The following is a 72,089-nucleotide window of genomic DNA, read 5'->3' as shown; positions in this document are numbered from 1 at the left end:
TCAATACAGTCTTTCTTCATAGTTGGCCAGAAATATCCTTGGGGCAGGATCTTTTCAGATAAACTGAGTCCGGCTGTATGATCTCTGCAAAAGCCTTCGTGCACTTCATGCAGGATGGCGCTTATTTCGATCTCGGACACGCACCTGAGGTATGGAATGGACAACCCCCTATGGTAGAGTTTTCCGTCCATCATGACGTACCTGTGGACCTGGTACTGAAGCTTCCTGGCTGCGGCCCTGTCTGCTGGCAACCCACCGGTTGTCAGATAGTGGACAAGGGTTCCCATCTAGGATGCGGAGCGGTCAATGGCGTTGATCACGGAGACTTGGATGCTTGGCATGGGGAGATGGTTAACGGGGACCAGTCCGGATAGCTCCGCTTCGGCATCGGTGGCTAATTTTTCTAGTGTGTCCGTGAACACGTTTTGCTCTCTGGGGATCTGGCAAATGGTGTGTCTCTTGAACGCTTGCAGCATTTATCTTGTCTAAGTCACATAAGCCGCCATTCTCTCCCCTTTGGTTTGATATTCTCCCGAGACCTGCCTGACAACTAGTTGAGAATCGCTGTAGATCTCCAGGTTCGTGGCCCCTACTTCCTGGGCCAAACGCAACCCGGCCAGCAATGCCTCATGCTCAGCCTCGTTGTTTGATGCTTTGAAATGGAAACGCTGAGTGTTTTGCAACTAGTGTCCCTGTGGCGACACTAGGATGATTCCGGCCCCTGCTCCATTCTCGTTTGAGGCCCCGTCCACGAACACCTTCCATATGGGCGCCGCGGGATCCACGGGGTCGTCCGCCTGGGTGATCCCGGAACATTCCACGATGAAGTCAGCTAGGGCTTGCCCCTTGATTGAAACTCTAGGAATGTAGGCTATATCGAACTAACTTAGCTCCATGGCCCACTTTAAGAGTCTCCCTGACAACTCGGGCTTCTGCAACACTTGTCGCAAAGGGTGGTTGGTCAAAGTTTTATGGTGTGGGCCTGGAAGTAAGGCCATATTTTCCGAGACACCATCAGTAGAAAAAATGTCAATTTTTCAATCCTCGGATACTGTGACTTAGCCCCCAACAACCTTTTACTCACGTAGTAGACTGGGAGCTGGGCTTTTTCCTCCTCCCGCACTAGTGCGGCACTGATCGCGTGCTCGGTCACTGCCAGATAGAGATATAGGGGCTCTCCGTCCACCAGTTTTGCCAAGATCGGCACTCGGGCCAGGTGCTCTTTCATCTTTTGAAAAGCCTTTTCGCACTCGGCTGACCATTCAAAGTGTTGGCATCCCCGAAGAACATTGAAGAACGGGATGCACTTGTCCGTGGCCTTAGAGACGAAACGGCTAAGGGCGGCTATCCGCCCGATCAGACTTTGCACGTCTTTATACTTCCGGGGAGAGGGCATATCAATTAGTGCCTTGATCTTTTCTAGATTGGCCTCTATTCCCCGGAAGCTCACTATGAACCCCAAGAACTTCCCGGAGGCCACGCCGAAAGGGCATTTCTTGGGATTCAGCTTCATCCCATACTTCCGAATGACCGCGAAGGCCTCGGCCAAGTCGTTCGAATGTTTCCCGGATGTCTTGGACTTGACCAGCATATCATCAATGTAGACTTCCATCTTTCACCCCAACTGGGCCCGGAACATTCGGTTGACGAGCCTCTAATAGGTGGCCCTGGCGTTCTTGAGCCCGAAGGGCATGATAATGTAGCAGTATATTCCCTTGTTGGTTTGGAAACTAGTGTGCTCCTGGTCTACTGCATGCATTGAAATTTGATTGTAGTCAGAGTAAGCATCCATGAAGCTTAAGATCTCGTACCCAGATGTCGCATCCACCATCTGGTCGATCCGAGGAAGCGGGAAGCAATCCTTCAGGCAAGCCTTGTTGAGATCCGTGAAATCGATGCATGTCCTCCATGTCTCGTTCGGCTTTAGCACTAGAATGGGGTTGGCCAGCCACACGGGGTACACAACCTCGTGGATGAAGTTGATCGATGACAGCTTCTCTACCTCCAGCTTGAGGCCTCGGCCCTCTCCGTTCCCAACGGCCTTCATTTTTGTCAGACCGGGGTTGCATTTGGGTCGATGTTCAATGCATGGCAGATGATGTTACGGTCGATCCCCGTCATATCTGAATGGGACCAGGCCAGAATATCCTGGTTCTCCTTTACTTGGGCGATTATGGCAGCTCGGACCTCTGCCAGCAGATTTTTCCCGGCTTGGATTATCCTGGTCGGATCGGTGTCACTAATGCACACCTCCTCAATCTCGTCCATGGGCTCCAGGACGTGGTCATCTCCTATCCTTGGGTCCAGCTCATCTTCCTCCCTGACCACTCTTCCTGCGGGGGGAGGGAGAACCGGGCCAATGACTTCCTCAAAGGGTTCCTCCCGGACCATGTAGATTGGTCGGGCAGACACGTGGTAGCACTTCCGGGCCCTCTTTTGATCCCCCCGGACTGTCCCCACCCCTCTGTTGTCGCAAGGGAACTTCATGCAAAGATGACGGATGGAGGAGATCGCCCTGAAATCGACTAGTGCGGGTCGGGCGAAAATGACATTGTAAGCAGTGGGGCAATCCACCACCACGAAAGTGCAGAACTTGAACGAGTGCTGCAACTCGCTCCCCAATGTTACGGGAAATTGGATCTTTCCCATGGGGAGTAACGCATCTCTGTTGAAGCCGTAGATCTGGGTTGGGCACGATGCCATATTCGCATCGGTCAAGCTAATCACGACAAAGGCGGGCTTGAAAAAGATGTTGACAGAGGTTCCATCGTCCACCAGCACCCGAGACACCAGCTTGTTGGCGATCTGGGCATCTATGACCAGCGGGTCATGGTGCAGGAAATGGACGTTACGGGCGTCATTCTCCGCGAAGGTGATAAGAAGGTTCATCAGTTTCAGTCGTTGAGCCGGGGCCTGGACCAGAGCGCACACCTCCTGATCGTGGTTGAGCTCGCTTAGGTAGTGTTTCTGATCATTCCTGGACGGTCCTCCCAGGTGAGGCCAGCCCGAAATGGTGGCCACATGCCCATCCACACGAGGGGGTGTTGTCCCGGATGGATAAGGCATTCCAGGACCGAGTGTTTGCGTGACGGGGGCCCCCTAAGGGGTCTGTGCCGCCGGGTCCTGTGCATATCCTCCCTGAGGCGGATATGCTCTGGGCGCACCCGGGACCGCGGGTTGTCCGGGACCTTGTGACAGGCCCGAGACTCCCACGGGCATCCTGACCCACTGGTGGAGATGCCCCAGCTTGATCAGATTCTCGATCTCATCCTTGAGCTGTCGGGACTCTTCAGTCGTGTGGCCCACGTCCTTATGGTAGGCGCACCGTTTGTTGGTATCTCTCGGATTCCTCCCTCCTTTGAACATGGGGGCAGGCTTCCGGTAGTGAACTACCCTTTTGCGGCCAGGAAGATGTTCTCCCTGGTGTCCACCAAATTGGTGTATTCCGAGTACTAGGGCTCGTAGCCCCTCTTGCCTTTCTTAGCCGACTCAGACCGATTTTGGCCCTTGCTATACCTCTTCCCCCGAGAGGGGTTTGCACTTGCCTCAGTCCCCCTCACCTGGGACTGTTGGGCCACGACGGGGGCAGCGCTATGACCCACTGGTGCGACTCCATATCTAGAAAAGGGGGCGGACTGGACCGGGGCATATCCTGAAGAGGCAGGACCGTACACTGTAGGCATGGTGTAGGTAACCCCGGGCGTAGCCGCCGAACCTGGGGAAATCGGGGGAGTGACGTAGGGCTGTACCGGGAACTGCACCCCATATCCCGGGAATGCCGGGGCATTGGGCTGAGGCGCCGGTGGCCATCCTAACGCCTGGATCTGAGCCTCCTCCCAGTTGATGAAACCCTGGGCTCTCCTTATGAATTATTCTAAGGTAGCAGCCTTTCTACGCTGCATGTCATCCCAGAGGGGGGACCCGGCCCAGATCCCGGATTGCAATGCCACCAGGTGTTGCCCATCGTCCACCTTGGTCTTGGAGGCCTCCTCGGTGAAACGTTGGATGTAGGCCCTCAGTGTCTCCGCAGGGAACTGCTTAAGATTGGCGAGGGCACGGATTTGCATGTCCATCCTCATGGCAGCCACAAATTGTTTGCAAAACACCTATTGTAGCCCCGACCAGGATTGGATGGATCCTGGCTTGAGTCTCCTCCACCATTCCTCGGTGGGACCGCCGAGAGTAATAGAAAAACAGAGACACTTGCTGTCATCACTAACGTGGGCCACGGTCATAAGTCGATTATACCGGGACAAGTGATCCCTGGGTTCGGTGTTCCTGGTATAGGTAGTGAGACTCGGCATCTTAAACCCCTTGGGGAGCACAGCATCTAGGATGTGCCTCGCACAAGGCTCTTTGTCCTCCTCATCGGAGTAGGTGTCCACTCCATCCTTCTTGCGGACCAAGCAGTCCGTGACTTTTTTCAGAGCGGCCAGTTGCTCCATGAGCTACCTGGCCACGCCATCCTCTAGGGGAACTTTCTCGTTCCTCCTGTCATTGATGTTGTTCCTAAGGTCGCCACCTCGGGGGCGAATCTTTTCCTCACGGGCTCGTTCCTTTCGAGCATTCAGCCCATCGCGCAGGTCCACCCAGGACGAGTTGTCCCCAGAACTAAGGGCGTGATGTTCCCCGCTATGCGGGCATTCCCGACGATTTTTGTTCACCGAAGCACTGGGGTGCAAAGACCTTTCCCGTCCGGCTTGCCCTGGGGCATACCAGGGCATAGCATCCCGCGGCCGCGTCCCTTGCGGATTGGTCGGGTGACCCTGTCCTGGAATGGGGCGCACCTTCTCTTACCTACGGAGCGGCCAGGGACGGGTCCTGGCTCTCGGGACGGGGGGACTTTTCCCTTGGGCTTTTCCCCCGGCCTTCTTTTTCTCTCGGTCTGGGTTTCTTGGTTCTAGCTCAGGAAACTGCTCTGGGGGAGGGGTCAGCCTCACATCTTCGGGGGCTCCGGTTCTGGCCTGCGGAGCGGGCTGTTACGCTCTCGGAGGCGGGCCAGCTAGGAGATTGGTCGCCAGACCCTGCAAGGCTATGAATGCCTGTAGGGCTTCGAGGGACTCTTGCATCCACCGAGATGCCTCCGCCGACTCAGCAATCCTGGCTTCCTGGTCCAGGACTTACTGCCTCAGTCTAGTCACCTCCAGATCCTCCTGGTTGGGGTCCACTCCTGGGATCTCGGGATCCTTAGCTTTGTCATGGTATTCCCCCTCATTCCCCTCCTCTTCTTCGTAATAGTCCTCCTCGTACTCTGTTCCACCTTCGTAGTCTTGTGACTCGTCCGGGTGGGACGTCTGATGAGGAGCGTCCTCAGGTGGACTTTAAGGAAGAGGTTGGGGGGGTAGTGGCTCTCCATTGCCCTATTCTGGGTTAGTAGGATAGAAAGTGGTGTGTCTTGTATTCACCATTGTTGTAGATGCTTGATGTCAACACTAGCTTTCTCAGGCTCTCAACAAAATCACCAAAATGTTTACCGAGATTTTCGGAAACTATAATAATAAAAGATAAGAGAGATTAAGAGAAAGGGTTTAGAGGTTATAAGCAAGATTTTTACGTGGTTGGGGCGTTAACGAACCTTAGTCCACGAGACAGTTGTATTAGAACTTCGAGAGTCTATAATAATGGGGTTTTCTCTTCGTTTTAGCAGAGTAACAGTATGCATGCCCAAAAAAAAAGGTCCCTTCTCCAGTGCTCTGTTACATGTATTTATAGGTTCACAGGAGCACTGGGCGTGGGCCAAGCTGACCCGGGCCCAATAAAGGTATAAATATTGCTCGCTTCTCTATCGGAAGCCCAATACAGAATAAATAAAACATCAAAGAAAAATGCTAACTTGAGCCCATTGGGCCAGCCCAAACCGTAACTATCATCCGACAAATTGGAGCTTTTGGTCTGGACATTTCGAATTGCGAGACGGATTCAAGGGACAAGATCAGTCAAAGCAGTGGCGGCACAGGTCTGAACCAGCGACGTAAAATCCCAAGGTGGCCTTTTCCATAGGTGAAACGTGGGGACAACTCCCACGCTTCGCAGGGCGGAGTCAGGGTCATGGATGCTTTATCCTGCCAACCTTGGGGACTCGACCCAGGTCTGTTTACCTTTGTCCCTCTCCATTTACCATAAGCCCGGATCATCCACCAGGAGCCCGGATCATTTACCGGGCTTCAGGACCGTTCGTACCGTTCCCGACTATCCTCAGCCAGCTGAACCATCTCCCGGATGACCGTCCCAGACAATACTTCCCGGACGCCTTCCGGGCCTTGCCCAGAATTGGGCTATCGATATCCATCTTGCTCCTTGCCAAACGGGCCTGGACTGCGCCCAACCTCAATTGGGCAGTTAGTGGGCCTAGAACGCGATCCTGGGCCCACGGCGGGAAACAGGGATAACACTTCATTTTCCACAAAAGAAAAAGGAAGCTCATCTTCGACAATCATCCTAGCAACATATTCTCTTATTTCTTCTGGGTAAAATTTATGTGTCACCAAAGTGTTCCCTCCCCATTCTGTAATGCCCTGGATAACCAAGACCATTACACTATGTGTTTAAAATAGTGAAAGACTTGCTAATCAAGTCATTTGAATAAAATTGTTATCCTAAAGTCATAAACAAGTAAGGGATAAAATATTTTGGTAATAAACAGATAATTTTCACTAAATTAAATGTTTAGAACATGGGATCCCAAAAACAGGGTTTAAAGGACAAACTTACAAAATTACAATAGTCATATACAATTCAAAAGTCACTCTAATGGAAAAATACAAATTTTAGGTTTTCTGTCCCTGTACAAATCCCTCGGTCGTGGAGGACGAGCAGTTGACAATGTACACCCCGCCCCTAGAGCTCTCCAAATCATGGTTAATCCATCTTACCCTTGCCTTTACCAGCACCACGTAGCACCCGTGAGCTAAGGCCCAGCAAGAAAACCATAACAACACAGCATGATCAGATATTTAGCAGGCGATAGTAGACACATAATCAGTAATGACAGTCAATGAATCACCAAGCATTCGTCCAGATATTCAACAAGCTATAAGCATCAGATTAACAATAGTAAACATATTTATATTCAACAGTTTATCATAATCATCATCCAATACTCAGGGTCGACGCCCTTAGGCCGCACCCTCTATTTATCCCACTGACTCTGGCTCGCTTAGGCCGAGCCCATCGTTTATCTAGCTGACCCTAGCTCTCAGTGGCCGAGCCGCGTCCTGTGCACAAATTATCAGCTCCGGCTCTCTTAGGGCTTTTGATTCATGCTCACATAGCATATCATAATCATACAACATTTGTATTCAAATATAGGAAATCTTAGTCCCAACACAGCCACACAAGGGTGCAGTTTTCTTACCTTTAATTCCGAGCAGAGAAAATAAAATGGTTCTGAGCATGATCCTCATCCCCGAGCCTTGGCGATAAACCTAGTCACAAAGGACAAATGATATCCATCAATTTCCAATCCAAATAAATACTTAGGAGATAAAAACCAGCCTCCGGGACCTCAATTTCTACTAAATCGGGTAGTAGAAATTATCCTGAGCGCCTAGATTCGAACCCCTGAGCTTGGCCAATTCTAGAAACAATTCTAAGGCTAAAATCCCTAGGCTGGTCGAGACTTGACTTAGTGGGTCGCGACTTGCCCCAAGTCAGAGAGCAAAGGCCCAGGCCAAAGGGGGAGGCGGGCCGGGACTTTGTCTAGAGGGTCGCGACGCGTCCCAAGTCAGAGGCCACACCCAGGCCAAAATGGCCACACGCGCTGCAGCACCCAGGATGGGTCGCAGCGCCCCCCCTTCGAACTAGAACCCTAAAAATATGGGTTTTCTCCTTCATCTTCCCAGCCAAGAACATCAAGATTTCAACCCATAATTTCCCTAGCAAACCTCCTTAATTCAACACCAAACTAGCTACGAATTCAAGACTAAATCACATATTTTAGACACTAAAACCTTAGCAATTATACTTTAATCATTATCCCAATTCATCAACCATTATCACCAAAGTCAGAACTAATCAAGCCCCTATAATTCTATCAATATCCAACTAGAAATTCAAAGATGAAGATTCAAAACCTTACCTCAATTGTGTTTGAATCTCCCACCAGATTTCAATCTACTACTCTTGAGCTTAAATCCTCAAGCTCTTAAGCTGAATTTTTTGGTTGATTATCTTCAATTCTTCAAACCTTCCATTTGAACTTCCAAAAATCCTCCCTAGGCTCCTTGAGAGAGAAGAATCATGAGATGGAAAGAATGAAAGAGCTAAAGGCTTCTACTTCTTGCTGCCTTAGACTTAAGTGTTTATAGAGTTTATCTATAATAGCCAAAAGACTCGTTTGCCCCTCCAAACTTATCAATCTTTCAAGGGTACTAAAAGGGTAATTTAGTCATTTTGCTCCCAGTTCCCACTAATTCCTCGATTGTTCCTAACATTTACCAATTAATCCCGTCATCCAATTAATTACCAATTATTTATCCAACTTCTAATAATTCTAAATATATTCCCTAAATTCTCGAAAATACCCCCAGGCTCCCCCGAGCCGAGTATTAATCCCCGCTGTGACTATTTCGCCAATCTGCTTACTAGGACCGTCTCGAGCCATATAATGCAAATATATCCACATAATAATGTGGTCTCAATAATTATCACACATAATCACATTTATGCCCTCAACGGGAAAAAAATTACAAATACGCCCTTATAAACTAAAAAGGGCCCACATGCATACTTAATACTCATAAATATGCATAACACATACCCATATAATCATATAATCATGCATGCCACATAATCATGCATTTAAACATTAAATCATAAATAAACTAATTATGCCCTCCCGGCACGCTAATCAAGGCCGTAAGCCTTATTAGCAATTTTGGGTCGTTACAACTATCCCCTCCTACTGAGAATTTCGTCATCGAAATTTACCTGAATAACTTGGGATACTAATCCCGCATTGCTGACTCAAGCTCCCAAGTTGCTTCCTCGACCCTGCTATTCCTCCACAACACTTTAACTAGAGGAATCGTCTTGTTCCGTAGAACCTTATCTTTCCTGTATAAGACCTGAAGAAGTCGCTCCTCATAAGACAAATTTTTTTGCAGTTCCAAGTCCTCATACTTCAACACATGAGTTGTATCGGAGACGTACTTCTGAAGCATAGAAACATGGAATACATCTTTAACTCCCGACAACTACGGTGGAAGAGCTAACCTATAAGCCACCTGCCCGATCCTCTCAAGGATCTCGAAAGGTCTAATCAATCTAGGGCTCAGCTTACCCTTATTCCCAAACCTTCTCACCCCTGACAGAGGTGAGACTCGCAGAAACAAGTGGTCCCCTACTCCACGTCCCTATGCTTAGGATCAGCGTAGCTTTTCTGTCTACTCTGTGAAGTGAGCATTCGAGCTCAGATCTTCTTGATAGCCTCATTAGTCTTCTGAACCATGTCCGGTCCCAAATACCTTCTCTCACCCATCTCATCCCAATGAATGAGTGATCTACACCTCCTTCCATACAACATCTCATATGGAGCTACTCCAATCGTTGATTGATAACTGTTGTTGTATGAAAACTTAATCAACGGGGGATACTTACTCCAAGATCCTTCAAAGTCTATCACACATGCCCTGAGCCTGTCCTCTAGTACCTGAATTGTCCTCTCAGACTGTCCATCGGTCTGAGGATGAATGCCCGTACTGAATTTCAACTGAGTCCCCATAGCCCTCTGCAATCCCTCCAAAACTTGGAGGTTAAGATAGGATTAATATATACTTGGGAACCCCATGGAGACGTACAATCTCCCTCACATATAGCTCTGCATACACATCCATAGTATAAGTCATCTTCACTGGCAAAAAGTGAGTTGACTTGGTGTACCTGTCTACTATCACCCACACTAAGTCATATAGCCCCACTATACCGAGTAAACCTCCCAAAAAATCCATCATAATATCCTCTCATTTCCACTCGGGAATACCCAAAGGCTGTAGTAACCCCGCTGGTCGCTGATGCTGAGCCTTCACCTGCTGACAGGTCAAGCATCCAGCCATGTACTCCACAACATCCTTCTTCATCCTGGGCCACCAATACAACCTCCATAGATCCTGATACATCTTCATGGTGCCTGGATGGAGTGAGTACGGCGTAGTATGGGATTCATCCAATATCTCACACCTAATCCCTATATCAGTTGAAACACAGATCCAACCCTGATACCGTAGCAAACCAACCTCAGAGATGGAATAGTCCTTAGCCACTTCTGCTAAGACATTCCCTCTAACTTCCTGCAACTGTGCATCTACTAACTGACCCTCCTTAATAAACTCTAGCAAGGTCGACTGCAAGGTAATATTGGCCAACCGGCACACAACCAACTCTATCTTCGCTTTGGACATCTCCTCTGCCAACTTTCTCGATATCTGTGTGGAGCTAAACAACTGTCTCGGGCCCCTCTGACTCAATGCATCTGCTACTACATTGGCTTTCCCTGGGTGATAAAGGATATCACAATCATAATCCTTCACCAACTCTAGCCAAGGCCTCTACCTCATGTTCAAATCCTTCTAGGTGAAGAAATACTTCAAACTCTTGTGATCGGTGTATATCTTGCACTTCACTCCATATAGATAATGTCGCCATACTTTTAGTGCAAATACCACCGCTGCCAACTCCAGATCATGGGTAGGGTACCACTGCTCATATTCCTTCAGTTGTCGTGAAGCATAAGTTAAAACATTTTCATTTTACATTAGCACACATCCCAAACCCAACGTCGAAGCATCATAATATACTACAAACATTCCCCCCTTCGAAGGAAGACTCAACACATGTGTTGTAATCAGTCATTGCTTCAATTCTTGAAAATTGTTCTCACACTTGTCTGACTAGAAAAACTTCAAATTCTTTCGTGTTAATTCTGTCATCAACGCAGCAATCTTCGAGAACCCTTCCATAAACCGTCTTTAACAACCTGCTAACCCGAGGAAACTTCTAACCTCTGAGGCATTCCTTGGCCTCGGCCAATTTCTCACTACCTCCACCTCGGATGGATCCACCTTAATCTCATCCTCACCAACAATATGTCTAAGGAACGTCACTTCTGGTAGCCGAAACTCGCACTTCTTAAACTTAGCGTACAATCGATGCTCTCTCAATCTCTGCAAGATCTCTCGTAGATGTTGTTCATGCTCTACCTCTGAACTGGAGTATACTAGGATGTCGTCAATGAAGACAATCACAAACTGATCCAAGAAGTCCTTGAACACCCTATTCATCAAATCCATGAATGTTTCTTGGGAATTGGTCAAACCAAACGACATGAGCAAGAACTAATAATGTCCATACCTCGTTCAGAAGGTTGTCTTCCCTATATCCTCATCCTTGATCCTCAGCTAGTGATAACCAGATCGAAGATCAATCTTCGAGAACATCGCCTTTCCTTGCAGCTGATCAAACAGGTCATCAATCCTTGGTAAAGGGTATTTATTCTTGATGATCAACTTGTTTAACTCCCTAAAGATTATACACATCCTCAAAGTCCCGTCCTTCTTCTTCACAAACAAAACCAGAGCATCCCATGGTGAGTAGCTGGGCTGGATAAACCCCAAATCCAGAAGTTCCTATAACTATATCTTCAATTCTTTTTCAACTCCGCCGGAGCCATCGTATATGGTGCCCTCGACACTGGCTCTGTCCTCGACACTAACTCAATGACGAACTGGATCTCCCTGTGCGACGGCAGCCCTAGTAAATCATCAGGGAACACATCCAAGAACTCACGAACTAATCTGGTCTCTCCCAGCCTTGTTGGAAAAACTCTGGTAGTATCCACCACACTAGCTAGGAAACATATACAACCTCCCTATAGTAGGTCTCTAGCTCTCAAAGAGGATATCATGGGTATGCAGGGTCCATGTACCACACCCACGAAAATAAAGGGATCCTCTCCCTCAGGCTCAAAAGTCACCATCTTCTTCTTGCAATCAATGGTCGCCCCATATCTGACCAGCCAATCCATCCCTAAAATCATGTCAAAATCCTCCATACCTAACTCAATCAAGTCTAGTGATAGCTCCCCACCATCAACCATCACTGGCAATGCTCTAATCCATCTCTTAGAAACCACCAATTCCCCTGTAGGCAATATAGTCCCGAACCCTGCAATATAGTACTCACTAGGTCTACACAATCTATCAATCACCACTACACCAAAAATCCCTTTCAGTAACACATAAGTAAAACAGAATTGCAAAAGTATTATAATAGATACATACTAAAATTCCTAAAATGAATAGCCAAAAATAGGGAAAAAAAAGCGGCAAATGAATTATTTTTTTCCCAAAACAAAATATCTCAAATGAAATCCTATCTCTTTCCTTTCCCAACCGCTCTCCCCTCTCACTCTTCCCCGATCCCTCTCCTTCTCTCTCTCTCTCTCTCCTGCTCGAAACACCAGCAGCTATTGGGGCTTCAACTACGACGGTGAGGGGCGAGGCTTCAACAACGGTGGAGGTCGACTGGGCTGACAGAGGCCAATACATGGCGTCTCACAGTCAATGAGAAGAAATTTATCGAGAACGCTCTTCTCTCCGACCTCCGAGTTGACAGTCACCATCCATTCGACTACCGCAATCTCATCATCACCTTCGGCAAGGAGGATGGCTCGACGGAGGTGCAGCTGGGCCAAACCCATGTCATGGGATTTGTCACAGGCCAGATGGTTCAGCCCTACCATGACCGCTCCAATGAGGGCTTGCTTTCCATCTTCACCGAGTTCTCCCCGATGGTTGACCCTTCCTTCGAGCCTGGCCGCCCAAGCGAGGCTGCTGTTGAGCTTGTTCGCATTGTAGACCGTGGCCTAAGGTTTGATAGTCATTTCCATTAGTAAAATGAAAGAAAAAATTAATTGTGCATAGTCGTTTGAACAAGTGGAATTTTGAAATGTATGTGCAGAGAAAGCAAGGCTGTTGACACTAAATCGTTTTGTGTTCTTCCAGGGAAATTGGTTTGGGCCATCCGTATTGACCTCCATATTCTAGATAATGGAGGGTAAGCTGTAAAAACTTTTCCTCTCTAGCACCAATTATTTTTTTCCTTTTCTGTAATTCATTTGATTTGAGTGTATATTTAGTTTTCATTTTGAACAATTTGTTAATAGAAACCTTGTGGATACTGCAAATATTGCTGCTTTGGCTGGTCTCATGACGTTTTGGAGGCCTGAATGCTCATTTGGATATTTGTATGTGGGTTTTGCTGTTAATTGATTTTGGTTTACCTTGAAATTTCTATGTTCTGTTTTCAATAGGGATAGTTAGTAATATTTCTTATTGTATCATCAATAGTTGGTTTGTTGTGACCAAAAACCTTTCTAATTATCATCTTGATACTAAGTTGAAAATTACTAGGTTTCCTTTCCATTATCTTAATCAATGTTCACCACTTTTTTTTTTAACTTTTTTGGTTGCTTTAGGTAGAGAATGTATAGGATTAAGAGTGTATGGGTTATGAGAAAAGTTACCCGTTTAATGGGTGGAGAATGTACATGCTTGTTATTAGTAAAATTACAGTTAGAAGAGGACGTGTACACTGGATTTTATGTTAAGGGTTATTATAAGGTTTAGCCCTGGACTGTCTAGTTTGACATCTTTTAGAAGCTAGTTTTGGTACATGTCGTGCTTATTACGTTGTTTCCCTTAGTTTGTACAGGCACTAAGAACCCAACAACAGCCACCCATCAATCCCTCCCTCTACACTTTTACTGTCCAACTGTTCAACGATCCGTTCATTGTCCGTCCATTTATCCAACACCATCCCTCTCTCAGTCTCGTCCTCTATTTCTCTGAAAACCCAGCAATGACTAACAATCTCTCCTTCCATATATTTCTCAAACCCTCTTTTTTGTTTCAGGTTATTATTTCTGTATTAATATTTTAGAGTTTCTTTTCAAAGGTAAATGAATCTATCTTTTTCTCAATTATGATTTTTAATTTATTTCATGAGAGTAGTATTTCTCTTCATGTATATGTATTTGTAGCCTCTTATAACCCCCCCCCCCCCCCTCTTTTTTTTACTGTGCAATCAAGAAAAGGATTTCATGAACTTCCCAAAACGTAAAAACCATAAAAAGATAAAAAAATCATTTAAGAGTTATACTCTTAAATAGATAGTTTCTGTAAGTAAATAGTTATTTTTATCTCTAGATTGTGTATTCTTTTCTTAGTATCTAATGCTGATGTATAGTAATATTACTGATTAAAGACGTAATCTTTTACTAATGTGAGTAGCATGATTAGTATTAAGTTGCAGTTAATAATTAAATATAGATTGATTCGATCCTTTGTAATATAATGTTTCTTATGATTTTACTAGGTCTTTCTATTTTGCCTTTTATATTCAATCCTTCTAGTTTTAGAGGAAAAAGACTATAAATTATATGCTTGACTGGAATGATTAAGTGGATAAGCAATTGAAGGGAATCTGTGTTCCACCTGAGAGCAATTGAAGTGAATAAGCTCTGATCATTTTTTTTGGAGCTCATACACATGGTACTAAGATCAACATTACATATATATTTGATATTAGAAAGGCACAAATAATTTTTTGTCTTTGATTAATTAGTTAGTTTCTGTTTTTTAATTGGAGTATTTCTTTATTATATAATTCTTTCTTTTTGTCCATTTTTCTTTTACTTGAATGGGTGTGTTCATTATTGTTTTGTCCTTTATTTTTTAGTATTTATTTTATAAATTGCTAGAACTTTCTGTGGCCAATTTGATATATAAATTGTAGGAATTAAATCAAAATTAGTTTATATGTTTGGGTATTGTGGAGAAGAAGGGTAACTTGTATTACGAGCTTAATTATTTTGGGCAGAGAGTGTGGGGTGGGCTATGGAGAGAAGAATATGTGTAATCAAATATAAGAGTGGGTTTCTGTTATTTATCAATATAGGAGAAGAAGTTGTTGATATTCCATAGCCCAGAAACAGTAAGGTGCTTTAATATCTTCTTATTTGTCATGCCTTTTCATCTATTGATTATGGTGTACATGTAGTGATACATAGTATAGAATAGTACAGTACAGTATAGTATGTATATAGCAACACTTCAAACTACTGACAGTCAAGTTACATTCTTTAAATAATCATTTTCATTACCCATTTTGCTTTGATCACATTTTTGTGTACTTCTTAATTTCTAACCATTCTCACATTGCTATTAATATTTGTGATTTCTATTAACTATGGTCGTACTACTATTAGTTTGTTTTGTTAATTTATTTTGAGTCACATTCTGGATGTTGGAATCTTCAGTTTTTCACTTTTCATTTCAATTTTTCGATTTGTACCCAAGATTGCTATCTAGTTTTAGTTTGGAACATTTGGATTTTTATTAATGTTATTTTTCTTGAAATGTTACTTCTTTATTTTGATTGTGTCAGCAAATTTTTGATGAATTGACCTCTTTCACCCTGCTTTTTAAGTCAGTTTAGGAAGCTTAGAATAAGATTTTAAATTTTAGCAGCAATAGAAAATTCTTCACATCAAGATATACATTTGCTCAACCTTTAATTCCTAATATTATATCTTCCAATATAGTTAAAACTTTCAAGAAACTACTTTCTCTATTGTCTGACATATTGAATGAAAATGGGACTGGGTAATGAAAATAGAAATTCTTCTTAATTTCTAACCATTCTCACATTCTAGGTGCATATGTAGCAAACTCAAATGTTTGGGTCAAAGCTTAGTTGGCTAGTGATGAAGGCATCAGTGGGCATATTCCTGTGAGAAGGCCAAAGTAGAGTTGAATTACAACCCTAGAAGCTTGAAAGAAGGGCTGGAAGAGGTTCTGTCGTGGCGTATGAACTTAGGTAGGTTTTTATTGACCCCTCTCCTTTCTAACAGCCAGGTTTTTGTATAATAATGCTTTATGTATAATACCATATTCTAACTTTTCATACATGAAAATCCTTTGGTGTATGCATAATATGAAAAGCCTTTGGTGTAGAGTTGTATGGTACGTTCATATGCAAGACCTGATTCTATTTTGGAAAGCCTTTCATTTTATTTTAATTTTCCATAAAACTTGTGGAAAGATTTTAAAGCAAGATCTGATTCTGTTTTTGGATTGACTCTTTTAAATTTAATGGCGCATGATTGAATTGTGAAAAATGCTAAGAGACTACATGTGCTGGGCACTTTCTCTTCTGTTGAAATTTTCTGGCTCCTTTGTTTTTAAAGAGAATGCTCTTTCATTCTTAAAGAGTTTTGGGTGAGAGAATTATCTGCATTTAAATTGTTGTTCTGATTTTTCTATTGAATGAACTTTCTAAAATTGGCAACAATGTTATTAATTGACTGTGAGTAAAACGAGAATAATTATTTCTTAACTACAGCAGGTGTGTTTAAGAGCATGTAATTAATAATTTCATGTGATCAGCTCAATGGTGCTTTATATTGTATAGACTCCAAAGTAATACATGTTGTGATATGCGATTTAAAATGTTGCAGTGCTGGATTTCACAATGCAGCTGATGGAAACAGGATTTGAGAATGATACTATTCTTGCATTAATTTTCTTTTCTCTACAGTATATTCTTGTAAACCATGAATATTGGAAATACAAGGTGAAGAATACTCACTGGAGAATAACATTGAAGGTACACCTTTAGTTTTACTATGGAATTTGAGTTGGTTCTCTATTTCCATCCCTTGTTCTTTCTTATCTTTCTCCGTCATAGTATAGAAAACATAATGCAGTTAGATTATTTAACTTGCTTAAAAAAATGTTACATATTGAAGATAATAAATTCATTTTTATTTATCCTTTATAATATATAGTATTTTTGTCTGCTTGAATAATTTTCCTTTCATGGGTATGTTTTCTTTCTTTTGTTGGTTATTTAGGTGTGTCGGCAACTTGATTATGTGTATTGCTTTTTAAAGAGTACGAGAAATTAATTTGGCTTTTTACTTCATTTTGAGCAGCATTTCCTTTTAAGTCTCTGTTTATCTCCTTTTGCTCTAGTATTTTACTGTGTAAGACTTAAACATTTGAGGCTAGTGATAAAATGACATTGGATGTTTCATTATTCTAGGTTATTGGGATAAAGGGGAAGTTTCCAGGACCGATTCTCAACGTCACTACCAACTGGAATGTTTTTGTTAATGTCAAGAATAACCTCGATGAGCCATTGCTTATTACATGGTATAATGTCTGTGTGCCATTAACGTATGAGAGTTGTTTTTAATGTTGACAAATTCAAATGTATACTTTTTTTTTGCATAATGTTTAAATGCAGGAATGGAATACAGCACAGGAAAAACTCTTGGCAAGATGGATCAAAATGCCAGCAGTGGGGTGAGCTTTTGCTTCTGTTTTTTTTTCGTTTGCATTTTTTCTTGTTTTGAAATTGGAAAAGTCAGGAACACGAGTTGGACAGTTTCTCTTTTTTTCTGTAGTATGGATTTTGGAGTATGGAAAAAAAACAGCAGAAACACTTACAACAAATGGGACGGGGTTGCTCGCAGCACCACACAAGTACTCCTGTCTTGTAACTATAACCAAATTTAATAGTTTGATTAGCAAAACCTCAATTTGATTCTTGTCATGACAATGAAATGATGTTTCCTGGGATTGGTAAAATAGTGCATGGACTAGTTTTTTTTCTCAGCTTTCATGGTGCATAAATTGAACTCATTAAAGAGATTTAGTCAAGAGTTTTATTTATATAGAGAATGAGTAGTATAGAGGGGGTAGTTATGAAACTAACTACCATATAACAAACTCTTCAGTAGACAAACTAACATAACTAAATAATATTAACAACTAGTGCTTTCAGAAGTGAATCATGTCTTATTAACAGAATGATTTTTCAACTGGTTACAGGTCTTTCCCAGAGCTTGGACAACAATTTTGATTTCTCTAGACAATAGTGGCATGTGGATCCTTTGAACAGACAATCTAAACTCGTGGTATCTAGGCCAGGAAACGTACATTAGTGCCGTAAACTCTAAGTTTGTGAGAAGAATTGCAGAAGCAGCAGAAAGTAAGTTCAATTCAATTTCGTTTTCTGGTTTTAGATATGCAACACGCATTTTATTGATTTTTCCTCTTTTTTATTTCTATTTAATGTGATAAACATTTCCAAGTCTATACTTACTTTACATTTATTTAATAATACCAAATAAGAAAAGAAGAAGAAAGAAAAAAGTCTACTGTTCTTAAAGATTATAAAAATCTGAAATCATCAATTGCTGAAGTCTACATATTTTATATTTATTGCACTCTTTGTTTCAAGGATGGAATCATGAAACTATACAATTAATTCCGGTCACATTTTTTTACAAGTGGTTTGAATCATATTCAGATTGAAAAGAGAGAACAAAAAAGATAAGTGAAGGGACTAAACTATAAGTTGCAATCAACATGAATTAGAAATTAGAAATGCCACAAAGAATAAGACAATAAAATTTTTACATTATGAAAAGAAAACAGAAAGAGGTCTTAGATCACTATTGGGTTCCATGACTAATGAGTTGATTGAGTAATCAAGATAATGATTTAGACAAAAGATTTGTTTTTTTTAATCAACTGGGGCTCACTTTTGTGTTTGGTGTTCATCAAGGTTATAATATACTTTTCTTTCATCCTTTTTATTTATCTTTTATAAGGTAATCTAATTTTTGTGCTGTATGTTAGTATTTGATGTTGAATTGGTCCAATGTTAAGAGTGCAAGTTCTTACTTTATGTCCTGAAACAAGTTCTAGCTAGTGATAAATCATAGTTATGATTAGACTGAGATTGGCTATAGTGCATGCTTAGATTCAGGACATACCGCCTGGAAATTTGGTACCTAATAGACTTTGGAGTCCTATGCCCCAGTTGGTGCTTATATTGGAAATCTAGTACTGGTTGGATAAAATGGGATTATTGGCTACACATAGGGTTAAGGACTCAATGGGATGCAACAGACTTATTTATTTCTTTTTTCATAACCAATTTGTTTTTATGAGTACATAGTATGATCATATTGTTTTTAAGTTGCTGAAATATTGTTTATTTTAGTATTTTAGTAGCTAAATTTAAAATAGAATGAGCATAGATGATGATGATTATGAAAATGATGATTGTTTTGGACATTTGAGTTGGAATAGGTTTCTTTATGTTAAGTTTGAACCATTAATGAATATAGTTTATGATTTTAAATTTCTTCCCTTAATTGCAAGAAATAAACTAAAGCTTCGAGTGTGTTTTTGGTCCCCTTTCTAAAATTGTTTGGTTTTAGTTGTTTACTCTTTCTTTGGAAAGATTATCTGATATGCGATTACATATCATTTTGTCCAATGACTGAAATTTAGATTGTGGTTTTGTAACCTTTGAGACTGTTTTTAATTGTATTAATGTGCTGCTAGTTGGTAAGATTATGGGTTTTCAATCCCCTGCTCTTAAATTTCTAAAAAAATTAGGGTAGTTTCCTTTTTGATTTGTAAGTTCTGGAAGACGAATTCTGGGTTTCTTCTACAATTGAAATCATATTCATTTTGTTCTCTGCTATATATATTGGGACCTATTCATGTTTTCATTCATTAGTAATCTTATTAGTATAAATAATATGAATATATTATCATTAGAAATATAAACAATTAAGTGGTAGTCAAAAAAGTTACCACATAAGAGAAAATTCCAATGCCATATCATGTGAATAGTCTTCCCATGTCAAGGGACATAGCTCCCTGTATCAGAATTTTTTTCAACTCAGAAACTGACCCATTTAGTTTTGTAGCCTCTGCTTTTCTCTTTGAATTTATTTTGATTCTTCAATTCCTTGTTTACTTTTAATCTGATACTTGTGTTTCTTATGTTTTGGGCATGAAAACTATGGTGTTTCCCTTTTTTGGCTCCTATACTTGTGTTACAGGAAATTCAATGAAATTATACATATAATGAATTATGTTTGTGTAAAAATTATTTATATAAATATACAATTAATTTCAGTCACATTTTTTTACAAGTGGTTTGAATCATATTCAGATTGAAAAGAGAGAATAAAAAAGATAAGTGAAGGGACTAAACTATAAGTTGCAATCAACATGAAGGGACTAAACTATAAGTTGCATCCATTCCATATATTTCATAAGTTAATTAAAGTATGTGATGATTCTCAATGAATCACTGATAAGTGAATTGGCCATATGGCAGTTTAGTTAGTTATATAAACTAGTTCATATAACTAATTTAAACTTTATATGCTTACAGGTGGAAACTAGCTTAAGTCTTATGTTCTTAATAATAAAAGGACTTTTTTTTTACAATGTGCAGGTATATTGAGATGATTTCTTTGGAGCAATTCTTGACAACATTTGTAGTTGAGGCCTTTAGAATGGAAGAATTTATTTCACTAATTTTTTTATACATTTCTTGTTTTGTATTTAGTGATAAAGGAATTTGAATTGGGCATAAATTATGTTGTAATATGATTTCTTAAGCCTAGACTAGTAGACTAAATATTGTAATTACATTTGAGTAATTAATAAAAATCTATTTACGTTACCTTATTTGGCTTCAACTTTCATATTTGTTTTCCTAGTTTTGTGTAAGTAAAAAAAGATTATGTTTCTCTGAGCTAATATAACACATGTGTTATACTAAAGTGTAGTATAACACAAATAATGTGTTATACTAAAGTATAGTATAACACAAAAAATGTGTTATACTAAAGTGTAGTATAACACAAAAAAAAGTGTTATACTAAAGTATAGTATAACACCAAAAAAGTGCTATACTAAAGTGTAGTATAACACAAAAAAAGTGTTATACTAAAGTGCAGTATAACACAAATTTATAAGTATTGAAATGTGTTATATAATCAACTATAAATAACATAATTAAATCTTATCTATTTATTAAAATAACACAGAAATTGTGTTATCGTTGACAGTATAATAACACATCTGTATAACAATGATAAAGTGTTATGTAAAGTGCCCTGACCTACGATAACATAGTCGATCTTAACACATCAAAAAGTGTCCTGGTATGTTTTGATAACACATTTTCGGTGTTATTAAAAGCATCTTTTCTTGTAGTGCACCTTACTAGAAACAAATGAATGTGTAGCACCAGAGTCAATCAATACAGTAAAAGGAGAGTCAACGCTAGAAAGCTGACCTGCCACCACCGAGGGACTAGCCTCGACCTCTGTCAGCTAGAGTCAAGTTTTCCCCCTTCCTTGCTTCCTCTTTCTTCACTGTTGGGCAGTCCTTCTTGAGGTGTCCCACCACCCCGCACACATAGCAGGCCTTGGCCCGAAATTTGCTTGGATGGCGTCTTCTGCACCTCGTGCACTCAAGGTAACTTCTCCATGTCTCACTGCCTCCCTGGCAGCCACCCTGAACACCCCGACCCCTCATATCAGGACCAGCAGCAGTTGAAGTGTCAAGGGTCTTCCTCTTCAGATCAATGGGGCCTCCTCCCCTACCAAACCCTGAATGTGGAGGCATCGCTCTACGAACCTCCCATCTCACAGCGTTCTCCCTCCAAATCTTATTTTCTGCCTCCTCAACAGTAAGAGCCTTCTCAAAAACCTGGGCATAATTTGTCCCCCCGAGTACTGTTGTAATTCTTACATCTCGGACTATCATATCATTGAGTCCTCTGATGAATCTGTCCTACCTAGCTGCGTTAGTAGGCACTAGGTCTGGTGCAAACTTTGCAAGTCTGTCAAATTTCAGGGCATATTCTGTAACTGTCATATTGCCTTGTACTAATCCCACAAACTCATTTACTTTCGCTGCCCTAACGACAACATTATAATACTTCTGGCTGAACAAGTCCTTGAAACCATCCCAACTCAGGGTAGACACATCCCTGGTATGTGATGCCACTTCCCACCAGATGCGAGCATCCTCTATTAGCATGTTGGTGGCACAGGCCACCCTGTCATTACCTTCGATCCTCAAGAAATCTAGAATCGAAGTAATCATACTCATCCATTGTTCGCCCTTCAGTGGATCTGGTCCTCCCTCAAAGATTGGAGGATGTTGCCTCCTGAACCGCTCATACAGTGGCTCCCACCTGTTCCTAATCTCAGGTGCCTGTACATCCAGTGCCATAACAGGTGGCCCAATAGGTATAGTGCTCCCTGACGGAGCCTGTTGTCTCAATAAGCTAATATGTTCTTCCTGACTTTACAATCGAGCTTGCATGTCTGCAAGTATCTGTTGCCAGTTCTCAGGGGCTGGGGAGGGTCCTGGCCCTGATCATCATCTCTAGCCTCAGACCTAGTGTCGGCTAGTCGTATAGATTGTCTTGGACGCATAGCTATCCAAGTTTATCTGCAATCAACGACTCCATGGTCAAACTATGATGACAGGGTAACAATCTTTCCATAATCCATCATTGGAACTCAACCAACCACAGCAATCAAGATATAAACAAATATCCATAAATTCATCCACATGCAATAAATATGCACATAATCATTCAAATATTAATTCACACACAACAACAATGCTAATAAGCATGGCTCGATATCATCACGCAGCAATCAAGGGCCAGGCCCTATCAGTGTCTCATGCTCCTTATTAATCATATATTAAAGCATTGTTATTTTATTCAGGCACTTAAGCATATAATTTCATGTATACAATTATCAAACCCTGAGTCGAGCTTGTCTTTAGTGGCGAGTGTACATGTCCAGCCAGTCTTCAAGAACCCTTAAACCTAGACAGCTTTGATACCAAGTTGTAACGCCCTGGATAACCAAGCTCGTTACACTGTGTGTTTAAAATAGTGCAATACTTGCTAATCAAGTCATTTGAATAAAAATGTGATCCTAAAGTCATAAACAAGTTAGGGTTAAAATATTTTTGTCATAAACAGATAATTTTCACTAAAATAATTATTTAGGACATGGGATCCCAAAAACAGGGTTTAAAGGACAACATTAAAAAAGTCATATACAATCCAAAAGCCACTCTAATGGCAAAATACGGATTTTACGTTTTCTGTCCCTGTACAAATCCCTCTGCCGTGGCGGACGAGCAGCTAACAATGTACACCCCGCCCCAGAGCTCTCCAACTCATGGTTGAGCCATCTTACCCTTGCCTTTACCTGCACCACATAGCACCTGTGAGCCAAGGCCCAGTAAGAAAACCATAACAACACAACATAATCAGATATTCAACAGGCGATAGTAGATACATAATCAGTAATGACAGTCAATGAATCACCAAGCATTGTCCAAATATTCAAAAAGCTATAAGCATCAGATTAACAACAGTAAACATATTTATATTCAACAGTTTATCATAATCATCATCCAATACTCAAGGTCGATGCCCTTAGGCCGCACCCTCTGTTTATCCCACTGACTCTGGCTCGCTTAGGCTGAGCCCAGTGTTTATCTAGCTGACCCTATCTCTCAGTGGCCGAGCCGCATCCCGTGCACAAATTATCGTACAACATTTGTATTAATATATAGGGAATCACAGTCCCAACACAGCCACACAAGGGTGCAGTTTTCTTACCTTTAATTCCGAGTGGAGAAAATAAAATGGTTTCGAGAATGATCCTCAGCCCTGAGCCTTGGCGATAAACCTAGTCACAAAGGAAAATGGTATCCATCAACTTCCAATCCAAATAAATACTTAGGAGATAAATACCAGCCTCTGAGACCTCAATTTCTACTAAACCGAGTAGTAGAAATTGTCCTGAGCGCCTAAATTCGAACCCCCGAGCCTTGCCAATTCTAGAAACAATTCTAAGGCTAAAATTCCTAGGCGAATCACGACTTAACTTAGTGGGTCGCGACTTGCCCCAAGTTAGAGAGAAAAGACCCAAGCCAAAGGGGGAGCCGGGCAAGGACTTGGCCTAGTGGGTCACAGCGCGCCCCAAGTTAGAGGCCACACCCAGGCCAAAATGGCCACACGCACCGCAGTGCCCTAGGTCGCAGCGCTCCCCCTTTGCACCCAGAAAATCTGGGTTTTCTCCTCCATCTTCCCAACCAAGAACATCAAGATTTCAACCCAGAATTTCCCTAGCAAACCTCCTTAATTCAACACCAAACAAGCTACGAATTAAAGACTAAATCACATATTTTAGACACCAAAACCATAGCAATTATACTTCAATCACTATCCTAATTCATCAGCCATTATCACCAAAGTCAGAACTAATCATGCCCCTACAATTCTATCTATATCCATCTAGAAATTCAAAGATGAAGATTCAAAACCTTACCTCAATTGTGTTTTAATCTCCCACCAGCTTTCAATCTACTTCTCTTGAGCTTAAATCCTCAAGCTCCTAAGCTGAATTTTCTGGTTGATTAGCTTCAATTTCTCAAGCCTTCCCTTTGAACTTCCAAAAATCCTCCCTAGGCTCCTTAAGAGAGAAGAATCGTGAGATGGAAAGAATGGAAGAGTTGAAGGCTTCTATTTCTTTATGCCTTAGACTTAGGTGTTTATAGAGTTTATCTATAATAGCCAAAAGACTCATTTGCCCCTCCAAACTTATCAATATTTCAAGGTACTAAAAGGGTAATTTAGTCATTTTTCTCCCAGTTCCCGCTAATTTCTCGAGTGTTCCTAACATTTACCAATTAATCCCGTCATCCAATTAATTACCAATTATTTATCCAACATCTAATAATTCAAAATATATTCCCTAAATTCTCGAAAATACCCCCAGGCTCCCCCGAGCAGGGTATTAATCCCCGTTGTGACTATTTCGCCAATCCGCTCACTAGGACCGTCTCGAGCCATATGCTACAAATATATCCACATAATAATGTGGTCTAAACAATTATCACACATAATCACATTTATGCCCTCAAAAGGCCAAAAATTACAAATATGCCCTTATAAACTAAAAAGGGCCCACGTGCATACTTAATACTCATAAACATGCATAACACATACCCATATAATCATATAATCATTGTAATGCCCCGGATTCCCTAATGTGGTTTAACGGCTGGATTTGTAGGCCGGGAGGGCCATAATTGCTTAATTATGCCATTTAATGTGTTTATGCATGTTTATGAGAATTATACTATAATATAATGTTAATTGTATGCATGTCAATGATATATGTTGAGACCACATTATGATGTGGGTTTGTTCGAGCTGTTCGACACGAGACGGTCGTAGAATATTGATTAGCGGTTTAGTCACAACAGGTTTAAGTGTCGGGACTTGGGTTGAGTCTCGGGGTGATTTCGATGATTAGAGCGTTACCGGGAGATGTAGGGTAACGGGTTGTGATTTATTGGTGTTTATGATTATTGAGAATAGCGGGGATTGGAGAGCGTTAATTATGATTAACGAGTTAGGAGGGAAGTACCAGATATGCCCTTGGGAGCCTTTAGAAAGTATTTAATGACCTAGGGGTAAAATGGAAATTTCACCCCTAGGATAGATATAACACTTGATGACTGAAGAAAGTGGTGGAAAACAGAGTATACTTTAGAGTTCTCCCGTACCTTCTTCTCCTCACTGTTCTTTGTGGTTTTTGAATCAATTTTGAGGATTCAAGCTTAGGAAGCAAGCCTTGGGAGTTTGGGAGTGTGTTCCACCATTGAAGACCATCATAAGCCGAGCTTTGGGTAAGTTTCTAACCATGGTTTTCTTTGGTTTGCTCTGTTTTGGTTTTGTTTTGCAGCTGAGTTTTCTAGGGTGAATTCATGGTTTTGTTGGGAGTTTTGGCTAGGGTTCCCATGCTTGTGGTGATTGGGGTGTGTTGGGATGGTTTTGGGTTTATTTGGCATCAAGAATAGGCTTTGGAAGCTTGGGAATCGAGTTAGAATCGAGGAAGTTGAAGAAGTTCGGTTCAGGGGTGTTTGGGCCTGGAGGTAGCGCTACAGCGCCCACCCTAGGGCGCTATAGCGCTCCTCAGGAGGCTTTCTGGCGCTTGGGAGGTTCTGAGTAGAGCGCTGTGGCGCTAGGGGTTGAGCGCTGTAGCGCTACCTTGTTCCTTCCAAACCCCGTTTTGAGTGTTTTTAAGGGTTTTTGACTTGGGGTTTCAATCCTTAAGGCCCGGGATCGAATCTACTCACCGTGTGGGCATGTTTCAAGGTCCCGAGGGTGGTGCTTAGGTTAAGACCCTATTATTGTGGATTCTCATTAATGGAGGTTATAATTGGTTATGATTAGGTAACCGCTAAGGAACTAAAAGATCGATCATTCTCAGGAGTCGTCTTTATCATACTTCTCGCTCGAACTTGAGGTAAGAAAACAGTGTATGGATACAGTTGCACCCTGTACAGGTATATGACATGCATGATTTGATATTGAGGCATGTTGGTTGATATATGTGAACGTGGATTGCATATTAAATGCCAATGAATGCTGATTACCTGTTTAAGACACTGACTAGTCAGGGACCGACTCTAAAGTCGATGATCACGCATTGAGTGGCTCTATGGCATTAATGCGGGACCGACCCTAAGGTCGAAGAACTTATAAGTGCTTGCCTGGTCTACGACCAAATGTCTATAGCCAAGGTATATGACCCCGGTGACCGTTAGTCACGTGGCTAAGGGACGTTGTCCATAGCTTCGACTCTAGAGTCATGAGGAAGGTTATGTTGGTGACTAATCACCATGCACCTGCCCTGGTCGAACATATGAAAGAATCACTTATCAGTTAAGCCCTGGTGACCCTATCGTCATATGGCTAGAAGGAGCGATGCTCATTATTGTGACTTTTGGCTATTGTCACCTATTTGTTGGACTGATAGTCCAGAATGGTTATCATGATCGTAGCTGATATTATATCATGTTTTATTATGTTTTCTTGCTGGGCCTTGGCTCATGGGTGCTATGTGGTGCAGGTAAAGGAAAGGAAAAGCTTGGCCAGCCTTGAGTGGAGAGCTTGGGCGATGTGATGTACATACAGGGCCGCTTGACCGCCACGGTCAAGGAGTTCTCGGAGGGACTAGGGGTTTACCCTATTTTTGCCGCTTAGGCCGGCGGGGATTGTAAAATTTGGAACTGTAGCGACTACTTTGTATTACGAACTACTTGTAAACATTTTGAAAGGCTCATGAGCAGTTTATTTACTTAATGAAATGTACCCTTTCCTTTTTACTGGTTTTCTACCTTAACCTGATAATAACACTTAGATCACGTTTTTAACCAAAGGACTCGGGTAGCGGGTCAAATTTCCGGTTCACCGTTCACCGTAACTATTCTGGGGTAACCAGGGCGTTACAATCATGCATGCCACATAATCATGCATTTGAACATTAAATCATACATAATCTAATTATGCCCTCCCGGCACGCTAATCAAGGCCCTAAGCCTTATTAGCAATTTTGGGTTGCTACACTTTCATTATATCAAAACACAATGTTTTTGCTTCTTATCACCTCTCCTAGGAAACATCTTACATTGAGTTCTAATATGATGTAACAAATTAGTAGTTCCATTTTTCTGGCTACCACATGCATATTGACTACCACAATAATTGCATTTAGCTTTTTCGTTCTTTTTAGTGTCATTCACCTTAGTAAAGTGATCACAAACCATAGATGGAGTCCTGGTTGACTTCCTCTTTAATTGATTTTCCTCAGTCCCATCAATAAGCATAGTGGATGGTGTTGTTGTGCTTTCATCTACAGTTTGTGCATCTTTTTCTTCTTCATTTTTTATATGCTCAATCCCAGAATCTTCTTCCTCATCAAGAGATATAGGTATTTCTTTTTATTTTTATTTTTGCAGTGGAAGCCATCTATTAACAACAGTTTTAAAATAAAAAGTATTAGTGTTAAAATTTTAATTTCCATGTTAAAAACTTAATAAATAATGAAACTCACCTAGCTAGATGTAGATTTTGTGGTGCTTTATAGCGTGAAAAAAAAGTTTTATCCCAACCACACTCTAAGAATCTACAAAAATAACACCACTGTGAGAAAAATATGAGTAATTTTAACATACTTATAATCTCAATACTTGCTGCCATATGAAATCAAATGTGCAAAACCTATTTCATCATTTCAAAACCTAGAATGAAACTTATCTATGATTCTATATGCCATTACCATTTGATTTCAAGAAAAAGCAAGCACATCAATATTTTTAAAAGACAAAATCAGTAGTAGTAGTAGTGACATAACAATCAAAACATAAAGTATCAGGAGTTGTGCTTTAAATATTAACTTGTATTAAGAAAGTGATGTAGGAAAGTCAACCTCATTAATCAACCATAGATCATTACAAAACTCAACACAGGTGCAAGAGTTGTTACGAAATACATGAACATTCTTCATTCAACTTTCTCTCTTTTTGATCCATGTTGCTGTATTTATGAATTAAAAGCAACAAAAAGAAATTAATTTATCTTTTTATTAAAATCAAAAGGAGACCTCTCATCAAATAAATTAATTGGGATATATATGGTCTCTTCATCATGGTCTCCAACCCAAATATTATCCGAATAGCTAATAACAATTAACAAAACTATTAGTTTTTGCTTGATATGTTTAATGCTTCTTTATCTGTCTTACATATAGTAAAATTAAACTTAAATATTTCTAACATTAGCCAAGGACAGAAATCTTAGCAACGCCAAACTAATAGCTCACCTATCCATAATCTATTAGTTATATTGACCATATTTCTCACAAGTAACAAGTTCCTAATAATCATTGTATTTGCAAAACAAGTCTAAAGTAGAAGCTATATGTAACGCCCTGCTAATTAGGGTCTATTACCAAGTGTGTTTAAAAATTAGTGTTGGACTTGCTAAGCAAGTCATTTGGACCAAACATGTGATCAAGCCACTAAAGGTTCAGGTATTACAAATTTGGTCAAGTCATAAACATTTTCATTAAATCAAAAACTTTATTCATTACACGGGATCCCAAAAACACAAGTTTAAAAGTTGGTTACAGCACCAAGGTTACATAACAAGCCGAATTAGGCGACAAAAGTTGGGTTCAACCCTAGCTTCCTCGTGTATCTCGGCTGTGGCGGTCGAGCGGACTGCATATGTACATGTCATTGCTATCGCTCTCCAACTCATAGCTGGCCAAGCTTCTCTTTACCTTTATCTGCACCACAAAGGGCCCGTGAGCCAAAAGACTTAGCAAGAAAACATATTCAACAATTCACGAAGTAATACATCAGACTAGCAGTAATAACTGAAACTAGCATAATCATTATACAGATCAGCAATTATAGAGTTGCACAAGTACGTGTCGCACTTCCTTTTAATTTGTTTGGCATCCAAGCCAGTCAGGTGCTTGGTGCACCCCCAATGTGGCCAATCCATAGTGGCCTACACTCCACGTGCATAATGCCAATCTCAACTCATAAGCCGAGTCCTACAGGTCCTCGACTTATAAGTCGTGCCTCACATGCCCCGACTTATAAGTCGAAGCTTTAAGACCCTCGACTTATAAGCCGAGCTTCGAAGACCCTCGACTTATAAGTCAAGCCCCTCAAATCAGATATGCCCTCGACTAATAAGTCGATCTCTAACTAGATATCACAACAATTCCCTGGTTTATAAACCAAGCTCCCTAGTCACACCAGACAATCACATATTCCATTTATCATACATATATATGAATACAATGTATTATAATACATTTAATCAAACATTCATAGACATAATCATAATCATGCGTATTCACAGGCCTAATGCCCAAATCAAGATTATACTCAGGATTCGGACCGAGCCCCAATCATGTATGTCATATTCTGGGTGCAGTTTTCTTACCTTTGGTCCAAGTGCAAGCTACCAATGAACCATTCTTGAGTACGATCCCTGATCTGAGCCCTTAGCGTTGACCTAGTCATAACCATGATAAAGAATTCCATCAACAACAAGTGAATAAAGGCATCCGGACTGAATCCTAGCCTCCGGGACATCGAATTCCACCAAACACGGTAGTAGAATCGATCCTGAGCTCATAAGGTTGAGTTCCCGCACTCAAAACATTCTCGGGGTCCAAAAACCCCTTAAGAGTCGTGGCCCCATGCTCTTGTGTCGTGCCCCGCCCAAATCAGAGGCTCAACCTCCCCAAAACATCAGACACGCGCCGCAACCCAACCTAAGAGGCGTCGCGGTGCGCCCTCGCAACAGAGCCCTCCTTGGCTCCCTTTTGTTCTAGAGGGTCGCGGCCTGACCCCATTCGAACCCAGAATTTTGGGGTTTTCCTTTAGCCGAACCCAACTAAAAACAACCCAATCACACTCAAATATTTAATTCAATCCCCATAATTAGTATAACTCCTTTCCAGCAACAAAACCTAACTATTTAGTTGACTAAAACTCATCAAGAATCCCCAAATCCACTCTCCCAACTCACACACATGCAAAAACCAAAGCTTTCAACAAAATCACAGAAGTATCACGAAGAATTCGAATTTAAACCTTTACCTCTAAGATGATAACACCCTTGAGCTAATCCCCAAGTTTCCCAAGCTTAATCCTTCAATTTCCTAAGCTTTGTTCTTCAATTTCCTCAAGATTTTCCAAGCTTTCAAGAAGAGAGAGAGGGAGTTACAGGAGAGAGAAGGTGATTCTGTCTTGTAATTACTCTGTTTAAGTTTTCCCTCAGCTGAAGAAACCTCTAGCTTAAGCCTCTAATTAGGCACAAGTGACCTAAATGCCCCTAGGCCAAATCAATTTTTCCAAAGCCCTTCAAGGCAATTCCATCAATTATCACTTCCCGTGAATCCCCAAGTGTTCCTCTAAATCCCCAACTATCTCAAAATAATAATTATCTAACCTCTCATTACCCAATAAATCTCGGCAATCTACTAAATAGCCAAAATACCCTTGTGCTCACCCTAAGCCACGTATTTTACCCCGTCGTGACTTTTCGCTCACTTGCTCACCAGGATTGCCTCGAGTCGAGTAGCCCAAATATATCCACTTAATAATGTGATCTTAATCACAGAGACGCAAATTTACAATTATACCCTCAGCGGGTCAAAATTACTAAAATGTCATTCTTATAAGAAATGTGCCCACATACACATTTAGTATTTCTAAACAAGCAATTATAGTTATATTATAATATAATTCACATAATGACATGCTCATACTATATTAACACATAATTAAAACAATTATTGCATCCCAACCCCCTAATCTAGGCACTAAGCCATATTAGGGAATTTGGGATGTTACACTATATGTATCATATATTCATCATATCTTATCATCAATTATCACAGCTGCAATGTATTAATGTACTTGGAGATATTGTATTTAAGTGTGTAATCTTGGTACTGGGTGAAACTAGCTAGGGAGGTAAAATCGTTGTCTTTGATGAACTATTTCTATTTTGTAAATATGAACCAAGTATCATTTTTCTCCTGCTTTGATTTTGTTGAATTCATTTATGCCTTGTTGAGTAAGTTGGTGATCTAGATCTAGCTACAACCACTTGTTGTTCATAAACAACCTACCTATGATCAAATTGTTCAGTAACAGACATAGAATACTAGTTTAACACTTACTCGAATATTAGTAATGTCTCCAAAGTAACATATAAGACTAATTACTCAGATTAAAAAGAAGAAAAAAAACTTAAGATATAAACAAACCAATAAACTAAGATATTGTTAGAAAAACTTATACATGATCTTGTTTATTTTTATGTAAATCTTATATTAAACAAATTAATATGAGACAACCTAAAACATGTTTCTAAAATTGAATTCAAATAGAAATAATGATAAGAACACTTACATTATACGCAGCGGAATGATAGAGTCATTCCTTCAGTTTCTCTAACCCTTGTATCATTTCTGTTGCAGAGTATTACTAAACTGAATCGTTCTTCAATTTACTTCACAACCTTCCAAAGTATCCTTAGAATCACCTAGACTAGAGTTGACAATTCTCAACATATGAGATAGATAGATCTTTTGATCTTCTCAGAAACTTGTGTTTCTGAAATCTAATTTCATCTCTCACTTAGCACTCCTTTTATAGACTTAATTAGACCATGTAATTTAATTAAAAAAATCAATAAGATAATAGATAATATCATCCCTAGGTCAAAATTATTATGGGTTTTAGGTCCGTGAAATTTATCATTTAATTATAAGCCCATTGAACTTAAAATCAAGACATATATTATTTTCTATTGATTTAATTAATTAAATAATTATTTAAATCATATATCAAATTAATTATTTATAATTTGAATTTTGATTTAAATTTATTTATTAATTTAGATACCAATTTATCTTAATCAATAAATCTTCCATAATTTCTCTTTTTATCTCTAAATTACATAACTCTATGAAACTATCCAAAATTAACCTAGTCAACTTTAATAATTCTGATTGATAATTAAATCAATTAATTGAGACTATCTAGATCATTTTATCCAAGGTACAGTGGGGACCATGGGCCTATGAAATCAAGCTCCAATAAGTTATCATAAATCTAACAAATAAATTTACTAACTTATTAATTCCTCGTGACTCCACTAAAGACTCGAAATTGCACTCTTGAATTCATAGAACGCTCTATAAGTAATATAGACATGTTATTAATTATCCATTGTTACAACCATAATTGCCACTCAATATTCTATAGACGGTCTACAATAAGATGGAACTAAAATATCGTTTTACCCCTCGTTGTATTTTATCCTTAAAACACTTAGTTCCTTGTAAATGATATTTCAGTAAACTAATATTAATTATTGAAATGAGATATCTATCATTTAGCACCTTGAACCAAACTAAAAGGAAACAATCATTTCACTTCTTCATCAGAAACTATAGATGTTCATATCTATGATTAACACTCCCACTCAATTATACTACTGAGTTCCCAAGATGTAAGTATGGGCTAGTCCGTAGGGTAAGCTGGTAACGAACAAATCAAAGAACTCAAATAATACAATCAGTTAGAATACTAACCACTCATAATTGAAATTGAATTGACCTATGGTCAACTATATGATATGACTAGAATAGATAATAAATGTATGTTTCCTTATTCTATCAACTGTCAATATCGGTCCAGTCCAATGTAACAAATACATCCGATCTTATCTACTTTTCTAATGTTCTGGAAAGAACATAACACTACATGTGTAAGTAGATCATATCGTAGATTGACAAGTCAGTGTAAATCTTGTGCACTAACTAATCTTAGGACTAACTTATTTTGAATATATAATCATATTTATATTCTACTGTGATTACGTCACTATGAATATGATTAGTTATATGCTTGGGATTTAATAGAAGTTTATATTAAACAAAAAATCATGAAAATAAAACATGTGAGCAAAGTGATTGACCAAGTCAAAAAATGATTTCTATTCTTTTATTGATAATAAAATGAGATTACAAATAAATTGGGTTTTAATTAGGACATAAAACTCCAACAAATATACACTAAGATTCATAATTATTGACAAATAAACTAAGGATTCATAAATCGATAAACTGAACATGATGAAAGCAAAGAAACCAAACACGATATTTTTTTCATTTACTTCCCAAATTCTTAAAACCAGTTGGTGTCGTCGATCCAAGTACGATGCTTCAAACGGAGGGAGACGAGATCCGCTGTCGTTCTGAACAGAGAGAGACACAGCGACGAGAGAGAGACACGACGACAAGAGAGTTAAAAAGAGAGGGAGAGACACAATGAGAGAGTTACATAGAGAGAGAGAGAGAGAGAGATTCGATGAGAACGGAGGAGAGACTAACAGAGAGAGACGAAGGAGAACGATAGAGTAAAAGTGAGAAAGAGATATGCGTTCGACTGTGTTTTAGGGTAAGAGAGAAAAAAAGGAATAAAAGATTTAGGATTTTCTTTAGTAATCCCATGTGTCCAGGTGCATATTATATTAAGGCATTAAAATTAAGTAAATATGTTATTAAACTATATATATGTAATTGGATGGTTATTAGATCGGTTCAATCGGTTTTATTGGATTTTTGGACATCTCATCCAACAATAGAGTGATCCAATTTGGATTTTTAAAAATTACATCCGATCCAATAGTAATTCGACATCCAATTTTTGGCGGTCGGTTGTAATTGGATTGGATATATTCTACACACCCCTACTAGGCATATTAAGTATTACAAAATAATGTCACTTTTTGGAACTCTACCAAAAATACTCACATCTCTTCCCTCTTCCCTCTTTTCTCTTCTATCTTCCCTCTCTCTCTCTCTCTCTCTCTCTCTCTCTCTCTCTCTCTCTCTCTCTCTCTCTCTCTCTCTCGGTTCACTCTCTCTAACCTCACGACACCACCACCACCACCACTACACTAAATATTGCATTTCAAACAGATCTGAGTATGATTTTTTAGTTTTTTTTTACGATTTTTTTTTTCAGATCTAAAACTCTGAAATCTGCAGAAAAATCAACCTTGCTCGATGGTGCTCGATGGGGCCTTCAAAATCATGATTTTCATGAAGAAAAATGACTTTGCTCGATGGTGGTTTAATGGTGCTTGATGCCAGCTTGATGGACTCGATGCCAGTTTGGGGTGATTTTTTTATTTTTGGTATTTTTTCAAGATCTACACGTTTGACATGCTCATATGCGTATTTCTAAAGTGTAACACTAGAAGAGAACAAAAATCCAAAAATACCTAATGTTTAAGATATCTTTTGATATGTTTTCATGTTTTAAACTTCACAAATGTGAATATGAGCATATCAAATGTGTAGATCTTGAAAAAAATACACAAACTACACAAAAAAGCACCTTAAATAGATACCTGAGTGAAAAATTATGTTTATTGCAAGAATCGCATCGAGCTGGCATCAAGGACCATCGAACCATCATCGAACTTCCATCGAGCAAAGTGATTTTTTTTCTTCATGAAAATCTTGATTTTGAAGGCCCCATTGAGCACCATTGAACCACCATCGAGCAATGTCGATTTTTTGCAGATTTCAGAATTTTAGATCAGAAAAAATCACAAAAACAACCCCAAAAATCATGTCCAGATTTGTTAGAAATGCAGTATTTAGTGTGGTGGTGGTGTCGCGAGATAAGAGGGAGTGAACCGAGAGAGAGAGAGAAGTGAGAAGACAGAAGACAGAAGAGATGATAATATTTTTGGTAGAGTGCCAAAAAATAGCATTATTTTGAAATGTTTAATATGCCTAATGTATATTTTAATTAACACCCAATATTAAACATAAAATGTGAAATCTCCCTTTTGCAAAGATTCTTGAAACATCAATGGTTGATGATGCAAATAAATGTCAACACTCGCAACTCTCAAATTCTTCCGCGTTTTAATTATTTGATTAATCTCCTTTAATGTCCATTTAAATAAATAAATAAATAGAACATCTGTCCATAAGATTTTGTCCCCTAATCTATTCTAGCGCTGGTTGAATAGAACGGTACTTGATACATACAGACCTTAACTATGAAAGTAACAATCAAACCAAAACCAATATATGCAGGGCCCAACAATGGTCCTCTAATTTTTCTTTTTCATCCCCACCCGTCTTGGGGTGCAAAAGGTTTTTTTTTTCTTCTCTAATTCCCCACCAACCAATTCCATAGATCAAATGACAATTTATTAAGGACCATTATTATTTATTTATTTTTTTTATCAAGAAGAAAAAAGCTTCATTAATCACAAACAAACTTTACAAACAACACCGGCACAAAGAGCAATAGGCTGCTCTCTTACAAACCAGCAAGAAGGGCACCTAACTTATAAGTCTATTATAGAAAATTACATCCTAGACACTATTCTTGTTCCTTTTCACATTCAGAATTCTAAATTGCACTACTTTTTTTACATTCTCAACAACGTTTCCAGCCAACAACGAGCTACCTTCATGTAAGCAACTGTTCCGGTTGAACCAAATGCCATAAACAATGGCAGCAGCTATTGCCACTACAATGCCATCAACCAAACCCTGTTGTTTAAGGACCATTATTATTATTATTATTATACCAAATACTACGTGACTAACACAATCATCAACTTCAAATCAGTAAAGTAAGGATGACCGTTAGACTGGCTTTTTTTTTTTTATATATTTAAAAAAAAATGACAATATTCTATTGAAAATTACAAAATCTATCTTGGCTTCAAATAATGTGCAAAAACTGTCTTGTGTGACTAATTTGTTATAAATAACATATATAATAACTTTATTTGTCGATGCAGACCAAAATATTTCTCCATATGATATGTTGTTGTGAGTTGTTTTTTAACAAATCACCTATATATGTAATACTAGAAATCTCTTGAAAGGATTACATAAAGAAAAATTAATAAATTTTGATGTTGATAACAGCCATTGTATTTCGATTCAAATCGGAGTAATTATTCATCAATTTGACATGTTTTTTCAGGAAATAATTGAAGTGCTTCAATTATACTTTCTAAATCTCATAGTGACAATTGGGAGTAATTTAATTAAAAGCTATCAATTTTAAATATTAATTATTACAAAATATTATATTTATTACTAACTATTTTTATTTTGTTAAACATAATAATAAGAATTCATAAATAATTAAACAACATATCTTTAATTACATAGAGAGATGAAAAGTGAACAAGTCTTTTATAAATAAATTTGATTACACATAGCTTTATCAATGACAATAATCATAAGGACCATGGTGGATTAATAATATTTTTTTTCTTTTTTGAAAGGTGGTTGTTCAAATACATATTAATTCATTGTTATTTGTATTGCCTAAATGGAAAGACAAAGTGGTGACTAATGTGGAAGATTATACACATATCTTTGAATGAAGCCAAACAAACAAATTAAAGTCAAAGTTCGAAAAGAGATGAAAGAGAGACTATTAATTGAGTGAAACTGATAATAAGTCAAATAAGCACCTAAAATTCCAAGTCTTTCGCTATCCCGTCTCATTCACTTTCATTGAATATACATAACAAAATATTATTGGTTGTTTTGTACCCCTTGAATGAAAATTCTCCTAATATTTTCTTATATGTGTCCTTTGTTTTTAGTCATTCTTCAAATTGTACTCCTCAACTTAATCACTGCCCCTACCTAACCACAACAATTCGGTTCCTTCTTTTGCCGCCCGGCCCAGAAATGATTAACAAACAGTTGTTGATTTCGTTTTGCCTACTCCTCTTCTTGGTATTCAAACAATTTCATCTGTGCTTCAGTTTGGATTTATACTCGGAATGTAGCAGTAAGAAATACCGTTGTGGGAGCATCAGCGATGTGGATTTTCCCTTCTGGGGAGAAGACAGGCCTGAATATTGTGGTCACCCTAAACTGAAGCTCAGTTGTGAGGAAAACAATGCCACCATTCAGATCAAGGAAATCAAATACCAAGTTCTGGAGATTGAGAAAGTATCACCAGTCCTTAAAATCGCTAGAGTTGACTTCTTGAACAATGGACTTTGTTCGCCACAATATGGGAACAGCACTCTGGATACGGAACTCTTCGAATACGCCGGACCCTCCGAAGATATCACAATTTTCTACGGCTGTAATTATACTAGTGGCAGCATATTCGGTTGGTTCGATTGTAATCCTACTGAGAAAGCGTTTATATTGCCAGGAAATAGTACTACTTTGAAAAACAACGGAGATGATTTTTCTTGTCGTTCGAGGGTTACTGTGAGGGTTTCTGATCCTGTAAGCAGTTACCGTGATTTTATGAATTCTTCGTTAATAGAAGAGAATCTGAAAGAGGGTTACCCTGTTGAGTACAAGGTGGATTTTGAAGCGTGTGAAAAGTGTAGGAACTCTTCAGGGGTTTGTGGATACGACTTGGAAGTTAATCGAACGACATGTTACTGCCGCGGTGATCAATCTCCAGGGCTCAAGGACGTATGTGCGAGCCCACCGGAATCTGGAGGCACACAAATTGGAACGCCCACTAATTCAGGTACGTATTGATTTTGACTCATTGCTAGCTAGTTTTCATGTCTTTGTTTTCCCACTAATTATGTGTTGCTTTTCTTTTATTTATTATGATTGTACGTGCCTTTAAATACATTCATTTTTCAAAACGATGGCTCTTGGTCCCTTCAAAACTGTATAATCATAAAACACACAAGAAAAAAACCCTTATCCTAATGATGATGATTATATGCTCATAATACATTACTAATATTGGTAACCAAACAATTAAAAGATATGCAGTCCTAGACATAGACTAATTCGGTAATAGGCAATGACATGTGTTTCCATAAATTAGGTAAAAGCAGGCTGTTATTAATACAAATTTTTTAAGTCCATGGCCGAGGCTTCTTCCTACTTTCCGTTCTTTTTTTCCATTTCTACGGTGTGACTGAACTCTTTTAGCCGAACCAGACCCCAACACTATTTTTAGACTTGGTCAAAGTTTGTTACACACGAAACAACAATATTAGTTAATGAACTGATATTTAAAATAACATGTTTGTAGCGTCTACTTGCACTTTCTGACTATTAATATTTTATGTGAAAATCTCGAGACTTGTTAGTCTTAGATGTTAGAATAAAGGATTGTTTAGGGATCATTTTGCCTAATTCATGAACTTCTCAGATCGGTTAGATAACTTGTCGCTCTCGCCTTTGAATGTAAACGCGTTTTGAAATAACTAGCATATGTAATATTCCTCATCATAAATAGGAGCACCCTTACTCCATTTTTTTAAATAATTAATCAAAATACACATTTTTCTATTTTATCCTTAAATTTTACATTATTATCATACATCAACTTCTTTATATATTTCTCTACATCATTTAAATATTATATCTTTAAACCTATTTTATTACTTAAAGTAAAATAAAATAATTAAAAAATAAAAAAGAAATAATAAATATATACTAAACGAAAAGATAAAGCTTATAAAGAAAAATAATAATATTAAAATATTTTATAAAAGATATGTAAATATTATATAAATGTAGATATGGATTAATTAGAGTTTATGCATAGCTATTATAAATATATGTATAAAGGAGCTGATGGAAGATGTTTTTATGAGTTTTAGCTAAATAATATAGAGAAAGTATATTACAAAATATATCACCAAAACATACATTTGTATAATTTACTTCAAACTTTTACATTATACCATACATCTGCTTCTCTATTTTTTCTTTACATCATTTATATATTATATTTTTTTAAATATTTTATTCATTTTAATAAATAAAATAATTAAATATAATAGTATCATACTCATATATATACAAAAGTTTATAAATATATATATATATATATTTATAGCTTGATGAATAGTGTTTCACTACATATAGATAAATATTAATCATTTAGGTAAAAAAATACAACTTTACATCATCTATTGGAAGACTACTTAATTATTATTTTTTTATATTATAAAGAATAATACATTTTAGTTCATATATTGGGAGTGCTCTAAGCTTTAGTCACAGTGCTCACTTTCTGGTAGGTGGTGAATATATCTTAGACTTTATCTACCAACAAACCTGTGCTTTACTTTCTACTTCACATTGTATTTAGAGATATGTGTTCGTTGTGTAAATGCGCTTCAATTTTCGTGTTGACTTTCATTACACAAGTAACACATATTTTAGCTAAAAACAAAACACTATACTTTGGCATGCCATCAATTTTTTAAAATAATTTAAGTTGCCGAGATCAATTTTCAGACACTTTATATTACAAGCATATAAAAAAATCTGACAAAAATAATGCCCTAAATTTTCCAATGGATATTTGTATATTTATTTATATTTTAATGCTCGATAAGTTCGGGTTAGGAAACTGTATTTTAGTTTGTTTAACTTAACATGCGTATTGCACGTACCGAGTCAGAGTCAACTTTTAACTTTTATGTTTCTTCTTAAAAGAAAATATTTTGGATATTAGAGAAAGTTTGGGCACGTAAATATGAGGGCATTTATGAAGGGATCTAAGGTGGTCTGAGAGAGGCCCAACTAATACTAGCCTGCTAAAACTCTACTAGGGCACACCTGCCCAAACCCATCCTTGGTACCACAACTCATAAATTTACATATGCATTTTTCTACCCAAAAAATAGCAAATTTACTCACATTTTGGTATTTTTTTTAAGTCGTATTTAAAATGTTCTGTTTGTAAGCAATCAATAAAGAGCCAAATTATTTAAACAATACTCACCCATTAAGTTACTATTGGTTACTCACTAAATTGTGATGGTAAGCAACAATTGCTTACCCTGAGTCACTAATGTGATTAATGTGACACAGTAGGATGACTTCTATTCTATTTCTAAAAATCTTAAATATTCAAGATCCTAATACAAATGATCCAAGAGAAGTATTTATCCCCTCTTAAAACTATGCCTGAAATAGTAAGAAAATGCACTAAACAACTATAAATAAAGATCAAAATTAGAGCTAATTAAATTGACAAACAAATCTAAAACAACCGAAATAAGATAAATTCTCCTACATCAACTGCCATTAGCAATACTTTTGCTCATTACACGGTATCAAAAGTTCATTCTTGATCTATTGTCAAATTTCCCTAATTACGTTTTCTCTTGATTTTAATATTTGCATCTCTCTAACATTTTCCAAATTACGACATGAATTTTCTTTACCAGTTTTATTGTCAAAAATTTCAATCTAGTAAAAAATTAAAATATAAAGAAATACTCTACCTAAATACTGGTAAAGATTTTTTTGTTCCTCTCTTTTTACAATAAAATCCAAGCTCCAAACATAGGTTAGAAAAATATAGAAAGAAAAAGGAAAAAGAACAGAATTTTCTTTTAGTCCTCTCTCCATTTCCATAATCTTCAATCTAACTTGCCATATGTTCCGTTGTTCATCGATGATCCCTCCAGTACACCAAATGTAGCCATTAATCTTTCAAATACCCAATTCGAAACATCATTCGAACTTGTCTGCCGAGCAATAACGTACTAGAATCACCATTTAATTGGCCGAACAATTACAGAGATCATTCTCTATTTATTATGATTCTGAGCTTCAAAAATTTGACCTTGTTCTACATATAACAAGAAATCGCGTTTAGGCTGGACATATTTAAATATGACAGAAGGTATCTATTTTCTCGTTCCAAATCCATAAATCAATTTATGTTTATAAGCTACTACATCACTATGATCTTGCCCTTAGATCAATCAGCAAAAGTAAGCTTTTCTTTATGCTGTATTCATTTGTCTGGTAATAAAAATAACTTAATTGGGTGACGTCCATATTTTGGCAGTTAGCAGTTGGCACAATAGAAAAATCTATCTTATTTTACACGCTGCAGCTATTTGTTAGGAGAACAGTTTAAAAGCACAAATAAAATTGTTGTCTAAGCCTTTAAATTCTAATCTTGTGACAATAAAATTCGTTGAAATCTTTGACCCCATCTCTAATACAAGATAATTGTGTCAAATTTATCAAAAAAATAAAGAGTTAATATTATATTTTACCTAATATTTGTAATTATATTCCAATTTATAAGATGCAAATTAATAAAACAAAAATCAACAATTCATTTAATATTTATGAAAAACATACATAAATTAATTTTTTTATTATTCAATTATGTACTCTAAGAAATTTGTTAATAAAAAATAATATATAGTTGATCATTAATTATCAATTATTTAATTATAATAATTAATAATAATATATTAATTATTAATGTATCAAATTAATATATTTTTTTAAGATGGGCTAAATATTTCCCTAAGTTTTTTTTTACACTAGGAGATGCTTCCATGATTGTTGCACCAATTGCATCACCCTAGCAGTCAACTGCTTTTGTTCTCTCCATTATGATAAATTTTTTTGGTTCTAGAAACAAAATAAATTTTCTTTGTTTATTTATTGTTTCATGTCTAATGATATGGGCTTGAGGGTAGAATTTGTTTGTGTACGCCCTGGTTTTCACGCGGGCTGTTTAACAGGATGAGCCTCGGACTAAACATGATTTAGTCCGAGGCTCCCACAGGCCAGAGGCTCTATTTCCAGGACGGGCTCTTTCTAGCTCGAGTGGGTCCTGTTTCCAGCTTGCACTTGTTGCACCAGGAGCTGGGAATAACATCCAGCGACCACGAACGGATAAGCTCGGGTTATGGATTGCTCCGGTAGCGAGCTTCTCAGGAAGCTCTGACCCTATGGGAAGTCAACACGCGAGATAAACGTGCATATTCCTGCCATCACGTGTCCGATATCCCCCTGACTTCTCGGACACGCAGCAGGAACGTGCGTATTCAGACACCCACGGACGAGTTGGGCCGTGCGGCCCATTATCTCCTTCCATACTGATTAGACCACACTTGTGTGTCAGATTTAGGAATTAATCATGAATATCACAGACTTGATATGACAAATGGTAAGGTCACGGGATGACCTCCCTACCAACTTCCAGGTGCCTTCTCCTATAAATATGGAGACCCTAGGAGTTGATAGGGGTTGGAAAAATAGTCTTTTAAGAACTATATACTTTGTAAACCAATTACCCAGAGAATATCAATAATATTGACTAGTGGAGTAGAAGGATTTTAACCTTCGAACCACTTAAAAACGTGTCTCGAGTCACCTAGTTCTTTCCCCAAAGATTTCATATCTGTGACGGTTCTACTTTTAGTACTAATCTCGTTCTCTTCTTCTCTTAATTATCTGTTGCCGAAGAACCGCGTCAACAATTTGGTGCTTTCATTGAGAGCAAGTCCGATTAGTACTACCACAAACATACAACTATGGTGACCACTCGATCCAAACATGGCAACGAGACAGAACAGCATGATGGGCAGGAGGCCCGCCATGTTGCCCTCCCTGATGAGCAAGTTCCTGAAGTCCAGCAGAGGCCAGGAAAGCAGCCGGCCGGCCAAGACGACACTGGTAGTTCGGCGCCCCGACCGCCTAATCCGAATCCATGTTATTACACTGCGGTGGAGATGGAGAATGCTCAGCTGAGGAGCCAGCTAGCAGCAGCTGGTCAGCAAATCCAGGATATTCTGAGTCGACTACCCCCTCTCACAACCAACAGTAACGTTGGAGAGAGGCAAGGCGAGGCTCCTAAGTCTCGCCGGAGTAATCGATCCAGGCATAGCCGTTCGGGTAGACTCCCTGCAGCCAACTCCACCCCTTCACCACGCCATCAAGAGGCGAACTTCAGGGAAATGCCTCGGACCGAACAGCAGCAGTACAGCCGTTCGGTTAGGACGTCAACCCCTAGCTCTCAGCCTTCCTCGAGGATGCCCAGAAGAGATCGAGGAAATTCCCAAAGAAGGGCCGAGGAGATCCGGAGACGTCAGCCCGTCCCCGAAGAACGTCCAGTTCCTCGTCCAGCTCGCCCAGCGCGAAACCAGCAAGCTGGCAGGGCCGAGAGGCCCCCACCAAATTTAGTCCATCCGGACGGCACTAGGATCGCCTCTCCGGTCAGGCATCCTCCTTCTCCCATCAGATACCCGTCTCCTCAGCCCGTCCGAGACATCCCGACCTACGGAAATAGTAGGAGTGACCCGCCATCGGCCGGGCCTTCCCGGCGCAGCAGGGTGCCGGGGGAAGGATTAGGTCGGAGCCGCCAAAGACGCACCTCGAGCCTGTCCGGCAGGAGTCACTGGACCGGTAGTGCACGGAGTGATCTTTCGGGAGGAGACCTGCGACAGCGACTAAGTTCAGCACAAAGTCACCATACTACCCATGGAGGCGACCTTCGAGATCGCCTCAACTCTCACAAAGAGGATCGAGTTAGGGATGGTAGCCAGGCCCGCTCAGTTGGGGTCCGATCCGAAGTACGTAACGGCGGGAATGCCCCAAATGACCTATCTCAAGATAGGAGGGGCAACAACCCGCCTAATATGTACAACGGGTCCGGAGCTGGTGAACAGCCCTGGAATAACCCAGGATCTCAGGACAAGACCCTAGAGCGCTTAACTCAGATGGAGGAGCTGATGAAGAAGCTCCTATCGGAAAAAGAAAAAGACGAATATGATTCAGGGGATGAGATGGAACTCTTTGCCCCCAATATAGCAGCAACGGCATACCCTTCTGGCTTTCGTATGCCCCACTTGTCAAAGTTCAACGGGGATGGAGACCCGTCTGACCACTTAGGGATGTTCAACACCCTAATGATGGCTCATAACATCGGGCCAGAGCTTCGTTGCTTGATCTTTCCTTCCACCCTAACTGGACCTGCCAGGCAGTGGTTCAAACAAAGTAAAAGGCAGTCAATCAGCTCTTGGAAGACCTTTTCGGCTGACTTCAAGAGGGCATTCCGCGCCTCTCAGGCCGCCCGAGTCCAGGCCGACTCCCTAGCTAACGTGAGACAGCAACCTGGAGAGACGCTAAAAGCCTACTTGAGCAGATTTGCAAATGTCGCTGCTCGAGCCAGAGACGCCGACGACAGCTCCAAACTCATGGCTATGAGGACCGGGATCCTAGTAGGCGGAGATCTGTGGAAGGATATTCAAAGGAGGGGGGTCAGCTCGGTTAGTGAATTCCTTAACAGAGCCCAGGAGTGGATAAACTTGGAAGAAGCTGAAGCTTCAGCCGCGGGGACCAGCCAGGTCCTCGAGAAGCCCGCTGGGACGGGAACATAGATCGTAGTGGCGACTCCCGACGTCGCGCAGAGTAACCAGACCGGTGGCAGCAAAAGAAAAGGAAATGGTGAGAACAGCCAGCACGGTCAAAAGAAGAATAAGTCCGCGGATAAATTCAAGCCCGTGTTCGCAACGTATACCGAGCTCACCCAGACCAGAGAGAATATTTTCCTGGCCAACATTACGCGAGTCCCCTGGAAAAGGCCGGAGCCAATAAAACACCCCAAGGGAAAGAGAGACGCTTCCAAATTCTGCCGTTTTCATAACGACGTCGGGCACAATACCGACGACTGCATGCACCTCAAAGATGAAATCGAGACTCTCATCCGAGCAGGTCCGTTGGCGCAATACTCGCGGAACAGGGTCCCGACAAGTCAACCCGCTCCGGAGATCCCAGCCAGTCAACCTGGACCTCGGGTAGATCAGGACGTCCTTCCCCCCGTGGTCGAGGGAGAGATTTCCACCATCTCTGGAGGACCACACATGGCTGGCACGAGCAAAGGCGCCCAGAAGAGGTATGTGAATGAGTTGAAGGCCCACAATGGAGCGGAGTTCGTCCCGGAACAGCGTCAATCAAAACAACAAAGATTAGAGAAACAACCGATCACTTTCACGGAGGAAGACGCGAGCCATGTCCAATTCCCTCATAACGATCCCTTGGTCGTAGCAGTCCAGCTCGCCAACCGGAGAGTAAGGAGAGTGTTAGTGGACAATGGGAGCTCGGTGAACCTCCTATTCCGGTCCACCTTAGAAAAAATGGGTCTGACCGTCTCCGAGCTGAAGGCAACCTCGATGATGCTATATGGTTTTTCAGGGGAAGGATCAGCAGCGATAGGGACGATTGAGCTGGTGATCACCCTCGGAGACGAGTCCCGAACAGTGTCCAAACTACTCGAATTCGTAGTCATTGACTGCTCCGCTGCCTACAATGCAATTTTGGGCCGACCTACGCTCGTTGCTTTCGAAGCTATCACGTCCGTCCGACACCTCGCCATGAAGTTCCCTACTTCAACAGGGATCTGTACGATCAAGGGCGATCAGCTCGCTGCCAGGGAATGCTACAGCATTTCCATGAAGGGAAAATCTAAACCCGGGCAGGTGACGATGGGCATTCAGGATGAAGAGGAATCTCAGGGACCCAAGGCGGCTCCTGAGATTGAAAAACCTTGGGTTTCCGAAGACGAAAAGCTCGCCCTAAGTGAGGACATTGACCCCCGAGTAGGCGAGGACAGGTCCGAGCTCCAAGCTATTGAAGAGCTCGAGGAGGTAGGCATCGATGAAGAAAACCCGTCACGGACGGTTAAGCTCGGAAAGAACCTCTGCGATAGAAGAAAGGCGGAACTGACTGCGTTTCTGCGGAAAAACCTGGACGTATTCGCATGGTCGCACGAGGACATGATAGGGATCAGTCCGAGCATAATCATGCACACGCTCCACCTAGACAAAAGCGTCCCGGCCAAGTCTCAAAAGCAGAGGCGTTTAGGGACAACCCGAGGCGAAGCCCTTGAAGAAGAAGTAGCCTGGCTCAAAAAATGTGGCTTTATCCGCGAAGCCAGATTTCCCATTTGGGTTGCCAATCCCGTGTTAGTTCCAAAGCCCAATGGGAAGTGGCGGACCTGTATCGACTTTTCCAACCTGAATAAAGCCTGCCCCAAGGATTGCTTTCCATTACCAAGGATCGATCAGCTGGTGGATGCCACGGCGGGGCACGAGCTCATGTCCTTCATGGACGCATACTCGGGCTACAATCAGATCGCGATGAATCCAGCAGACCAGGATCATACTATCTTCATGACCCCGACTAATGTCTATTGCTATAAGGTCATGCCGTTCGGTCTTAAGAATGCCGGGGCTACCTACCAAAGGCTGGTAAATAGAATGTTCGCGGACCAGATCGGGAAAAACATGGAAGTGTACGTCGATGATATGCTTGTCAAGTCAAAGATTGCCAGCAACCACGTCACCGATCTGGAAGAATGCTTTAACATACTGCGAGAATATGGCATGAGGCTCAATCCTCAGAAGTGCACTTTCGGTGTCGCATCGGGGAAATTCTTGGGTTTCATAGTCAATACCCGAGGAATCGAGGCAAACCCCGACAAGATTAGGTCACTGCTCGAGCTTCCTTCCCCCAGGTCGCGGAAAGATGTCCAAGGCCTCACAGGAAGAGTGGCAGCACTGAACCGATTCATTTCCAAATCGACCGACAAGTGTTTGCCCTTCTACAACCTGCTCCGGGGAAACAAGAAGTTCGAATGGACAGTAGAGTGTGAAAGCGCATTCCTCGACCTAAAAACGCACCTGGCTGAGCCGCCTGTGCTGTCGAAGCCCAAGGTAGGAGAACCTCTTTTCCTCTACATGGCCGTCACTGAGGACGCAGCTAGTGCTGTTCTGGTGCGAGAAGAGGACCAGGCTCAGAAACCGGTTTATTACATCAGCAAGAGACTCCTCGGAGCTGAGTCAAGGTACCCATTGATGGAAAAATTGGCGTTCTGCCTAATCACAGCCTCGCGAAAACTCAGACCATACTTCCAGTCCCACTCTGTACACGTCATGACCGATCAGCCTTTAAGGCAGGTTTTGCAAAAGCCTGAAGCCTCGGGACGCTTGCTGAAGTGGGCGGTCGAACTCAGTCAGTTCGAGATTTTCTATACTCCCCGAACTACCATAAAAAGTCAAGCCTTGGCCGACTTCGTGGCAGAATGCGCGGGATTCCATGAGATCCCATCAGAAGACTCACCTCAGGTCGCCTCCTCAAGTTCATCGTGGAAGATCTTCGTTGATGGCTCATCCAACGAGAACGGCTCCGGGGCCGGAATCATTCTGATATCCCCAGAGGGGCATAGATTCCACTCGGCACTGAGGTTCGGGTTCAAGGCGTCTAACAACGAGGCAGAGTACGAAGCCTTGTTAGCTGGACTTAGGATAGCTAGTGAGCTAAAGGCAAGCTCTGTCCAATGCTTCAGCGACTCCCAGCTCGTGGTGAATCAGGTTCTAGGCGAGTATCAGGCGCGGGGTCCCAAGATGGCCTCCTATTTGGCTAAGGTAAAATCCGAACTGTCTGCGTTTGGGCAAGGGTCGATCGAACAGATACCTCGGGAGTAGAACGCCAACGCAGATGCTCTCGCCAAGCTCGGCACCTCGGGAGAGACAGAAACCCTGGGGTTGGTGCCAGTTGGGTTCTTGGAGAAACCCAGCATAGACGGAGATCGAGCAGATATTGAAATGATTGACATCAGGCCGACCTGGATGACTCCCATTGTTGAGTACCTCGTCGAGGGAAAATTACCCGAAGGGCGCAACGGCGCACGACGAGTCCTTTATCAAGCTCTGAGGTATACGCTAGTCGAGGGGGTGTTGTACCGACGTGGGCATTCCTTACCTCTCCTCCGGTGCGTTCTTCCAAGTGAAGCGAAGGCCATCCTGCAAGAAGTTCATGACGGGTTCTGCGGAGATCACGCTGGGGGGCAAAGCCTGGCCTTGAAGATCCTTCGGCAGGGTTATTACTGGCCGACTCTGTCCAAAGACTCGATCTCATATGTAAAAAAGTGCGACAAGTGTCAGCGGTTCGCCGCGGTTGCGCGAGCTCCTCCGACCGAGCTAAAAATGATTTCGTCTCCCTGGCCCTTCGCCATTTGGGGGATAGATCTAATAGGCGCCCTGCCCACCAGAAAGGGCAGGGTCCGTTACGCCGTGGTAGCCATTGACTACTTCACCAAGTGGGCCGAAGCAGAACCGTTGGCGACAATAACATCGAAAAAGGTGCTAGACTTCGTGGTTAAAAGCATCGTATGTCGATTTGGCCTACCTAAAAAGATCGTCTCCGACAATGGTACTCAATTTGACAGCGATCTATTCACCGAATTTTGCGAGAGGCACGGAATTGTGAAAAGCTTCTCGTCCGTGGCCTATCCCCAGGCGAACGGCCAGGTCGAGGCTGTAAATAAAACTCTGAAGGCAAGCCTCAAGAAGAGGCTAGATGAGGCAAAGGGGATCTGGCCAGAACAGCTCCCCCAAGTTTTGTGGGCCTATAGGACCTCACATCGGACTCCCACGGGTCACACTCCTTTCTCCCTAACCTTTGGAAGTAAAGCAGTCCTCCCCGTGGAGGTGAAGGTCCTGTCACACAGGGTCCGGTCCTACGACCAAGACGGGAACCACAAGCTCTTATGCCACTCCTTAGACTTAGTGGATGAAAGGCGAGAGGATTCACAACTCCAGCTCGCCCATTATCAACAGAAAATCACTCGCTACTTCAACACTAAGGTCAAAAGACGTGCCTTTAACGTCGGTGATTTGGTCTTGAGGAGAGTTTTCCTGGCCGGGAAAGATCCCAAAGATGGGGTTTTGGGACCAAGCTGGGAAGGACCATACCAGGTCATCGAAGTCATCAAAGAGGGAACTTATAAGTTAGCTCGACTTGGTGGAGGGGCGGTCCCGCGGACTTGGAATGCTATCCACCTAAAGAAATATTATCAATGAGCCATTTGTAAGGCCTAGAAGGTCACCTTCCATGTATAAATAAAAATCAAATGTTTCTCGTTATTTGCAAGTGTAATTCTAAAGTAACAACGAAAGACCCTTTCCCAGTTACTTGGGGGGCATATGGTACCTGGATATAACCAGGTCTCCTTAACGACTTAGGTGTTAATTTTTATCTACGGATAAGAGTTATCACAAACTAAGTCCTATCCTGGTCTTAACCAGGTCACAAAACTTAGAAGTTAACTAAAATTTGTTGACCGTGGTTCTTCTTTAAAGAGCCCGGGATACGGATAAAAGTTGACGCGAACTAAGTTTTTCAAAATAAGTTCCTGGTCTTAACCAGGTCACAAAACTTAGAAGTTAACTAAAATTTGTTGACCGTGGTTCTTCTTTAAAGAGCCCGGGATACAGATAAAAGTTGACGCGAACTAAGTTTTTCAAAATAAGTTCCTGGTCTTAACCAGGTCACAAAACTTAGAAGTTAACTAAAATTTGTTGACCGTGGTTCTTCTTTAAAGAGCCCGGGATACGGATAAAAGTTGACGCGAACTAAGTTTTTCAAAATAAGTTCCTGGTCTTAACCAGGTCACAAAACTTAGAAGTTAACTAAAATTTGTTGACTGTGGTTCTTCTTTAAAGAGCCCGGGATACGGATAAAAGTTGACGCGAACTAAGTTTCTCAAAATAAGTTCCTGGTCTTAACTAGGTCTGAAAACTTAGAAGTTAACTAAAATTTGTTGACCGTGGTTCTTCCTTAAAGAGCCCGGGATACGGATAAAAGTTGACGCAAACTAAGTTTTTCAAAATAAGTTCCTGGTCTTAACCAGGTCACAAAACTTAGAAGTTAACTAAAATTTGTTGACCGTGGTTCTTCCTTAAAGAGCCCGGGATACGGATAAAAGTTGACGCGAACTAAGTTTTTCAAAATAAGTTCCTGGTCGTAACCAGGTCAGAAAACTTAGAAGTTAACTAAAATTTGTTGACCGTGGTTCTTCTTTAAAGAGCCCGGGATACGGATAAAAGTTGACGCGAACTAAGTTTTTCAAAATAAGTTCCTGGTCTTAACCAGGTCAGAAAACTTAGAAGTTAACTAAAATTTGTTGACCGTGGTTCTTCTTTAAAGAGCCCGGGATACGGATAAAAGTTGACGCGAACTAAGTTTTTCAAAATAAGTTCCTGGTCTTAACCAGGTCAGAAAACTTAGAAGTGAACTAAAATTCGTTGAACTCGGATCTTCTTTAAAGAGCCCGGGATACGGATAAAGTTAACTCGAACTAAGTACATAAAAATAAAGAGATGAATTGTAACCAAATGCATAAAAATATATATGTCAAACTGGCTGAGCAAATTGTCTCGAGGCGGAAACGCCTCACATAAAAAAGAGAATTACAATAGAAAGAGTTCAAAATACTTAAACGAGAAGTGTCCTAAGCTCCATCAGTTGGCCCTTTGGAGGTCGCGGTCTCATCCTGCTCCGCCGCGACAGAGGCCTCTCCAGTCTCCGATGGAGGAACCTCCTTATTTAGGCGGGCTTGAAGCTGCGGCAACAAGAATGCCCAGAGGTTCGGCGGCATGAAAGAAAAGTCCGCGTCCGGATTGTGGGACCAGCAGTGATAGAACAGGTCTTGTAAGGACTGCTCCGATACGACCCGCTCGTCTTTCAGGGCGGCCTGGGCTTCGGCCTTCGCCGCCTCAAGATCTGTCCGCGATGCGGCCAGGGAGTTTTTAAGCTCTTGGTTCTCGGAGCGGATCTTCTCTAGCTCGGCTTTAGAGGCCGCCAGCACGTCTCTCGCCTCCTGAGACTCCTGGAGGGCGGTCTGGCAATCAGCTTCCAAACCCTCGAGCTGGGCCTTGGTCCTAACAATGCCTCTGTATGCGGCAGCAATGCCCTGCAAGAAAAGAATGATAAATTAACAAACTGGAAGGAAAAAGGCGGCGTGTGAGTGTTAAAGCCTTAAAAGAAGGGGGCACTTTACCGTTAAGGTCATGTCCATCGCAGACTCTATAACTCGGACCGGGCTCGTTGTTTCGATGGCCCGGAGCTCCTTCTCCCTGATATTGTAGAAATGGCTGACGGCGTAGCTAGCCGACTCATACACCGTACCCCGGAATGCTTCGGGCATCTTCTCCAGAGCCCGGGGGTCGACCTGGATACGCACATCCGGGGCTGCCGCGGCCAGATTCCCGACCTCTATTACCCCGTCCTGGGCGGCTAGTGGAGATCGTTGGGGTGGCGGGTGCATGAGCCCTGTCCTGGCAACAGGGAGGTTCGCCCCCGCGACCTGGGATGGCGGGGCTTTCTCCTTCTCCTTAGCCGGGGATTTGGTGGAGGCCCCAGCCGAGCTCTTGGACTCGCGAAGCCTCTTTAACCTCGGCCCTGCTGGGGGATTCCCACCGAACACAACGCCCCGCAGACTATTCCCGGGCTGAGACATCTCTTCTGCTAAGAACAAAAAACATGGTTATTACAAGGTAGCAATCATGCAGAAATAAAGACAAAAGGTTCAAAGGCAATAAGAAAGCAAATACTAAGGGAGCCCTACCCCCCGAGCTGGAAGAGCCTAGGACGATTATCTCGCGAACTGGCGAAGGTTCTAGGTCCGGTTCTGACTCGGGGCTGGACTCTCCTACGTACTGCCTAATCCCCAAAGCATAGACGCCCCCCTGGAGCGCAGGCCACGTGCGTAAGTTGGTCCCGTACTCCTCAAAAAGGACCGACCTAAAGGCTAGGGTATTATCTACTACTACGGTACCCTTAGGCCGACTCTCTTGGTTGTCCAGGACGAGCTGGTCAACGCAGTGGAGCAAGAGCGTGTCCAGGTCCGGATTCCTTGAGTGACGATGGACGAGCTGCCTAGGGTTGAACCTAACCAGCCGGGGCTCTGCAGTGGCCCTATCTATGTTCTTAAATAAGTAAGAGTTACCTTGACCGGAAGGACCCGCGGCTGCTCCGGATTGGGCCCTCTCCTCGCTCATCCCCTGGGCGACCTCCAAGGTCCTCTTCCTGTTCATCACCAGAGGAACTTCCTCACCTTCTTCCTCGCCTTCGTCGTCTGTGACCTCCTCCGCGACGATCGGTCTGTTGACACGAGCTGGGGGAGGCCCCCGGGGCCTTTTCAAATTCAAAGTCTGATTTGGGAAAATCAGCTTGCAGAATACCATCGTCTCGTCCGTCACGAGCACGCGGTAGTCTTTCTCACTGGGGGGCAAGTTCGCCAGTGTATCGTATTGACCCCCGAGGGTCACAGACTTTTCGGTCCTCGCGTAGATGGCTGCAAGGTTGGTTGAAGTCAGAAGTGGAATAAGGGAAGAGCTAAAATAAGATAACCTTCAAAAGGCGAGCTAAATCAAGGATCACTTATGAGGACGATTGAAATAGTGATGATCGCAGTTTCGGAACCCAGTTGACATGAAAAACTGGTCTTTGAAGTCGTTTGGATGGCTCGGCAGCTCGATCACTGCTGCTGTGTTAGGGAAGCGGGTTAAGTAATAGAACCCGTCGCCTCGCCCCCGCTGGTCCGGGCTGGCTTTGAGGCAAAAGAAATATAGAATATCAGCAGGAGTGGGGACCTCCCACTCATGCTTTTGGAACAAATACCTCAATTCCGCCAGCAGACGGTATGAGTTGGGGGGCAGCTGAAATGGGGCCAACCCCACATAGTTCAGAAAATCAGCAAAATACTGATCCAGGGGGAGGAAGGCCCCTGCCTTGAAGTGTTCACCGCTCCAGGCCGCGAACGACTCGTCGAGCGGCGTGCAGCTCCGCTCCCCATCCGCAGCAGGTCGGGCGATCACGGAGGCCATCCCCAGGGGAATGTTGTGGTTGAGGAGGATTTTGGTGATCTTTGCCTGGTCGGTTATCTTCGAGACGATTCTCTCCGCCTCGAAAAACGCGTCAGGGGCCACCTCGGCTTGCTTCTCCACCGCCGGCCCAAAGTGAGGAATTGGCGAGCTGGTCACCACCGCCTTTCCTTTATCCTGCTGGGAGGACGAACTTCCCACATTCTTCTGTGACAGATTTCTCTTTGGAGCCATCTGGTCGCCTATCGAACAAAAGAAAACACTTTAGAAAAGGCGACCCAAGCAGGAGAGTGAAGCAAGTATTAAGTACACGAGCTGGGGTAAGCCCAGCCCGTGGAGAGTGGTGCCACGCGTTCCAAGGAACACGCGCCTATGCCCTCAACAGATCCCAGATTACTCGGAATTCGTGTGTCAGAGGGCTCAGAGTAAAAAATTGCCTTGGGGGGAAAGTTTCAACAGGCAAGGCGTGGCAAAACCGCTTTTAAGGCGTATTCCCTAAGCTACCTGGTTTTTGCACCCAAAATTCCTAAGGATCCTACCCAGAAATTGTTCCTAAGAGAGAACCATGGAACCCATATTCTAAGACGATGTCCCATGGCAAGTGTGCCCTAATCTAAGAAGGGCTGTCACCCTCCATATCCGCGCGACCCAGAAAACCTCTGCATGTGGCTACAGTAAAATTTTTTACCTAGGCTACAGTGGCATGCTTTCAAAAATAAACAGGGACAGAAGACTTACAGTGTATGGTTAGATGGTGAGCGAGGTTGCTGCGCTGGTAGGAGCTTCGTTGGCACAGTGGTCTCCAAGACTTTGAAGGAACTCATACGCTTAAGCTTCGTGAACGGAGAAGATGAGAGCAATGGAAATGAGGGTTTTGTTCTTCGGAAGGTCAAAGAGAAAAGAAGGAAATATGAGAGGTTCTGAATGGTAAGGTGGCCCGTGCGTGGGATGACCACCCCCTTTTATACAAGGGAAGGATCACGTGTAAAAGGCTCTTGGGAGACCCTCCACTCGAAATGTGAAACGACGGCTGGACAGTAGGCTAGGCCATTTAATGCGGTTCTCGTAGAGTGTACCGTCGCCACCCACGGCGTTCCACGTATCAGACGCCTGCGAAAAGCATGGAATACGAAGGGTTGTGGGGGAAGTCTAAAAGCCCCTACTATGGTCTCCCATATCTGACGTCATGGACCACGAGCAGGAGCTTGGGGGGCAGATGTACGCCCTGGTTTTCACGCGGGCTGTTTAACAGGACGAGCCTCGGACTAAACATGATTTAGTCCGAGGCTCCCACAGGCCAGAGGCTCTATTTCCAGGACGGGCTCTTTCTAGCTCGAGGGGGTCCTGTTTCCAGCTCGCACTTGTTGCACCAGGAGCTGGGAATAACATCCGGCGACCACGGACGGATAAGCTCGGGTTATGGATTGCTCCGGTAACGAGCTTCTCAGGAAGCTCTGACCCTATGGGAAGTCAACACGCGAGATAAACGTGCATATTCCTGCCATCACGTGTCCGATATCCCCCTGACTTCTCGGACACGCAGCAGGAACGTGCGTATTCAGACACCCACGGACGAGTTGGGCCGTGCGGCCCATTATCTCCTTCCATACTGATTAGACCACACTTGTGTGTCAGGTTTAGGAATTAATCATGAATATCACAGACTTGATATGACAAATGGTAAGGTCACGGGATGACCTCCCTACCAACTTCCAGGTGCCTTCTTCTATAAATATGGAGACCCTGGGAGTTGATAGGGGTTGGAAAAATAGTCTTTTAAGAACTATATACTTTGTAAACCAATTACCCAGAGAATATCAATAATATTGACTAGTGGAGTAGACGGATTTTAACCTTCGAACCACTTAAAAACGTGTCTCGAGTCACCTAGTTCTTTCCCCAAAGATTTCATATCTGTGACGGTTCTACTTTTAGTACTAATCTCTTTCTCTGCTTCTCTTAATTATCTGTTGCCGAAGAACTGCGTCAACAGTTTGCATAAAAAACTAAACGTGAATCTGACCCATGGCTTGACGACATTTAATAAGGGGTGGTCAATTGTCATGTTAATCCGAAGAAGTCAGAGTAATATTAATTTGAAGGCAAAGGATGTAATTAGGAGGCTGATTTCTTTGACTTTATTAGGATTTTCAAGTTACGGTGTCGTTTTTACTCTCTTTTTGGATTTCGTAATGGAAACGCAGGAAATATTGGAATGACTAGAGATAATAGACTAGGTCACCTAATCTCAGCTAATGACTGCCACAAATTTACAAAAAAATAAATAAAAATTCACCCAATATTAGAACCTTCCACTTTGACATAAATTTTATTAGTAGATAGATTAATTTGTCAAACTCCATTAATTTTCTTATGATGCTCTCATTTGAACAGACAACTAATATTTCATCTCCCACTTCTTTTACATTATCATAATTTCAAATTATCTGTATCTGTCTTCTACTCTCTCTCTCTCTCAAAATGCTTCCCCATATATCATCCTCCATCTTCATCATCATAACCTTGACACTACATACTTCCATATTCGCCCAAGACAACGAGCAATACATAAAATGCAACAACACGCCCTTAAACTGCGGAGACAAATTCAAGAACCTCGGCTATCCTTTCTGGGGAGAGGACCGACCGGCCTATTGCGGCCACCCAGATTTCGAGCTCAATTGCAGCGGGGAAGCACCGGAGCTGACGATTGACTCGTTTGACCATCGAGTGATTGAAATCAAATCGGATGAGCGCAAACTGACGGTGGTTCGGGATGAGTACTGGAACAACACCTGTTCTGATGATCGCAAAACAGCCACGTTGAATACAGCCTTGTTTCGTTATGGTGTGGATACTCAAAACCTAACGCTTTACTACAGATGTCCTTCATCTGTATTTACCGAAATGACTAAAGTTCCATTTCAATTCAGTTGCTCCGGTGATACAACAGGCGTTACTAATTTCTTTGCAACGGAGTCCATGAGGAGTGCAAGTGCCAATATTCCAAGTTGCGGGAAAGGTGTGGTTCTGCGTATTCTGGACTCCGCAGCGACGAAATTAGAGACCCCAAATTTAACTTTAAATGAGCTGAGTGGTGCCATAAATTCAGGATTTGGAATAGAGTGGAATGCAAATAATAGCTTTTGTGATGAGTGTTTAAGGTCTGAGGGAGTTTGTGGATCAGATGATACTACAAGGCAATTCAAATGTTACTGCAGAGACAGAGCTTATAACGCTAGATGTGGATCGGATACTTTTTCCGCTACACCTTCGGGTACGTTCTCATCAAATCATCTATATAGATTTTGCTCATTTGGCCTCACAAATTCCAATTTTCAGTACGGGTGGCCTTGTTTAGTTGATCTATCTTTACTTTATTTTCTTGTCGTAGATGATTAGAGAGTAGAAAACTGAAACAGAAATTAATTAGGACAAAATATAGACTTAACTTCCCCTGATATTAACGCCATTCATATATGGTATAGTTTCTATTTGATGTTTTAGTTAACAACTTCACTGATTAGTTAGAATCCTTCATACACAGTAGTAGGTTACCCCCAAAATGCCTTGTTTGGTTTAAAGATCCCTCCTACGGAAGGTGGATGTAATTACCTATAGTTTTTCTTTAGGGTTGGTTGCTTGGTCTCTTGTGAGATTGGCATAGGAGTTTGAATTTTAACAACTTTAGGATTTGGTAGAATAATTCTAAGATATTTTTTTGGTGTAGGTGGTACAGAGGATTTTGTTTTTAATTAGAGATTTATATTAGATTTATACAACCAACTACATTTGGTTGAAACTTTCCCATAAAATGCTTCAATTCTTGAGCAATAAGAAATAAGCCAAAACTAAATATTTTTATTGATATACCGTCCAATTTAATCGGTTCTAATGAAAATTAGCTCCGCCCTAAATATGTTCTTTTCAAATTTTCCTTAGTTTCAACCGCAACAACTCCCAGAAATTCAATCATACACATCGTTAGGCTCAATTTGAGCACGATGCCCTCACATATTTTACCATTGACTGCACAACAATCATTGAATTCTTCATTTTCGTCAATTTAGGCTTTATTATTATACTTCGTTACCCAAAGCCATGACTTTCTATTAAAAAAAAATGTTGAAAATTTCTCAGTCATAAATATTGAGTCTATTTTCACATGGCATTCCAAAATTCAAGTTGAAACCAAGTTTCTTTGAATCATTCTTTAACCTAAACGCTTCAAGTAAAAGTTCTGCTTCATGGTACATGCATACATAAGAACGCACACTATGATAGAAATACATGATAGGCAAGGGAGGAGGCAGGAGTTTTACATCAAAAGGGCCGAAAAGATAAAATAAAATTAAGGGGAGCCAAATATATAAATTTCTGAAAGAAACTAGAAATTCAAATAAATAAATAAACCAGCCAACAAACAAACTATCTAATTTTTTTTTGAGTAGGTGTGCATCCGTCTTGATTATATGAGTCACTTATTAGACGCTCATGATTTATGGTCAGAATCATAATTCATTATCAGTTCAGGGAATTTTCTTAATTTTAGGAATCCTTATATAGAAAAAAAAAACACGAGGAGCCTTTATTAGGCGATCTCCAACTCATCATGGTGATGCTGTCCAAATTTCTCTCCAACCCAGTAGCAATAAGTATGCATATATGCAGTGGTAGTTATAGTGTCAATTGTAGCTACCACATCTATATGTTTTTATTTTTTTAATTATTATTATATTATATTTTATAATATTTATATATATTATTATTTATGTTAATAAAGTTTAGAAATTGATTTATTTTGTGTTAGTTTATTTTGAGTGGGTATATTGTGTATAAAAGTGTTATTAGTTTTTTCTTAATTACAATTTAATTAAATTATAGTCAAAATTTTGTATATTTTTTAAACTTTTTAGTTAATATATATACTTATAAAAAAATGAAGATTAACACTCGAATTAATTGAAGAAAAATCTAACAAAATACAATAAAACATTAGTACAAACTTAAAATCAAACTTAAAACATTAGAAACTTAAACTTACATTAAAAGTTAAAATCAAACAAACCAAACATCTATAGTATTATTATCATGTAATTAAATTATAGTGTTATCTTTTTAAAATATATAATTTGATATAATAATTGTGATGATTTTAGTAAAATAATATAATAATAAAGAATAATTTTTTTGTGTAACTTTTCGTATTGTGATTGTAATGGAAAAAAAATATAAAGACATATTTGGTGTTGGTGTAAAATTAAATTTAGTGATATGGTTGGAGATGGCCTTAAGAGATTAGGTTCCATATTTTTTCAATGCAGAACACTAGTAGGTTTAGCAATTTTTTTGGGTTCACAATTAGAGTTATTATTTTTGGGATAATATGTTAAGATCGTGAGTAATCCATCTAATTTAAATGATAATAGGTAGAATAGCCAGCATTCTTTTATAAATATTTAATAATTATATATATATTCTCATTTAATGTGATTTTTATCAATTTGGTGAGATATATGCACACACAATTTACAAGAGAATTGCTAAGGAGCACTACATGTGTCTAATACCACAATGAGATGCCATACTGCTATTAGTGTAATCTAATATCAAATCTTACACATTTTACTTTAATAATTAATATTGACAATTGCTAACCAACCATAACCTTAAAGGGACAAATAACAACTAATATCTTGTGGCTTTTTTTTTTCCTATCTTGAGCTTTATCCTAGTAGATTTTTCCCTTTAGGCCAAAAATTTTCAAAAAAAGTAAATAAAAAATTACATGGAAACATTATACATACTTACGGAATAATTAGTAATTTATCTGTACTAATTATTAATTAAATTTAAACAAAATCTATTCAATGATATAGTTCAATTTACAAACTCTATTATTGTCTTAAATAGTTAAAATGTGTTTTAGCATCACTAAAATATAATGAAGTAAATTGTTTTGTTTGTTGTTAGAGTATATAGTATAAGTACTACAAATATATCGATCAAAATAAAGATGTGAATTACATCCAATCAAAAAATTGTTTGATTCATGATCAATTAATTTTAATATAAAAGTAAACAAGAAGAAAGAGGTTAGCGTCATCTTTGCTAAGTATCAACGACTAAGTATCTTTTATTAGATAGAAAAAGATCTCTTATTCATTTCATTTTGAATGCTTAAAAACATAGTAGGCCTATCGTCTTTTTTTTTTTTTTTTTTAATGTAGTTGGTGTCTTGGTGATCAAACAAAACTTGTCCTTCCTTTCCAAGTGGGGTTGCATTATTCTAATAAAATATAACAAGTCCAATAATTACTACGATTTTTTTGTTGAAAATTGTGGCTAATTAACTATTAGTATCCCTGCATGGACGTTAGGTGATTTATATAATCAAATTCTAGCCCTGATCTCAAGGATAAGCTAGCAGGTAATAAGAATGGTAGATGACCTGTTCTATAGAACCAATGCCCGCATCTTATATTTTTATATATTCATTTCCCCCTCTATTTTATCTGTCTATTTTTTTCATCTTGCGGCTAATTAGTCATGCTTTTGTATGGTTCTTCTTGAACTTCAAATTAATTAGGTCATACAAGGAGAACATTTGAACCATATATGTTAAATTACTCATCTAAGTATCTTTCACTTGGGAGAAAACTTAGGTTGTTCGTTTTCGTGGATCAGGTCCTGAACTTGAGTTTCACTTCATCTTAAAATTATCATATTGCACAGTAAATCAGGAACACAGACAACTTCCAAATACTCAATATACCAAATGAAGCTTGTGAAATTTTAATCCTGTATTAATTTTGTTGGCATTTTCCAAAAACTATATATGGTTTTTAAATCATTCAGTCAAAACTTAATTCTCTTCTTGGTTGATATAATTGCACGTGGTCACAATTCAAGTATGATGAAACTTACTCCTTTTCTTTCATGTTACAAAGCCTTCACGATGTAGTTTTCATTATTAAAACACAAGCCAAATTGTCAACCACCTTTTGAAAATAACCACCTCAATATATTCACATATATAAATATATATATTACGCATTTTCTCTCTAGTAGTAATCACCAAAGCAAGCTTCACCATAGTCAAAATTGGTAGATCAAGAAAAGTTATATAAAGTATATAGTTGTGTTACTTTTTAATACTTTTCTCAATGACTTCTAGTAGCTCTTAATTTAATTAGTTTTTTTATCAAATAATACCCACGGACACATCAATTATATTAACAAAACACTAAGCATAATAAAATTAAATAAATAAAAGCAATACACATTAGCCATGTCCCACTAACGGCAAAAACATATTGGTTAGACATATACATATATTATATTTAAATAAACATATTCCTTTTAAAAAAAAAAACATATTCAGTCACACCAAATAATAATTTAAAAATATTATTGTTGAAAGGCAGTCAACCAAAGACAGCCAGTCAACTCTCGAGTTTCCCGCGCGTCGTCACCCCACTAACCCATCACCTATTACCAAATGCCATCTCAACCATCCTTCCACACTCCACTCCTCCGCGATGCACACAATCCCTCTCTCTCCGGTCATCCTCGCCGGTCTACTCTTCTTCTTCCTAGTTTCCGGCGATGTCACGGCCTCCAGAGATTCTCCTTCCGACTGCAATAGGACCTTCAACTGCGGCCCCCTCCTTAACATCTCTTACCCCTTCACCGGCGGCGACCTCCCCGAGCGCTGCGGTTTGTTGGGATTCCGACTCTCCTGCGTGAACAACTTGACCGAGTTGACAATCAACTCCGTCAAGTACCGAGTTCTCCAACTCAACTCATCTGATCAGACTCTTTCATTGGCTCGATTAGACCTCTGGAACGAGACCTGCCCCCGTGAATTCGTTAACACCACGTTCGGAGCCAGCGCATTCAGTTCCGGCGCTGGAAACGTCGATTTGACAATGGTCTATAAGTGCAATACCACTCAGTTTAAGGAGACGCCAGAGAATCAGTTCGAGTGTGAGAATTATAGGCCTTCGTTTGTGGATTCTTACTTCTTGGTTGGACCAGTTCCGTTTGATCCGATTCTGAGAGTCATAAAGTGTGGTGAGAGAATTAGGGTTCCGATTATGGAATCGATAGCGAGTAAATTGTTGCATGATCGGTCATTGCTTGTGGAAGCTTTGATGATGGGCTTTAACGTCAGTTATACCATTCCGAAGAATCCTAACAACGATGATTGTTCTAATTGCCTTGAGCCTGAGCAGTGTAGATTTGATTCCAAAACAAACAAATACATTTGCGTGTGTGGGAATAGACCTTGTCCGGTGCCAGGTACTTTGAGCTTTCGTTATTTTGGGATTGTTGTTTGTTTTTTCCAATTAATAGCGCTCTAAGTAAGATTGACTATTGAGGTTTTGTATTTTCACTTTTTGATTATGAATTTTGGTGATCATTAATGTAAGGGAATTTTCAAATTTATTAAGTTTGGCTCGGACTTAAATGCTAGCTGTATATGGCTAAGTCTAATTTGAGCAAACCCATTTGCAATTGTGGTGGTATAGTTTGTTCCTTCCTCTCCAGGTAGGTACTTGGTCTTTTTTTTTGCTCTGTATATGATATTGTAATGAGGGTTATAGAGAAACAAGATTTAACATTTTCTGCTACTTGTGTTAGATTGGTAATCTGTTTGTTTTGGATATATGCATTAGTGGTATGTTTTAGGCACACCCGTCAGTTTACATCCGGAATTTGTTGTCTAGAAATTAGATCTTTGAGCTTTGCACTCAAAGAATTTGTAAAAATTTCCTTTTAAAAAAAATGTAAAAATTTGCTGACACGGGTCCATTTGAATTGTTGATACGTTGCCAATGTATTTCGCTGACCTTGTCGGTTGTATATTAGTATTAGTGTACATATTCCAATAAGTAACAATCACCTAACTGATAAAGAAAAATTTCAATGATTACTTTTCACAATTTATAAATCCAAAATTTTTGACATCCAAAATCTTGCTCGCTTTCTCTTGCTTTGCTTGATTGAATTAGTTATGCTGATGGATCTTTTTGCCCTTCTAGGGAGATCATGGCCTTTGGTTTCTGGACACTTGTTTATATTTTTATTTCTCTACGTCCCTTAATATATTATACAACGAGGAAAAAAAGACAACTAAATATCTTACGTTTCGGCCATCTCTTTCTGTACCTTTAACGATATACTAAATTTTTTCAATAGATTTACGTAATATAATATAGGGATTATACTTGAATTTTATGTTGTGAGAAATTACTTTTTTAGTATCTGTATTTTGTAAAATTATTGAAATAAACCCTTAACTTAATTTTGATAAAAAAAATTAAATAAATATAACAGCATAATTGTAAAGCAAAATATTATACTTTTGTTCAAAATTGTTGCTTTCAATAATTATTTGTGATTTTAGTTAAATTTTTTTTTTGATATTTTCATCAAAATGGGATTTATGAGTCAACAATTTTACAAAATACTGTTCTAAAAAATAATTTGTCAAAACACAAATATAACCAGATAATGGGATAAAACACCATATCTAGAAAGCTATAAATCCTAATAAGTATACATGTATATAACATATATGTACTTGAAGCGATTATATATGATTTGACTAACATTTTTTTTTTCTTTTTTTTTTTTACAGAACCGAAAAAGGAAACTTCAAAAGTTGTAGGTAATATTTTCATGATGGTTTATCTATTGTACATGGCATTGTGTCTTGAGAATAAAAAAAATTGAGCAATCTTTCTGTTTCATCTACAGGCCTCTCAATAGCTGGTGCATGCATCCTTGGGATGTTTATAGGAGGTTTTACTTATTATCTCATACTAAGAAGGAAGAGACGAGCGGCTATAGCCAAGAGCAAAGACCTTTCTGCACCCCCATCAAGCAAGAGCCTCATTACTTCCTCAACCAATTTCTCTCGAAGCACCCCCACTGACTCCTATGCGCTCTCTAAATCTGACATTGAAAAGGGTAGCACCTACTTCGGAACTGAGGTCTTTAGTTACACTGAACTAGAGGAAGCCACTGATAACTTTGACCCATCAAAAGAACTTGGAGAAGGAGGCTTTGGCACTGTTTACTATGGTATTTTAAGATAACCCTTTTGACATCACTCTCAATTAGGCCAATACCTGCCTACTTTGAATAGTTTGTTATTGCATTTCGTAAAATAATCTTGGAGTTTTAATTTGACCAGGCAAGCTCCGTGATGGCCGTGTGGTTGCAGTAAAGCGCCTTTATGAAAACAATTTCAAGCGTGTAGAGCAGTTCATGAATGAAGTTAAGATCCTTACTGGTTTAGGACACCAGAACCTTGTGAAGTTGTTCGGCTGCACCTCAAGACGAAGCAGAGAACTCCTCTTGGTTTACGAATTCATCCCAAATGGAACAGTGGCTGATCATCTTCACGGAAAACAATCAACCTCTTGTGTGATGAGTTGGCCAGTTCGGCTGAGCATCGCCATAGAGACAGCTGATGCACTAGCCTACCTCCATCGCTCAGAGATAATACACCGAGATGTAAAAACCAACAACATTCTCCTTGACAACGAATTCCGAGTGAAAGTGGCCGATTTTGGTCTCTCAAGATTGTTCCCCACTGATGTGACCCATGTCTCAACTGCCCCACAAGGTACTCCTGGCTATGTTGATCCTGAATACTACCAATGCTACCAACTCACAGACAAGAGTGATGTCTATAGCTTTGGAGTGGTGTTGGTTGAGCTTATATCATCATTACAAGCCGTGGACACCAACCGGCACAGGCATGATATCAATTTAGCAAACATGGCTATAACCAGGATCCAAAATCATGCAGTGAATGAGCTAGTTGATCCTTCACTTGGATTCGACAAAGACTTCACCATAAGGAAAATGACAACGGCCGTGGCAGAGTTGGCCTTTCGGTGTTTGCAGCAGGAGAAAGATATGAGGCCATCCATGGAAGAAGTGGTGGCTGTTCTGAGAGCAATCAAGAATGAAGAGTTTATAATACAAAAGGCAGATGTGGTGGACATCAGATCTGATGATATGGGGCTTCTGAAGAACTTGCCTCCTCCGCTTTCACCAGATTCGGTTGTCAATGAGAAATATGTTAGCAACTCTACGACACCAAATTCCTATTAACACTTCCATCAGCGATCCCTTTCTTTCTTTTTTTCATTTACTTTTTCTCAGTGTTGGGGCTTCAATCTTGTGGTAGATTGTAAAAGTGTGTCATTATCAGATCAGATGTCATTTCACCATGTTGGTCTAGATGAGCTTCATTGTCTTCTGCCATGTGGTTGTTTCTAAGTTTTGTTCACTTGTTGGTGGTGCAAATGAAGCAGTGTATATAGTAAATATAGCTGGCAGATATTTATTCTTGTGTTGTGTTTTCATGGACGAGGTTTGGCATTGGACAATGTATACGGAATAAATTTTATGAGTATATTGTTCATAAGATCATTTTAGTAAAGTAAATAATTTTTTTCCTTACTATTATAAGAACTGGAGACATTGACGAACTGTTATTGCATTCTTAATAATAAAGAAGATGGTTTCTTAATTTTTTGAAACTAGACTTTATATGATTTATAATAGTCAATTTTTAACTTATATGTACTTATTCATGTTTTATAAAAAAAATGTCATTCATACAAACACTTGTAGTAATACCCACACATATCTCTCGTAACACACAATCTATGATCACTTACCATCTCTCTCGCATTCTCTCGTATAATTTTTTACGAATCTTCATCTTCTTATAATTTAAATCGGATAGAAAAATGAGAATACATCAGAGGTTTTTGTTTTTTTTGGAAATGGATACAACAGATATTTGATAGATCATAACTTTCTATAAGATAAAAAAATTAAACAAAAAAAATTGTTTGTGATTGTTGAAGAAGATAAACGAGAGAGAATGGAAAATGAATTGTATATTCATTATCGAATTATGAGCATGAAAGCTCTATAAATACAGAGTATAGTTAGGCTGTTAGAGAAGAAGACTAACAGAATTAGTTACAGGTGAGCTGTACAATACCAAAATAACTAACTAGTCCTAACTAACAACTATACAAACAAAGCCTAACTAACACCCCCCGCAAACTGAGCTGGGACAAGGAAACCATGCTCAGTTTGTCTCTTAAAAACGCAAATCTAGTGGAAGAGAGAGCCTTAGTAAGAATATTTGCAATTTGATCATGAGCAGGGGTATGTTTGACATAGAGCTTGTGGTTGAGAATTCTTTCACGAACAAAATACAGGTCAAGCTCAATGTGCTTTGTTCGACTATGCAGCACAGGATTGGCAGACATGAGCACAGTGCTTTGGTTATCACACCAAATTGTGGGAATAGGTACATTGGAAAGACCAACTTCGACCAACAAGGACTGAAGCCATATCATTTCTGTAGTGGCATTAGCAAGGCTGCGATACTCAGCCTCAGTACTTGATCGAGACACAGTCTTCTGTTTCTTAGAGCTCCAGGAAACAAGATTTTGTCCAAAATAGATGCAGAAGCCTGAGGTGGACCGTCGATCATCAGGGTCAGATGCCCAATCGGCATCACAAAATCCAGTTAAACACAGAGTTGCACACTTCTGCAGATGAAGACCATAATCGAGGATGCCCTTGAGATACTGCAGAATTTTCTTGACTACCTTCTAGTGAGCTTCCAAAGGCGTATGCATAAACTGAGAGACCTTGTTCACTGAATAGGCAATCTCTGGTCTAGTAATCACTGCATATTGCAAGGCGCCTACAATGCTGCGATAGTGATGTGGATCTGGGAAAGGATCACTGCCATAGGCTGAAAGTTTTTCACCGCCAGTCATTGGAGTGGGAAAAGAGTTGGCACAATCCATTTTAGCTCGAACTAGAAGATCCATAATGTATTTAGTTTGGCACAGATACAGGGCATTGTCCAATCTTGTGACCTGAATACCAAGAAAGTAATCTAGAGGGCCTAGATCCTTGAGGGCAAAGGAGGCATTGAGATTATGAACCAAAGTGGAGATGACCTGAGAAGAGCTGCCTGTGATGAGTATATCATCAACATAGACAAGGATGAATGTGGTGTGGGAAGTAGTGATTCGAGTGAACAAAGACTGATCAGCTCTAGCTGAAATGAAACCAAAAGAACATAGAGCAGATTTGAGCTTATCAAACCAGGCCCTAGGGGCCTGTTTTAATCCATATAAAGCTTTGTTAAGTCGACACACTAGATGAGGATTGCTGTTATCCAGAAAACCAGGAGGTTGGGTCATGTAAACCTCTTCAGTAAGCTCCCCATTTAGAAAGGCATTATTGACATCCAATTGCCTTATTTCCCAGCCATTTGAAAGAGCAAGAGTGAGAATGACCCTAATGGTTGTTGGTTTGACCACAGGACTGAAAGTTTCGGTGAAGTCAAAACCATATTGTTGCAAAAATCCTTTTGCAATGAGCCGTGCTTTGTATTTGGAAACTAAGCCATCTGAATTTTCCTTCAGTTTGTAGACCCATTTGCAACTAATTGCTCGCCTTCCAGGAGGCAAAGCAAGCAGAATCCAGGTTTTGTTTCGGATGAGTCCAGAAATCTCAAAGTGCATTGCAGCATTCCAATTGGGATCAAGTAAGGCAGCTGCAAGGGTTAGAGGTTCTTTAGAGATCATGAGCACTTTAGGTTTGTATGTTCCTGCTTTGGCTCGAGTCACCATGGGATGATTATTAACAGGTGGTGGGGGTAGAGAAGTGGAGGCAGTATGTTGGGCTGATGTATGAGGGGATAGAGAAGCTGGTGTGGAAGATGAGGGTGGGTTATTTGTGGCCTGTGAGGGTGGATCAGTGGTGATAGGTAAAGGTTGAGCATTTCTTGGTTGTGAGGTTTGAGATGGTGAAGCTACAGTAGCAGAGTTGGTTGTATTAGGGGCAGGTAAGACATGGGTTGCTGTAGTGGAGGTTCTTTGAGCGTGATGCGGAGGTGATAACAGTGGCACAGAAGGAGTAGGAATCTCAGCATTTGGTCCATCAAAAACACATGGAGAAGAAACAGAAGAGTTAGTTTGACAATTAGAAAATGGAAAACTAAACTCATCAAAGATAACATCTCGAGAAATATATATACGTCCAGATTCAGCAAGACATTTATATCCTTTGTGTTTCAAACTATAACCAAGAAATGTGCATTTTTCGGACCTGAATTCAAGCTTGTGCTTGTTGTAAGGACGGGTGTTAGGATAACAAGCACATCCGAAAATTTTAAGGTAGAATAGTCAGGTTGTTTGTGAAAAAGTTGGTAGAGGGGGGTACTATTTTGTAGCACAGGGGTAGGTAACCTATTGATAACATAGCATGCTGTCCTAACAGCTTCATCCCAATATGAAAGAGGCATAGAGGCTTGGGCAAAAAGGGTCAAACCAGACTCAATTAAATGTCTATGCTTACGCTCAGCTACCCCATTTTGTTGATGTGTAGTGGGACAAGATAGCCTATGCCTAATACCATTTTGTTGATGTGTAGTGGGACAAGATACCCCCCCCCCCAGTCTGATTGGATAGAGATAATAGGAAAATTAAACTCCTTTTCAACCTGAGTTCTAAAATGAATAAAGGTAGGCAGTGCTTCAGACTTAGATTTTAATAAAAACACCCATGTGTACCTAGAATAGGCATCTATAAAGTGAATGTAATAACGATATCCACTAGAAGAAATCATAGGAGAGGGACCCCAAATATCAGTATGCACAAGCTGAAGAGGCCTAGTGAACTCAGTATATGAGGAGGGAAAAGGGAATTTGTGTATTTTTCCTTTACAACAGGCTTCACAGAAATCATTGACAGTTTTATTGCTTTGTGAAACATTACAAGACTTCATGATAGATTGTACAATTCTGGCTGAGAGATGAGCAAGTGTTTTATGCCACAAAGAGAAATTAGTACAATTGGAAATGGAAACAGTATGAGTAGATGCATTTTTTGCAGAGTACATAACAGAAGGAGTAAAAACAGAAATAGAAGATGAAAAATTCATCTGAGAAGGCTTGATGACATAGAGGCCTTGATTAAGTTGTCCTTCCATTAAAATTGCCCTCGAATCCTGATCTTTCACATAACAGTGGTTAGGATAAAACTCAAAGAATGCATTATTGTCAAGAGCAAATTGAGAGACACTAATGAGATTTTTGGAAATGAGAGGAACATGAAGCATTCTATTTAATGTGAGAGATTTAGAAGTAAAGGGAGTTTTGAAGTGAGATATACCAATGTTTTGTATTGGAATGCCAGCACCATCACCCATATGCACCTTCTCAGAACCAAGGTAAGGTTGTTTTTGGGTAAATTTGGAAGCATCTTGTGTACAATGGGATGTAGCACCAGAATCAGGATACCAGGCATCATCCATCATAGTGTTAGCAGTAGCAAGATTAGCAGATGGATTTGTGATATTGGCAGCACCGACACCAGGGAACTCCATATTAAATCTTTGATACCATCGAGAGGCAATGTGGCCAGATCTGGAGCAAATCTGGAAAATAGATCTGACTCCTTGATTCATGTTGGAAGGTTGAGCGGAGGGAGAGGCAGTAGAAGTGGACGAAGAACCAGCACGACCAGGGCCATATGAGGAAAACTGAGAACTGGATTGTGAGGTTCTTGGAGGCACAGCAAAAGGATTCCAGGTGCCTCTGCCTCGGCCAACAGGAGGAGAGCCAAGATCAGAGAAGAAGCAATTCTCTGAAGGAAAAGAACCAGTACTTTTTCCATGAAATCCACGATTAGTGGCTAAATTGACACAATCAAGATCTTTATGATGAGATTCCATTCGATGTTCTTGAGATAAAAGTAAGGTTTCAATCTCAACAACAGAGTATTGATCAGTTCGTGAATTGACAGAGATGACAAAAGTATCATAATCAGCAGGTAATCCTTTGAAAATAGCTGCAATATGTTCTTTAACAGAAATTTTATGACCAACAGATCCTAGCCGATCAACCAAAGTTTTAATACGAAGCAAGTAGTCATTAATCGAAAGCGATCCTTTCTTTAGATTTTGAAGTTGAGTAGTAAACATATCAATCTTGGCAGAGGTCTGAGTAACGAAGTATACCTCAAGAGTTTTCCAAACTTGAGCCGAAGTTTCGGTGCCAACGATTCGAGTGAGTATTCCATCAGACATGGAGGAGAGAAGCCAAGAGTATAAGAGTTGATCTTGAACTTCCCATTCTGTGAATCTCGGATTGACAACACCACGAGCTTCATCTTCATCATGAAGAAACTGGCGCGGAGGTGGAAACGTATCAGAGATATAGTTTTGAAGATGATGACCACGAATTGCAGAAAGGATCTGAGGTCGCCATAACAGAAAGTTGCTATCATCAAGTTTGACAGACACTTTATGAGAAAACATAACCGGTGTAAACACTGAAGCTAAAGCAGAGGGTTTAGTAGCCATGGAAGAACACAGAGAAGATCAATCAACGAAGAAATCAAGAAGGAATGGAATGCGGAAGCTAAATTTTGTGGCTATAATACCATGTTGAAGAAGATAAACGAGAGAGAATGGAAAATGAATTGTATATTCATTATCGAATTATGAGCATGAAATCTCTATAAATACAGAGTATAGTTAGGCTGTTAGAGAAGAAGACTAACAGAGTTAGTTATAGGTGAGCTGTACAATAGTGATACTCATGATAGATAATAAATTATGTTGTTTAAATGTTTATAAATGTGTTCAGTAAAATAATTTTATCTATTTTTCGACGTGCTTAAAAAATTGCAAAATAAATAAAGTATAACTCGGGGATTAATTGACGAATTATTTTGTTGACAAAGCACCTTTGAGAACTTTGTTTCAAACAAGCTGGCTTGAATTTTGAACAAGGTTCAAGCTAGGTTTGAAAGTCCTTCCAACATCTTTCAAATCCATATTAAATCTTTAAACAAGATACAAACCCCTTTTCAACCTAAAACTGGTATCAACAGAGTTTGATGAAATTTTCAATAAAAACTGATCTACTCAATTACAAATTACTTTTTTTTTAATCATATTTAAAATTGAAAAATAAAGTAAGAATAAGGATGCACAATCTCCCTCCACGATCGTAGTCATTTCCCCTTATAGGATGGGGACATGAATAATGTCTCATTCTCAATGTGAGGCAAAACAAAAGTACACTTTTTCCATTCTCATTCTCATTTAAATAAATACATAGTACAATTCTCATATAAGGACTTCATTTTAAGTCCTATTGGTAGGGCTTTTCAGTATTTTAGATCTGTAAACATTTTTCGACATGATTTTTTTTTATGACCGTGTATATTATAGTTGTTTAGAGCATCCTCCAAATTTTCAGAAAATTCCGAATAGTTTACAGTACTAAAAACTAAGTTCAAATATGTTGTTTTCCACGCGTATAAAAAAAATTAGTCGCGCGTGCAACAACATGTTTGAACTTAGTTTTCGGTACTGTAAACTATTCAGAAATTTCTGGAAATTTGCAGGATGCTCTAAAGAGCTACAATATACACGGTCATAAAAAAAATCGCACTGAAAACTATTCACGGGTTGAGAACACTGAGAGTTCCACCGGTAGGGCTTAAAGTGAAGCCCCTATATGAGAAATTTTGAATAGTTTACAGTACCGAAAACTAGGTTCAAACATGTTGTTGGACGCGTGACTAATTTTTTTATGCGAGTGGAAAAAAACATGTTTGAACCTAGTTTTCGGTATTGTAAACTATTCAGAATTTTCTAAAAATTTGCAGGAAGCTCTAAACAACTACAATATACACACTCATAAAAAAAAACGCGCCGAAAACTGTTCACGAGTCAAGAATACTAAAGAGTCTCACCGGTAGGGCTTAAAGTGAAGCCCCTGTAGGAGAATTGTCATCTCTCTCTCTCTCTCTCTCTATATATATATATCTTTTGTATAAAAAGTGTGTAGATAACTAAAATTCTTAATTTTAACGGTTTGTTTTGTTAACTTTAACAGAATATTCTAAATATTTCACGGGATATACCTTTAAAACTAATTAAAAATGGATATTTATTAATTATATTAATATAAATTTAAATATTATAAAATATCATTATTATAATAATATATAATACAAGATTATATATTTAATAATTATATTAATATAAATTTTGTTGACCCTCGTTTTGGTCAACTGACACGGAGTCAAATGCTTGATGTGATGGAAGGTGTTGAAATAAATCTAATGGAAAGAACAGTAAACGACACAACAAATTATAGTGGTTCGGCCCCACGAATTGGTAATAACCTACGTCCACTTAAGCTATTATTGATATTAGTTCTGAAAGGAGTGATCAAAGAACTAGGGTTCTCTGAGTTTCACAAGCCTTAGAAGGATGAATAATACAATCGCAAGATAATAGCTCAAATTCTCTTGTAAAGCATAAACTTAAATCAGCCAAAAGTCCCCTCCTTGAGCTATTTCTTCTCTATTTATAGGCTCAAGGAGGATTACATAAATTTGTTACAAATATTATTTCCTAAATAATCGGATACTCAGGAATTATGGGAGATAATCTCGGATATCGTTATAATTGCATAAGATCTTCTCAAAATATACGGAGTATACGACCAAGCTGGTCGTATATAAAGTCCAAATGTTACGCTAGGGGAACCTCCCTAATCGATAGTCGAACAGAACCTTTGCGAGGTGTCAGCCACGTGTTAAAAATGTCTGCCACGTCATCCACGCCTATTCTTTGGATAACATTTTCCCCCCAAGTTTATTTATTGCGACCAGCAATAAGTAAACTTAGGAAAACAACCTTTCATATGCCCCACAAAATCTGTCAGAGCCCTCGTGCGTTTTTGAAAACCGTGACCTAACCACGTCTAATCAAGCCTCTTCAGTTTTCAAGAAACCACTCCGACGGCTGTTACACTCCCCCATGCTTTGAAAAAGGGAAAGTCATGATTGCTACTTTTTGTCACACTTCGACTTCTATAAGTAACCCCCTCATTCACCTTATAATATTTTACTCACCATTTTCTGCAGAGAAATCTCAAGAACTCCATCCCAAAACTCAGAGCTTCGAAGGTCTCAGACGCCTTGCCGAGGATCCTACAGACCCAAAGCTTCTATTTTTCAGTATCTGCTACCTTCATCCAGGTAATTTTCTTCATCTTTTAAATTCTTTGAGATGCCATGCATACTGCTTTTGAGTTCTGAGACTTTTCGTGTGCTTGAGTAGAGATTTGTGAGGATTTTATATATACCGTTGATGCTTGGTAGGGCAGTGTACTTTTCATCTATATAAGTTAGGAATTAGTTTGATAGTTAGGA

At 40.1% G+C, this 72,089-nt stretch overlaps 2 protein-coding genes across 2 annotated transcripts; both read left to right on the top strand.

Moving 5' to 3' along the window:
• The first annotated feature begins 11,897 nt into the window (after positions 1-11,897).
• On the top strand, positions 11,898-17,922 carry LOC133814743 (exosome complex component RRP45A-like). Its single transcript, XM_062247666.1, has 9 exons — positions 11,898-11,901; positions 12,531-12,864; positions 12,955-13,050; positions 13,160-13,256; positions 13,476-13,539; positions 16,514-16,662; positions 17,101-17,210; positions 17,305-17,379; positions 17,892-17,922. The coding sequence occupies exons 1-9, from the start codon at positions 11,898-11,900 to the stop codon at positions 17,920-17,922; spliced, it is 960 nt and encodes a 319-aa protein (XP_062103650.1).
• Positions 17,923-36,972: 19,050 nt separating this feature from the next.
• On the top strand, positions 36,973-64,225 carry LOC133818521 (LEAF RUST 10 DISEASE-RESISTANCE LOCUS RECEPTOR-LIKE PROTEIN KINASE-like 1.4). The gene is made up of 5 exons (XM_062251438.1): positions 36,973-37,862; positions 55,343-56,065; positions 62,435-62,464; positions 62,554-62,880; positions 62,993-64,225. The coding sequence occupies exons 1-5, from the start codon at positions 37,055-37,057 to the stop codon at positions 63,919-63,921; spliced, it is 2,817 nt and encodes a 938-aa protein (XP_062107422.1). The 5' UTR covers positions 36,973-37,054; the 3' UTR covers positions 63,922-64,225.
• The last annotated feature ends 7,864 nt before the right edge of the window (positions 64,226-72,089 follow it).

Source organism: Humulus lupulus, chromosome 2, assembly GCF_963169125.1.
Source record: "Humulus lupulus chromosome 2, drHumLupu1.1, whole genome shotgun sequence".
NCBI lineage: Eukaryota > Viridiplantae > Streptophyta > Magnoliopsida > Rosales > Cannabaceae > Humulus > Humulus lupulus.
Note: the sequence above shows the minus strand (reverse complement) of the source record. Positions and strands in the feature narration are given on the sequence as shown.

Excerpts from the sequence above, each read along its gene's own strand:
- LOC133814743 (XM_062247666.1), top strand. Across the intron at positions 13,051-13,159 it reads CATATTCTAGATAATGGAGG|AAACCTTGTGGATACTGCAA; the intron begins GTAAGCTGTAAA and ends ATTTGTTAATAG. Across the intron at positions 17,211-17,304 it reads GAGCCATTGCTTATTACATG|GAATGGAATACAGCACAGGA; the intron begins GTATAATGTCTG and ends GTTTAAATGCAG.
- LOC133818521 (XM_062251438.1), top strand. The coding sequence starts at position 37,055 with ATGATTAACAAACAGTTGTTGATTTCGTTTTGCCTACTCCTCTTCTTG. Across the intron at positions 62,465-62,553 it reads GGAAACTTCAAAAGTTGTAG|GCCTCTCAATAGCTGGTGCA; the intron begins GTAATATTTTCA and ends TTTCATCTACAG. Across the intron at positions 62,881-62,992 it reads CTTTGGCACTGTTTACTATG|GCAAGCTCCGTGATGGCCGT; the intron begins GTATTTTAAGAT and ends TAATTTGACCAG.